This window comes from Melitaea cinxia, chromosome 18, assembly GCF_905220565.1.
Source record: "Melitaea cinxia chromosome 18, ilMelCinx1.1, whole genome shotgun sequence".
In the NCBI taxonomy this organism is placed as follows: domain Eukaryota; kingdom Metazoa; phylum Arthropoda; class Insecta; order Lepidoptera; family Nymphalidae; genus Melitaea; species Melitaea cinxia.
The window spans coordinates 3052607-3124695 of NC_059411.1; the positions used below are offsets into that span (position 1 = coordinate 3052607).

Sequence of the window (72089 nt, forward strand, 5' to 3'; positions counted from 1 at the left end):
TGAGTCATAATGGTCCCCTGCGATACCAAAAAAAATCTGTTCTATTCAGTTCAATTTTTTTTTTTTTTATGTCACTAGGTCAGCAAACAAGCGTACGGCTCACCTGATGGTAAGCGATTGCCGTAGCTTATAGACACCTGCAACACCAGAAGTATCGCAAGCGCGTTGCCGACCCAATCCTCAATCCCCCCAGGAGCTCTGGTCACCTTAATCACCAACAGGAACACAATACTGCTTGAAAACAGTATTATTTTGCTGTGATCTTCTGTAAGGTACTACCCCAGTTGGGCTGCTCCATATTTTGAGCATGAAATTCATGCAGTGCCCTACCTCAGTTAAAGACTGTCTATTCTGTTCTGCTCTGTTCTGCTCTGTTCTACTCTGTTCTGCTCTGTTCCGCTATGTTCTGTTCTGCTCTGTTCTGCTCTGTTCTGTTCTGCTCTGCTCTGTTCTGCTCTGCTCTGTTCTGCTCTGTTCTGCTCTGTTCTGCTCTGTTTTGCTCTGTTCTACTCTTTTCTGCTCTGTTCTGCTCTGTTCTGCTCTGTTCTGTTCTGTTCTGTTCTGTTCTGTTCTGTTCTATTCTGTTCTATTCTGTTCTATTCTGTTCTATTTGTTCTGTTCTGTTCTGTTCTGTTCTGTTCTATTCTGTTCTATTTTGTTTTATTCTATTCGATTTTCTTGTTAATTCTATTCCATTTTAATTCAATCATATTCGATTTTCTGTTCGATTTTATAATCGATTTTGTAATCGATTTTATAATAAAATGTATAATCGATTCTAATCGATTTTCAATTTTTTGTCAATTCGATTTTCTAATCGATTCTTTTCGATTTTCTATTTTACCATTCGATTTTAAATTGCCGCCGCGTTGACGCAACGGTCACAGCACTGGTTTGTGGCTGTTGCACTGTAGGTAGCGGGTTCGATTTCCGCACATGACAAACATTTGTATTGGCCATAAAGATGTTTTCCGTGGTCTGGGTGTTTGATCGCGATCGTTACTCATAGTAGGTAATATATCCCCGCCAACCCGCAATGGGGAATTGAGCTCTGATCCTTCTCCCACATGGGGAAAGAGGCCTATGGTCAGCAGTGGGATATTACAGGCTGAAGCGTTAACATAAAAATTATACTAGCCGGGTGGCGCAGTATGTAGTGACCCTGCTTTCTACTCCGGGGGTTTTGGGTTCGATTCCCACCATTGCTCTATATTATATAAATAAATAAATAAACGCTTCACACACAACTGACCCCAGTAGGATTTTCTTCTGTGTTAGGGGTCGGAAACACACACAATACACAAGCACAACGCCCAGACCACGACAAACATCTATATGGCCGATACCAATGTCTGTCGTGAGCGGGAATCAAACCCGGGACCGCCAGCGCAACAGCCAGTGTGATGACCGCTGCGCCAACGCGTCGTTATTTTTGAATGTTTACGAAGATTTTGAACACGAGATTTCCCGCTGAGCCCTACCTCAGTTGACTTAAAACCAAACCATTCTGACAAGCAAAATTTCATTAATTTACCGTTAAGTTGTATAATTACCGTGTGGTGTCGGCCGAGTAGAATAGCACCTCCTCCTTTCTTCCCGTGGGGATCGTAAAAGGCGACCGAGGGATAAATTTGGCTCAAAATCATCAGAATCCTGGAGAAAGAAAACTTCATTTGAAACCCGGAATGGCGTCTCAGTCAGGCATTCGTGGCATAGCAATAAAATGCGAAAGACTCCTGCACCCGAACTGGCTCTATACGTATCGACTCGTGGTTCCTGTGGGCCTATCCAGTGAGGTCGAGAGGGTAGCGCAGAGCTTAGGCAACTCTGCGTGTTCCTGAAGAGTGTCCTAGGCGCGAGTCTGTCTGTGGAGAGGACACTTTTCTCAATCGTCTGCAACAGACGGCCAATGATGAATGATACAGATAAATACTATTTATATCGTAAGTCAATTTCCACTTTCACTATCCACTGAACCGGTCGCTCGTATAATTTTAATCCAGCAAAACTTTAAACAAAATTGACTACGGTAAACGAGACCCTGTTGACACACAGTAACAAATTCCGGCTCATTAAAAGTTTGCTTCGATGAAAGTAAAGGAAGAAACTCTACTGTCTAAAGCAATAAGTTTTTGTGAATAATGCGCAAAGTTGGACGTCGGCACTGGTTTGAATTTGTTCAACATTTTGCACCACTTTTAAGCTTTAATTAAAAATTACTATTCATTTAGTGTAATTAACGGTTACAGTAAATTTTTATGTCGTTATCAAGAAATTTATGAAACTGGTAAATTGAGATCAGCTTCTTTATATAAAAACTACTAAAAATAAAATTAATAATACATGGGATTAATTTTTTTGTAAGGTAAGAATGAAATTTTCTCTAAAAGTTAAAAATATAAAAAAAAATTGTTTGTATTTTTTTTTTAATATTATACGTTACAAAAAAAATTTCAACTGTTTTTTAATTTAGTAACTAATGTTTAGAGTCTTCTCCGGTAAAAATTATATTTTTTTTTGTGAAATATAAAATTTGCAATAAAACTGAAAATATGAACATACAGCAGAACTTTTATATTTTATCACGAGGAACGCTTAAACAACAAAATAATAATGCTTTACATTCAATGGTCCCCAGTAGGGCGCGAATCCACTCTTAAGAGTCACAATAATTTTTATGGCCTGTAAAAACAATTGTAACCGGAAATGATCAAATTTGTAACTACTGGTGCATCAGTTAGGTTCTGCCCCCTCTCCACTAATATGTTATTATCTAAATTATAGTTAATGCAACTATATTAAAATAAATCGCGAATTAATAACTCGTTTGAAATACAATTTACTGAGATATATTTTAATAAATTAGGTTTAAAATAAAAGAAAAAAAAAACACAAGGACCTAGTTGCGAGCAAAAGAGATTAACTATAAATGAAACTTAATAAATAGTAACAAAATATTAAAATTATCTTAATGTCTTCATTTTTATGAAATATTTATGATATCAAAGGTAGAATAATCTGATACTAAAAGCATTTCAAACGTATTTACTTAAAGTGATATACAGGCTCTTTACGAAGACTGTAATATTTTAGTTGATAAAACGAAGACAATTCCTCTTTGATGGCAATAGCGACGTCAGTCTTGTCAAATGTAGACACTTTTCGAAGAATAGATATTTTTTTATTATTTTTACACAATGAAAATAAAGTTTATTGTTCACGTTTTAATATTTGTGATAAATTTCTATTATTGTAAAAGTAAAACTTATGAAAATTACACTTTATATAATGTAGTACCAATAGAAAGATATCAGTTGGTTTTCTTGCAAAATTTAGAACAGCAGAAATATTTAAATGTTATGTTTTGGACAAGACCGTATAAGATGTTTCATGATATTCAAATTCTAGTTGATCCAGTCGATTTGGACATGTTCAAAGAGAGATTGAAACATTTTCGTATCAATGGATTGGTATTATCAGAAAACGTACAACAGTAAGTTTTAAAAAGAAAACTATATTATCTTGTTAGTGAAAATTTGAATTTCCGATGTACAATAAGAACATCTAATGCATAATTTAGTCTTTTAACGACAGAATCTTGAATAAAAGAACTTGTTTGCGTGTACAACTAGGTGACTTTAAATAACATACGAACATTTTGACTAATCTTATATATAAAATTCTCGTGCCACAATGTTACTTACCAAAACGGCTGGACCAATTTTTATGAAATTTTGTATGCATATCGGGTAGGTCTCAGAATCGGTCAATATCTATTTTTTATACCCCTAAGTTATAAGAGGGGGATATTGAGGTATATGGTAAAAGAACGTTTGCGGGGTCAGCTTACATTATAAACTTCTGAAAATTTCCTTTCTGAAAATCTCGCAAACATTTTCCTTTAAACAGATCATTAATCTAATTTACCATTTCGTTTTTTATTTTACGATAAAATAAAGTAAATGTTATATAATTTCTAATTTTAGATTTTTTAATCATCAAAAAATTATGTCGTATGTACGCGCGAAATGGGATTCATATCCGTGGAATGTTTATCATGATTTAAAAGGAGTTTATCAATGGATGACTGACATCACATCAGCTCATTCAGACAAAATAGCTTTGAGGGCAGTAGGAAAATCTGCCGAAGGAAGGGAAATATTAGCGGTTGAATTCAAAAATCCAAAAGCTAAAGCTAAAGTTATAGCGGTTGGTGCTATCCACGGTAATGAATGGATATCTACTGAATTTGTGACTTATCTCATACACAAACTCCTCAACGCTGACAAATCACTCAATAACAAACTTAAACAAGTCGCAAGGAAATATCAATGGCTTTTGATACCTGTCGTAAATCCAGATGGGTACGATTACAGTATGAGGGTTGTAAGTATTTTTGTACCGATTCAATGTTATCGAATAAATTTGACAAGAATCAAAATATATTGAATGGACACGTAATGTACGTTTTCGGCTTTATACTTTTTGTATTAACAATGCAAATTTTTATTGATGTAATCTATACAATCTATACAAATAAATAAAATTGGAGTGAGTGTTTTTAATATTAAACTAACCGCTTTTTACTTAATGCATATGTGTGTATACACGGTACATATACCAAAATAACATTTTTATAATTTTTCTGTCTGTCTGTCTGTTTGTTCCGGCTAATCTCTGAAACGGCTGGACCGATTTTGACGGGACTTTCACTGGCAGATGTAATAAGGAGTAACTTAGGCTACTTTTATTTTAGATTAGATTTTATTTTGTAACTCTGCGAACTGAACCACATTTTTTTAATTCCACGCAAACGCCACGCACGGACAAAGTCACGGGCACAGCTAGCTAATAAATATAATAAATCAAATGCTATTTATTGGTTTCATTACTACTAGTAAAAAGACGGTATGAATTATTTAATTCACACAATACAAAGTATTTTAACTGTTTCAATATTTTAAGGATCGATTATGGCGTAAAAATAGAAGAGACCTCGGAAATGGAACTGTCGGTGTAGATTTAAACAGAAATTTTGATTACAATTTCTGCAGTAAGATTCTTTGTTCACATAATTCGAAATATTGCAGCATTTTATTAATCTTTTAATTTTTGCATCCGTCGACTGATTAAAATGTCTGTATTTTAAGAACACGGAGGAAGTACTAATCCCAAAAACGAATATTATTGCGGACCGAAGCCTTTTTCTGAACCTGAAACTCAAGCTTTATCGAAATTTGTACACCTTCATCACGGAAGTCTGAACTTTTATTTTGCTTTCCATTCCTATGGACAGAAAATAATTATACCTTATTCTGATAGAGTGAAACATATTGAAAACTTTTCGGAAATGGTAAGGCATCGTTTGTGTAAATTGATTTAGTAATTTGAATCAATTTGCTAATTCGAAAACCACAGTTTTTTTTTTTAAGTTATACCTCTTTTGGCGCGTTAGGAAAAAATGATGAGAATAAATTTTTACAATGCGCACACATACCCTCACAAAAAGCCGACACCCTAAAGTTAGTCCGCGAAGAAGAAGTTTGCAACGTGCCGTTAGCTAGCCAATGAAGTATACATTCTTACGTGCGTACATAAGTACACACACCCTTTTTTTATACAACTAGGTCGGCAAACAACCGTACGCGTCACCTTATGGAAAGCGGTTACCATAACTTATATAAGAACAGAAGCGTTACGGACTCTATCCCCAATTCCCCCCAGGAGCTCTGGTCACCTTACTCGCCAACAGGAAACCAACACTGCTCGAAAACAGTATTATTTAGCTGTGGTCTTCTGTAAGGTCAAGTTTACTAAGTTAGAAGGGCTAGAATTTTTTGGTACCACATTCGTTTTTTTTTTTTTAAGTTATTGAAAATAACATTTTAACACAATAACCGTTAACGTTTTGTTTAAAATATGACCTCAAATCTGATACAATGTCTGAAAGTCAATTGCGCATTTGTCTTCCACATAAACAGATCACATTATAGAACATAATAGGTAGTAGAATTACTTGCAGCGTTGTAATTCATCCATTTGCAAGCGTAGGTGAGCCTGACTCGTAACTAGAAACATCTGTTTAGGAATACATAACAAGAATATTTTCAAGTACCATTATTAAAGACGTTTAGCTAGATAGTTAGATAGCGTTAGGAGAGATATTTCTTGAGTTCTGAATAATAAATTTGAAGTGTATTGAAAATTAAAAAAAAATATAAGCGCATATGCAAGAATCATTACAATTAATGTCATCATCATCATCGTGATCACTAAAACCTATCGCAGTCCGCTGCTGGACATAGGCCTCCCCAAGTTCGCGCCAAACATCTCGGTTTTCCGCAATTATCATCATTAATCTCAAGTTCTAGAAATTTCAATAATTCTAGATGTACCAGTTTAAACGAGGTCAAAGCTTCTGAGCACAATTCAAACAACAATTTATGAAGAGTACAATAAATTAAAGAGAAAAAAAAGACTCAAGATAGTTAAAATTTCGATAGAAATATTTAGTTTTTAAAAAGAAATAGTGTTATAATTATATTTTTACAATATGTAAAGATCTTTCAAACTTTTTTCTAAAATTTAAAACCAGAGTAGCTTAGTAGGTCAAGCTAAGCAAATATTAAATGGAAGAGGCTGTAGACATAAATAGGCTGTTGCTTCATACAAAAGATTTATTTCAAGCTCAGTTTGTACTAGCCTTATTATACACACATAAGAGACAGCGGGGGCGGAGTTTCTTAAATAACTTTAAAAAAGTTTATGACAAATAATGGAGAGCTAGCGGATTTTTATAAATGTATTATTATTATTTTACAGTTTTTTTACATCTACGTCGATTCACGAATTCATTTGTAAAAATATTTTTTCTAGTTTTATATTAACTTTATTATTTAAAAGAATTCGAGACGTAAATTAATATCTTACGATTTATTATGGTGCCTTGAGGTGCGGTGAGAGCCATGTGGCTACGGTAGTAAAGAATATAGCCACCCCCTCTCTTCCCGTGGGAGTCGTATGAGGCGACTAAGCGATAACACAGTTCCAGTTCCACCTTGGAACTTAAAAAGCCGACCGATGGTGGGAAAACCATCTAATTGCTGGCTTTGAAATACACAGACCTAAGACGGGCAGCAGCGTCTTCGGTGCGACAAAGCCAGTCCTGCGGTCACCAACTCGCCTGCCCAGCGTGGTGACTATGGGCAACACACATGACTGAGTTCACGCCATTTTCGGCGTGAGCTTGTGGAGGCCTATGTCCAGCGGTGGACTGTGATAGGCTGAAATGATGATGATGATGATGATGATGATGATGATGATGATGATGATGATGATGATTTATTGAGGTAATAGCGTAACCAACATTGCGAAACAATTTAACAATAACAAAAATGTAGATCAAATAGTTTCTAATTAATACACTTACACTTTCTTAATTCGATCACGCTAATGTGTGTAATGTAACATACCCTTGCGGTTGAATTCCGCAGGCCATAATTTACGGATGTTATTTATGATAGTTGACGTAGCCATGCATATCGTAGTAATGCATCTTTGCTATTCGGCTTCCCTTAAGCCTTTCAAAGCCATTAAGCAAATAGGGGACGTATGATACTTGTAGATACAATAATAATTTAGTGCCCGTCGGTGTTCTTGATATGAAAACAATAACGTCGACGAGAGTCGAGTAACAACAAATAAAAAAAGTATCGATGTATATGAACAATAAAACTGGGAAGCATTTATGCCTTCTCGTGAAATATTTTTTGATATATCACTATAAGCACCTGATAGTATTGTCAGTACAAAATTCATAACTAGAAAAATTTAATATTTCCAAGAAGCCTGTTTCACATTATTTAAAAGTTGTTTGTTTTTTCGAAATGAAATATTAATTTACTAAAAAATATTGTACAGGCTTAGAAATATTTTAATTATTATCAACGTTAATATTTTACTGGATTGGACTAAAGATTCCAAACAATACGAATGTCCAGTTTTTGCGTAAAAGAAGATCAAGGACACGGCCATAAAATTCTTTTGTTTACTTTTCTTTCTTTAACTTTTACATTTAAAAAAACCCTTTTCATTTTAATATTTAACGTTTGTATCTTTTTACAAACGTAATTATGTCATTGTAATAAGATTTAAGTACAAAATAAAATACATTTAATTTCCGTTGCGAACAAAAAATACGTAACTTAAGGAAAATATATAGAATTGTATAAGAATTCAGAGGTTTTCAAACCGTAGACGCGCTACAACGGAATATTCATTCGAGTTTTGAATTTCAAATTCCGTTTACAGGAAAATTATGGGAAACAAGCAATATTGAAAATGTATAAATTGAATGGCGTCAAATATGGAGTCGGAACTATTTACGACACATACGGTAAGAGCAGATATGTAGTAAATAGCTTATGAGTTGGAACTTTTTTTTAATGTTTATTTTCCTTAGGATACAGAGCTTCTGGTGACAGCATATCTTGGGTAAAGAAGACTTATAAAGTGAAGTAAGTATTACACAAAGTATACACATAAATATTTCTTGATTGATAGTTGATTCAGCCTGTACGTTTCACGGCTGGGCATACGCCTTTTTTTCCATATAGAAGAAGGATCGTAGCTTAATCCACCATGCTGCTCCACTGACGGTTGGCGGCTATATTCTCTTCTATAAGGAAGGCTTTCAAGTATCTATGATAAAAACCGGGACCGACGTTATAAAAACCGGGACCGACAGCTCGACGTCCTCTCCGAAGCACGGTTATATTTCTTATTAAAATTATTTCATCGAAAAATAATGAACATTTTCATTGTGAATGTTTTAGAGGTATAATTTCTAATAGCGTATGGAATATTGAATTAAACTTCCTTAGATTGTTCGATATGTGTATCGTCTGTCTTCTAAAGTAAAATATTAACAGTTTCAAACTTAGACTTCAACACAAATTGCGATACTCTCAAGTTTTAACTCACGTAACTCAATAGGTATCCATATGTAACAATGTACGATGTTCTTCGGTACAGCTTTGGTATACCGTTGCTTCTATTCGTCTTTGAATTTATTAAAGTACGCAAGAGTTGTCGTGTTTGAACTAAAAAAAAAAACCAGCAAATGTCACATTGCTTGACTGAAGCCTCTTTCGTTACCATAGCGGTTGGAATTGGTGCATAGGCTAATAAGTTATTCCACTTCTGAAACTGCCAAACCGTCTTGCCACTAAGCCATCTTTATCCCACACAACACATCAACCAACCTAAAAGTCGTACAAATAACAGTTGCAATTGAATATTCTGAAACTGTCATATCAAATCTGTTTCAACATATAGACCAAAACAGTATTTGACTTGAGGCATAATGTAATTTATAGTGGTTTTCATAAATCCTTGGCTGACTCAGGCTTTTTGTTTTTTTCTTTGTCAAAATTTTTTTATCATTTCAAATGTAATGTAAAAGTTCACGAAAACATTTTTTAGCACAAAAAACCTCTAGACTTCTGGTGAATTTCATCGAAATAGGTAAGCTTGAAAATAATTTTTGAACAATTATGCACTGACTAATCTAGTAAATCCGAAATTATTTCGCCTATAGTAATAATAGTTTTAAAAATATTTCTATATACAAAATTTCCTCATTTTCATTTATAATGTTATTCAATTCATATAAAAATATCACATCTCAGATATTCATTGGCCTTTCAACTCCGTGACAACGGCACCTTCGGATACGCTTTGCCACCTGAGAAAATTCTACCAGCTTGCAAGGAAATGCTTCTAGGCTTAGTCGAACTAATGACGGTCAGACACAGATATGTTAGAAGAGAAATTTTCAGCTCAGCTACTAATTTAAAGCCGATGCATATTAATTTTGTGATTATTTTATTTTATATTTTTTATTGATATTTTTGATAAATATAAAAATATATGTTATTTAAATAAATATCTTAAATTTAATGTTTTATGAATTTTATTCATATATGAACATATTTTGCTTGTACGCAAATATTTCACTAAATTAGTCATATGGCCGATTCTCAGACCTACCCAATATGCACACAAAATTTCATAAAAATCGGTGTCGCCGTTTTGTAGGAGTATTGTAACTGATATTGTGACACTAGAGAATTATATATGAGATTAGGAAGATAAATACGAAAGGGTTGCCTAAAAAATTCTGACCAGACCATATTTATATTACTTTATTGCATTTAAAATAGATTTAGAAATATAATGATGTTTAATTATAATCTCTGAAAGAGATTTCTTCCAGTCAACCCATGGTCATGAGTAAGTGTTTCATACAGCGAGGTAAACAGTCCAAAAAGTATTCATTTAAGAAGAAGAAAAAAATTAGTAAATAACAAATACTACTACTACAACACTTACACTATTCCTCAAACTTACATACAAGAGTAATACTAAAACTATTCAAAAACGGAATATTTACCATGTTTTTTTTATTTTCATTTTCGCATACCCGTGAAGAGTGATATAAACAATTTGCAAATCGATACGGTGAGTGTCGTCTGTAAAACACGGAATGGAGTGTCGAGTGTGCGTAAAGAAACGACAATGGTAGGGGTTAAAGAACAATGGTAGTGATGACCAGTGTTAACGCAGCAAACGTGTGAGAAAGGAGGAAGTCCGGTATGGATATTGCCAAAGCCGTCAAAATCTAACCGCGAATTTCAGTCTCGTGGACAAGACATTCGCAGTTAATGTCGAAATATCGAGTCTGCAAAAATGCAAATAAAAAAGCCATGGTAAATATCCCATCTTTGAATAGTTTTAGTAATAGAAGTAACCATGGCAATCTAAAATCTTATAAAGAGTAACACTGTTATAGCAAACCTTTTTAAAGAAATTCAAACTTCAATTTGACAATTATCTAAGTCAAGATGTGAGTTGTAAATCTCGTCGGTCTAAAATATTAACACAAAAATATTTATGCTCATTCCGATTTACAATGAAAATAATATTATATTTAATTTTCCTCGTACACTGCACATTTTGTTCTTCAAAAAAATATCACAACCATACATTATACCGAGGAATACCTGTGACGGAGAAACACTTGGATTTCTTTAAGAATTTAAGTGAAAATTATAATGCAAATTATTGGAGACCGCCTGGACTTGTTTATAGACCAGTGGAATTTGTAATTCCTCCAGAAAAGAAGAGGCAATTCACAAGAGATTCTTTAAATCAAGGAATATATTTGACGACCATCATAGAAGATATTCAAAGGTAATCAAGTATTTTCTACGTAACTAATGACCCAAAAACATTTGTTATATTTCATTTTCCTGTTTCATCCGTGCACTATTTCTCTTTAATAAATATTTACTACTATATATATAATAAAAATGAATCGCTGAATGTGTTGCTAAGCGCAAAACTCGAGAACGGTTGGACCGATTTCGCTAATTATTTTTTTAAAATATTCCTTGAAGTACGAGGATGGTTCTTACGGAGAGAAAAATTCAAAAAAAAAATTAAAATTTCCTGAAAAAGTCTAAAAACAACACTTTTCTATACATACTCCCATACAAAAGATTTGTGATAATACTTAAAAGTCAATTTGAACTTTAATAGCATACGATAAAGTTTGTGTTAGGCGATACGAAGTTCGCCGGGTCAGCTAGTATATATGTATATATATATATATCTTAATATACATAAATCTCGTGTCACAATGTTTGTCCTCAATGGACTCCTAAACCACTTAACCGATTATAATAAAATTCGCACACCATGTGCAGTTCGATCCAACTTGAGAGATAGGATAGTTTAAATCTCAAATTATAGTCGCAATTTTAATTTATTGCTAATTATTTGTCTGTTATTATTTGACAGTCACAATTATCTGTTAACTCCAAATGATTCTAACAGATGTCGATAACTTTCGACTGGGTTGAGTAAGTAATCAATAGATGGCGCTGCTATGGTAAATCTACGAACAAATACCATCTGTGTGAAAAAGCATAGTGGACTCCGTGACTGATGTTCTCTTATTGTTCCTCTTAGATTGTTTACTATAATGTAATATAACAAAAACTTTAGCCACAGCAACGCGTGGCCGGGTCAGCTAGTATATATATATATATATATATATATATATATATATATATATATATATATATATATATATATATTGCTATTGGTAAGTATAACGAATCGTTATTTTAATACAAGAACTTTTATAATTTTTTATTGATACTTTAGTATAAAAAGCAGTTAAGATCTTAAAGCACTTTTAACTTACACTCAATTTGGTAATATGAAAATATTAATATCAATGAACCTGCAGAGCCATGAAAATTAACTTATGATCTTTTCAACAGCGATGTTTTGCAACTACGCTTGTTTTTTTTTTGAGTTGAAATACTTCTTTTATTGAGCTTATAAAATTTATCATATTGATTGACTTTTAATAGTCTGGCAATTATATATATATAAAACACCAATTTAGACTTATAATCTTAGAAGAGCAAATTTAAATACGCAAATTCTATACTATATATTATTTTCTGTAGAAAATTTAAGGGATATTGCACCTGTTACACCATTTTTTCCATATGTATATCTTTGTTACAATTTTTAGCAAGAACTGAAAATAGTTTGATTATTTTTAGCTAATTTATGAATGAACGTACCTATATATGTCTTGGCAATAAATTTTCCGTAAAGTATACTACGTATTTTCAATAGAACTTGAATTTTTCATTTTATTATTTTTCAGTGCATTTGACAAGCAAACTGTAAAAACGTATATAAGACGAAATATGGACTCATTCGACTGGCGCAGTTACTTCCGATTGGATGACATTTACAATTGGCTCCACGATCTTAATAGAATGCATCCGGAATCAATGCAATTGCAGAGCATAGGAACAACAAAAGAAAAACGAGATATTTTAGCAGCTAGAATTGTAGTGGGAAGTACAAAAAACAAGTAACGTGTTTGATTAATGATAAAAGTTGTTATTTTTTTTCTACGTGTAGTATGTGTGTGGAAATATTGTTGTTCTGTTCAAAATTTAGAGAAGCCTTACTAGATAAATACCTTAACCTTAAATAAGGTCGCAGACAAATGAAACTGCTTTCAAGTATTATTGTATTGTATTACAGTGGTGAGTAAAGTAGTCAAAGTGTAGGATCGGGAGCGAGTTTGCATCGCACTTGCAATGCTTCTGGTGTTTCCGTCGTCCATACGCTACAGAGTCAAGATGCTACTGGGAGGATCGCTCGTTCATATGTCATTATAATGGTTTAAAAATATTTAAAAAACCTTATTTTACGTTACGTTAAATACATTAAATTTTAATTTTAACTCAGGAAGGGCAAAGCAGGAAATAGTCTGCTCAAAACCTGGAGCAGCCTGAATAGAAAAATACTTCGACCTTACAGAAGATCACAGCTAAATGGCACTGCTCTCCAGCTGTATTTTGTTACTGTGGTGAGTAAGGTGACCAGCTCTGGGGAGGGTCAGGGGTAAGGTCAGCAACGTGCTTGCGACAATTTTGGTGTTACAGGCGTCTATATGTAAGCTACGGTAATCACTTACCATAAGGTGAGCCGTACGCTTGTTTGCCGACCTAATTATATGTATAAAAAAAAAACTCAGCTGCCATCAAATAGTCCCTATTTTGCGTTCATAATGGTGTATTACATGTTATATTTTAATGATTATGCAACACTAATGATCCAATTTCCAGGCCCAAAGTTATCATAGAAGGTGGTATCCACGCCAGAGAATGGATTTCAATAGCATTCGTAACATATTTCCTGCATCAAATTCTCACAAGTAAAGAAACTGGAAATATAGCATTGAGGACTATAGCTGAATCCTACGAATGGTACTTCATACCTGTCCTAAATCCTGATGGATATGAATACACTCATCTTAAGGTTATTTTTAACATCAACTATGTTTATATGCTGCATCAGCTACTTAACTTCCAGAATGTTAGGAATCGTTTATTCGTTCCTTGTACTATTTCTTGATTTTACACTATCTCAATGTTATCATATTAATTAATGCACTAAGTCTAAGATGTTTGCCTCCTTTTTAGAAAAAAACCTCACAATTACTCCACATAAATTATATATAGTTTTATACATAATTGCTTGCTATACCGGCATCCACAACTAAAAAATACATTAGTGATTTTGGTTTTTGTAAATTAATTAATTATTAAAATTATATTGAGGGCTTTGAAATTTGAAACAACGCCAACATTATTGACAATTCTTATATTTATTTAATGCGAAATATTTGCACGGGTATTGCTAGTGTTTTTAAATGTCAACCGGTATCTTATTAAACAACTGCACTTCTCCAAACAATACGGACTCTAACTATAATAGTTTGAAAATGGATTAATCTATCCAAAACCTTTTTTTATTAGGGAAAAGTAGAAGAAAAATGGGTATATACATCGTGTCTTTGATTGACAGACGTAGTACATGTGTTTTGAAATTTTATCAGAGAAATTCAAGCGTTCGCTGTCCTTTTCATCGCCTTGAATGATATGAAATTTTATATTTTTCGATCTATAACATTAGAAACTATGCTGCCACGAAAATCAATATTTTTTTGGTTTGTTTGCTTGAACGCGCTAATCTCAGGAAATACTGGTCCGATTTGAAAAATTATTTTAGTGTTAGATAGCCCATTTATCGATAGGCTATATAATATTTTAGTATATTTGTTTCTCAAATTAACGTGGGTTAAACCACGGGGCACATCTAGTAAATAAATATAATTATAATAATAATACGCGACAGTTGCTTTCCGTTATTCTTTATATTTTTACCTGGTTGTAATTTCAATGCAGAATTATACAATAAATAGCGGCCCTGATAGACTTCATTCTATCAAAAGTTAGTATTAAATTTTTTTCTATTTTTTCTTTTTTGTAATAAAACCTTCCGTGGGTCTTAAGGAACATACAAAAAAATAAATTAGCCGAATTGGTCGAGCCATTCCCGAGTTTTGCGCTTAGCAACATTCATTTTTATTTATATACATTATATTACTTGTTATTACAAATAATAAGTAATAGTACTTACTTGAAGTGTTTACTCACTTCAATCATCTTCATTAGGAACAAGAATTATAGGCTTGAATTCTCAAAAACAGTACATTCAATTACAATGTGAAATAAATATCGTCAAATAGTTATCACGGGCATTTTCTTTAAATATGTAACGAAATTTTAATGTACATACTGAAATGCTAGTAATAGCGATTTTTTTATATAATATATCATCTTTTATTCAAAGGATCGGATGCGTCGAAAGAATTCTAACGGTGTGGATATTAATAGGAATTTTGGAATTGCGTTCGGAAGTAAGTTTTTGTTATAATTATTTTTATTTTATTTTACTGTTCCGTTGACTGAGGATAAACAAATGAATTTGAATCCTGCTTATTTTGTGACACAGATCTTGTATATTCCTTTGCCTTCTTAATTTTTTTTTCATTTACAAATATGGCACACCTACGAACATCAGCTCTTGTACGTCCTTGGTTTTACTGGTAGAAAACCTTTTAAGCATTTAATCCGCCATTTGTAAAATTGAATGATGCATTTTACAATAAAGTATAAATAAATTTAAAAAATTGATATTCAAAAATAATGTTTTTATATTTTAATTAACAGCTGTAGGCGTAAGTTCCAATAAGAAGAGTGAAATATATTGTGGGCCGAAAGCGTTTTCTGAGGCCGAGAGTTCCGCCATGGGTAACTTTGTGAGAGAAAAAAGTAAAGATCTCAAGTACTACATTGCCTTTCATTCTTATGGACAATATATGATTATACCGTACGCCTTCTCAACTAAACACCATGAAAACTTTAATGAAGTTGTAAGTTTTAAGTTTTAATTACAATACCATTTAGTGAACGAAGCGCACAGACAATTTGTTATATGCTGGAATATGAATATAATTAGATATTTATATAATTTAGAGTGAAAATAATCAAAATGCGTTTTTTTTATAACACATTATAATAATATTATAACTTAAAATAAATATGTAATATATATATATATACACATATACTAGCTGTGCCCGCGGCTACGCCCGCGTTGAAATTAGTGTGTCACAAAGTTTTTCCGGCAAACTTCCAGTGAAACTCTCATCAAATCGGCTTAGCCGTTCCGTAAACCTTCCTCTAGCCAATGGTGGAGCCCTCTCTCCAATGGTGAAACCGCGTGAAAATCAGTTCAGTAGATTTTGAGCGAATCGAACACATACACTTTTGGGGACTTTGTTTTATAATACACTAACTGTTGCCCGCGACTACGTCCGCGTGGTTATGAAGATATGTATTACTATTAAGATGTTTAACGCAATTTTTTTTTATTTATTCACTTGAAATGCTTATCAAACTGAGTAGCTTTTTAAAAGGCACAATTTAGTATAATTTATAGTTAATTTTATAAAACCTCTTTATACACCACATTTTTAGTTTTCATACAAACTATCAACCCCAATTAAACCCCCTTAGCGTTGAAATATCGTAAGATCCGTTCTTAGCGGACGTCTGCTAACTATAATCTACCTCCCTACCAAATTTTATTTTTGTCCAACCTGGATGGATAGACCATCCAGCGGTTTTTGAGTTTCCGTGATGAGTGAGTTAGTGACCTTTCTCTTTTATATATATATAGATTACGATGCATTATTTGGACACCTCTTCACCATCTATAGAGCATATATTTTAAATTTCAAGTCTCTTACTTCAAAAACATAAGACTTTCATACAAACTTCCGACCCCCGTTTTATCCCCTTAAGGGTCGATTTTCGTAAAACCAGTTCTTAGCGGATGTCTACGCCCTATAAGGAACCTACCTGCCAAATTCCAACTTTGTAGCTGTTATATTTTCGGAGGTTTCGTGATAAGTGAGTCAACCTACCATCCCCCGTTTTAACTCCAAAAGAGAGTTCATTTCTAAAGATACATTATTTGGTCACCTTTCTACCATCTATAAAGCATACATTTTAAATTTCAAATATCTTACTTCAAAAACATAAGACTTTCATCCAACCTACAACCCCCGTTTTATCCCCTTAAGGGTCGAGTTTCGTAAAATCAGCTCTTAGCGGATATTTACGCCTTATAAGGCGCCTTCCTGCCAAATTTCAAGTTTGTAGATGTTATAGTTTCGGAGATTTCGTGTTGAGGGAGTCAACCTACCATCCCCCTTTTAACCCCAAAAAGGAGTTGATTTCTAAAGATACATTATTTGTACACCTTTTCACAATCTAAAGAGCGAACATCTTAAATTTCAAATCTCTTACTTCAAAAACATAGGACTTTCATACAAACTTCCAACCCCCGTTTTATCCCTTTAAGGGTTGAGTTTCATAAAATCAGTTCTTAGCGGATGCTTACGCCTTATAAGGAGCCTACCTGCTAAATTTCAAGTTTCTAGGTGTTATAGTTTCGGAGATTTCGTGATTAGTGAGTCAACGTAACATCCCCCGTTTTAACCCCAAAAGGGAGTTGATTTCTAAAGATACATTATTTGAACACCTTGTTACCATCTATAGAGCATACATTTTAAATTTCAAGTCTCTTACATCAAAAACATGGGACTCTCATACAAACTTCCAACCCCCGTTTTATCCCCCTTGTTTCGTAAAATCCGTTCTTAGCGGATGTCTACTTCCTATAAGGAGTCTACCTGCCAAATTTCAAGTTTGTAGGTGTTATAGTTTCGGAGATTTCGTGATGAATGACCTTTCGCGTTTATATATATTATAGATACACATATATTACATGGTATTTAAATATAAAAAGAAAGGCTAAAATAATTTCCAGACACTATCACGAAAAATTAAAAAAAAAAATGGAAAATCCGGTTATTTTACCTAATTACATGCACTAAATTGGTCTATTCACAATTGAAAACGATTTATATGGACTAAAAATAAATTTCTATAATCTATAATTGTGTTCAAAGTCTATCAATGAATTTATATTGCCAAATGTACGTTACAGAAATATACGGTTGGATTTCAAAAACTTTTCATATATATAGAATAAGCATATATACATATAAGAAAAGTTTTCAAATTAGGGGGATGGACTTCGAATTCAGGATATCAGTACAAGTTATTAATATAAAAAAACGAATATGCTTTGGACCATCATATCATCATCATCATCATCATCATGATGATGCTTTGGACCATACGACTGAAGTAAAACTTCTTTAGTTGCCCCTACAGTAATATACGAAACGTAACTCTCTCTCTTTTTATTTTCACTAACTGATATCTCCCTCTCAATATCCATTCGCCTCGCTCGGATACACTTTTCATCACGCTCTCGTCACGCATTCACCGTCTTACTCCCTGATCCCCTTCAATAAATATGGTTGAATATAAATATTGGTTGACAATGATTTTGTACACTCCACAAGAAAAATCTTAATCAACCAAAAAAAAATTAAACTAATGGATTTTTCATTTATTTTTTGCAGCAATATATGGGACTTCGTGCCGGTGAGGTTATTTCAAAAAGATACGGGACACAGTATAGCGTTGGAACAGCTTATGATACTGTTGGTAAGAATTGAAGTTTCTTAAGATAATCTTTCGCTGTCTCTTGTTCCCCATTTCTCTTCCTCTCTCTTTTCCACTTTCTACTCTTTAATTTCTCTTTTCTGAAAATGAAAGTAAATACAGACCCAAGATTAGATATCATTGCATTATTTAAAATTCATTGAGAATCATTCTTTATATAACAGATATTAACTAGAAATATTATAAATAAGACAAATTATTATCATAAATAAACAGTGAACAAAAATCTAATTGACCGATTTAGTCTGTAAAGTGCCCAATTTTAGGCAAATGCTTCTGTCTCTATATAGGAGAAAGGCTGAGTAATTGACTGCAGCTTATAAAGATCTTGATTATAAGGGATAGTATAAAGCGCTGAACTTGATGTTCACGCCAAAAGAGTATGTTTTTTTTCTATAACTAGATCGGTAAATAAGCGTACGGCTCACCTGATGGTAAGCGATTACCCTAGCTTATAGACGTCTGCAACACCAAAAGCATCGCAAGCGCGTTGCCGACTCCATCGCCATTATCCCCCAGGAGCTCTGGTCACCTTACTCACCAACAGGAACACAGCACTGCTTGAAAACAGTGTCATTAAGCTGTGATCTTCTGTAAGGTCTAGGTACTACCGCAGTCTGGCTGCTCCATATTTTGACCAGGAAATTTCCTGCTGTGCCTCAGTTAAAATAAGTAGTAAGAAACGATGTGAAGAAGGTACGTTTTGTACAATGAACAGATGAACCAGAGAACAAGAGATGTTATTTTCTTTCCTTTTCTTACCTTTCTCTTCACGAACCTTTTCTTTTCCCTATATATTTACTTAGTAACACTGGTACTGCAAGAATGAACTTACTTCCGATGCTTGGAACACTTGACTCCTATCCAAACAATAAAATACAAATAATTACTTTTTGGGTATTTCAGGTTACGTAACATCTGGTGTCAGTGGATGTTGGGTAAAGAAAACTTTTAAAGTTCCGTAAGTTTCATTTAAGTGATTTTAATACATTTATATATTTTTTATAATTGAATGCATTTGCTTTTTTGTTCAATGTTTTAATGTGCCAAGAAGATAATTTTCATGAGGTGAGTTTTTGTTTAGGTTATAATATATATATCCGATTGAGAAAGAGTAGGCTTTCCTAAAATATTACGGTTTTTCCTCAAATTAACGTAGGTGATACCGCAGGGATCAGTTAGTTTGTTTTTTTATTTGACCAAATACTGTACAATTTTATAATCCGCCAAACGGCGTGACAGTTTATCGGCGGAATTTATGAGTATTATACGTGGTTAAAAATTTTAGGTATGTCATCACATTTGAATTACGGGATGATGGTAAACATGGCTTTGCTCTGCCACCAAATCAAATTTTGCCAACTTGCCTGGAAACTATGGACGGCCTGATCGCTCTACTCGCCCCTGACCAGAAGTTGATGAACATTGAGAAGACAAAGGGTAAAGGGTGTGGAATCGCAGTGATTGTTGACTATTTTGTCATTATTTGGAATGTTTTGTTGTTTATTATAGTTCGATATAATTGAAATTTGTCGCTTATTTCGTAAAATTTCATTTTATAAGATGTAGGATGAAAGTATTTTCTGTTTTTTATTTATCTAGCCGAGAATGTTAGCCATTGTTATTTCATGCGTATCGTGTGTAGATAAGAAAATTTTTTATTTATTCTCGTGGCCTTAGATAATTTGACTATTGGAATGTTGTAATAAATTTACTTCCGTTCGCAAAAATAAATAATATCTATATTAATATAAAAAGCTCCCGTGGGTGTCGTAAGAGGCGACTAAGAGATAACATAGTTCCACTGCCACCTCGGAACTTAAAAAAGCCGACTGATGCTGGATAACCATCCAACTGCTGGCTTTGAAATACACAGGTCAAAGACAGGCGCCAAAGCCAGCACTGCAGTCACCAACCCGCCTGCCTAGCGTGGTGACTATGGGCAAAACACGCCACGCCATGCTTGACGCGAACTTGTGGAGCCCTATGTTCAGCAGTGGATGGAGTGGAGATGATGATGACTGATGATTAAAAAGCTAAAAAGTATGTTTGTTAATTTAAGCGTGCTAATCTAAAGAACTAAATCGTGCTAATCTAATTTTTGTATACAATAGTCAATTTATAGAGGAATATTTAATAGTATTTTAGTATGTAGGTACGTTTTTACCTCAAATGAACGCGATTCAAACCGCGGGACATAGCTAATATATTAATAACAAACAATTTAAATTTTCCGTAGAGAAGAATTTCTACAGTACAGAAAGCTCAACACTGACGTTTTGATTTCTCTACTCTTTACTAAGATCGCCAAAGTGTTCAAAACAATTTGTCATACCTGAAATAACTAACCACGAAAATTCTCCATTATCTACACCTTAATGAACATGGTAATACAATGGCTAGTGTGGTCCCTATAAATAAATTAAATTACCTACATGTAAAACCCATAACAGCCAACCATAAATTCCACAATGAATAAACTACTGACGTTATCAAAGGTGGTAACATGACTAATGATACGAATAATCGTTTACGCGTTACGACAAATCGCCTAATCACGTGACCCGATACCATTTATTTCGGTGTAACCAACAAATTTATTATGAACTCTCTCTGTCCCCCGACCACTAACAAAAATGGTTAGCGAGATAGTAAATGTACAGCAACTGCCGGATCAATTTATGTCGGAGGGTAAACCAGAACGCGTCTACTTCGGGTCTAATTTACGTAATTGCTAATCGATTTAACGTTTTGTGAGATAATCATAAAGTTGATAATATCGTGTAGTCATTTTGATTTAAGATTAGGACATTAAGTTGTGACGTAATAAACAGTTACCAAGAAATCTAATTGAATCTTACTGTAAAGTTTTTTCTGTTTGTATTGTTAGTACGGTAATTTTGTATATTTGTTATAACTTTTTTGGTATCTTCTCTTCTTGTAATGAAAAAAAAAACTAAAAGGAGCTCGTGAAAACGTAACAAAAAAAATTATTTTAGACTATCGCCTTTTTTATTGTAAAGCAATTTGATAGTAACATATTTTCACATTAAAATCGATTTAATTTACTTCACTAAATCGTTATTCAAGTAAATATCGGTATTATTAACGTATTAGTTTTAATGTTAATAAGGAAATGAGTCTATTTAGTACAATATTCAATATTGCTTTTTTTACGTAATGCACATATTGTATTGTATTACGGTAACATGAGTAAAACACTGAACTACAAACTATTATAAATCGGATGACTTTGTGCTATGAATTTATTATTAGTAATCTAAATAAACATTAATATTGTTCTAAATCCCAAACGTATGAAATTATCGGCAAACGCTCCATGTATTATTGTAATTGGCTAATTTGCCCAAATTAAGGGTAATGTAAACTATATAGATCAATGCTTTATACTTGAACATACCTTTAAGGAAAATAAACAATTTTAGTATTTTAGTAAAACTAAAAATAAATTCAGTGTTTAATAAAGTATCAAGTTAATCTATACGATAATTTTGATTACGGCTACAAATGCTGAAGCTTATTTTTATTTTAATAAAATTATTGATACCTTAAAATGTGATAATCTTTGTAGTTTCCCCACTAATAACAAAAGAACACAAAGACTTAAAAAAATCTTAACCTTAAAAATCACTAGAGTGTACTTGAGATTATGCAAATCTACAGATACAGCAAAATTCTTGCCAACGAAGAAGTAGTACTTCTGATCCACTACACTATTCTTTGTTCCACTCAAAACGCGTACAATGATGTTTAATTTCTCATTTAACCCAATTTCTAGTTTATGAACAATGAATAATTATAACAAGAATATTACTGCAGCGTTGTGTAATAATTGGACAACAATTGTACGTGCTTTGTCCATATTGTTGTACCAGTATTTATAGCATGTACTTGTATTTACTCTACGTTCAAAATCAGTGACTGAATAGTCATGTTCTAAAAACGATTTTAATTATAATTATATGACGTAATACTAGCATATTCTCTGCATGACAAATCACTTTAAATATGGAACATGTAATTTGAAATTAAAATCATTTAAATGGTGTATACTAAAGTATATAATGTAATATACTTGATAGACACACGTTCCATGATATAAAATTAAACGATTTTGTTTTTCGTAGCGAAATCGCATCTAAAATGGCATTATTCGTTCGAGTTGTGGTAACTCTTGGCGTCATTCCAAGAGATTAATTAATTGGTATACGGGGACACTTCCCCAGTAGCTTGTTAGTGGCCTTTAAGCAATTTTATTCTTTAAGTGCATTAGATGATCTTAATGCGCATCTTGTTTGTTCTAGTTACGTGAAAGAACTAAGTTTGTTACAATTTAATTCATTTGTAACTCGTCTTTACTAATTGGATTATCTTATTTTAGATTTTGTATTGTTATTTTATACTGTTTATATTGATTGCCAAAGCCTCTTCAATTTTTTTTTTTAAATAAATTAAAGCTACACACTCAACGGCTCCCAGTAGGATTTTCTCCTGTGTCGGGGGTCCGGAAACACACAATACACATGCACAAACGCCCAGACCACGACAAACATCTATATGGCCAAATCTGTCGTGAGCGGGGATCGAACCCGTGACCGCCAGCGCAACAGTCAGTACTGTGACCGCTGCGCCAATGGGTCGTCTAGTCAATTAGGGAAAAATAGAAGCTGCTTTCTTAATTTTGGATCGGCGATAGTAAATAAATTGCAAATAAACGCGATCCTATGATACATGATTTACTACTACCTACGACATAATTAAGGTTAAGAGAACAATCTGACCAATCTATTTATTTATTTATGCATTAAAAAAAAAACATAAAACTAACATTACAGAGAACCCAATGCGTTAGTTAAGTTGATCGCAAATTCTACCTCTATCTACAGATTTTTGTATACAAATAACATTAAATTTAACAAATAATTTAAAAAATCCAATAAAATCGATACAAAAAAAAAATAATTTTAAGTCTAACTAATTAAATAATCACACAAAAAATTATGAAATTCATAAAAACAAACATTCAATAATAATAATAACACAAATTAGTACATTTATATCAATGAAATTAAAATCAATTTCAATCTGTAACATTAAATTTAACAATTAATTTAAACAATTCAATAAAATCAATTAGTTAAATCTAGTGCAACGACAGTTGCTATTATTACTATTCTTATTTCCGTCATAATTACGTTTAAGTTTTTTGTCGCTCTCTTGAAATGCTTTTCAAACTCGAGAATATTTTTAACACTTACCAACGGTCTTTTGAAATCGAATAACCCAAAAATTTGTCTTCAAAATAATAATGTATTTTTCATTAAAAATAAGTTTTCGCGATGGAAAATTCGGAACTTATTAAGAGGATTTGAGAGGAACCAATTAATATTTCGTAACAAATAGAAGAGACTTATTGAGTTGAAAAGTTTTGATTTCCATTTTTTCTCATTAACGATGAACGTTTATTTTGAGTCCACAAACTTTTTTGTTTGTATGTAAAGCAATATTTACTAAAGATACTTTTAAACTTGTTTTTAATAAAGTACGCTTCAGGTGTTTTCCTTATTACGATAATTTCTGTAGTACTTACTTATTTCCTTTGACACAGAAATTTCAGATTATTGTAGTATAAAATTTGGAAATTTAAATTGTTAAATTATAGTCACATGAGATCGATACGAGTATAAGATCCCAGGAAGGGTAAATCGACATATATGGTCTAAATTGTGATAATTTCCCCCTTTCTCTTTTGTCCATTTACAGAAGACGTAAATTATTTTTTACCTGTGATGTTAATTTATGGCCTCTAAAATACAATAAGTACAGACAACTTACCACCGAGAACTGTCTACCATAATTTTCTGCTAAGCATTGAGATCATTCCTGTTCTAGAACAACAAAAATTTTACCAATAAATTACACGCAAGCACTGCGAAACACGTCCACAAAAAATAAATATAGGAAACAAAACTATTTAAATGACGCCTAAAAAACAATTGCTATCTACGGACCAATAAATCAATTAAACCTGTAAACGAAGTATCGCACTTCGGATCGTTTTTGGCGTTTCGCCAGTACGTGCCTAAAACAACGCCAGTTCGAACTGCAATTGTCTGAATTAATGCAGCAGTTTGATGGATTGCTTCGCTGTTAAGATCTGAAGGCGAGGGTAGATGATGTTTTTACTGAGAGTGGATATCTAAATATTGCGGTATATGCAAATTTGTATAAATAAAAATTAGAGGCTATTAGTTGATAAGTGCATCATATACAAGGATATTATAAAATATAATTTTTATTTTATTTCTGTTAATAGTAATCGAAAGGTATTTTTAAGGCATGAAAAATAAATTAACTTGTCGTAAGGGTTAAATATGACTGATAATTATCGTAATGAGTTACAAATGTACGGATGGACATAAAATTGTAACTAATTAAATATGATCTGTTGGCACTTTTTGAATTCGGAATCGTAAAACTTCATGTAGAAATAGTTCTTGTATTAGTATTTGTAACAAATCTTATTGAAATAAGATGACATTGTTAAGTAAGCACTCATCGCTAGATGGCGTTGACCACAGATAAAGTTACATTACGCCATCAAAGCTATATGGAAGAATGAATATACCTTCCTGGCCATTAAATACCAAAATAAGGAAAGGTACTTCTGGTGGTACACTAGTCTCTAGCGCGATTCGTGTAAGATCTTTATTGAGTGTCCTACTTTGCCTTTTGACCGGTTGCTCTCAGAAATTTTCACAACGCTAGAATAAATATTATTCTATGCAAAGTATCTTTTTATTTCCTTCCCCTTATTCGATCGTCACGTCTTCGTGTTGTCGTATCGTTGCATTCATATTTATCGTCGCATTCTCATCGTGTTGTCGTACCAAGAGTACGACAACACGATGAGAATGCGACGTGTCCCGTGTCTTCATGTCGTCGTACCGCAACTGCATCACTTGACGTCATCCCCCACTACATTTCGTTCAGTATTAAGATTTTGTTTTATATTATAGTAAAAAAGTTGCTTCATTGCCGTCCAATACCGTCTTCACGATGATTGCTTCACGCCCGGGTAGCCCGATCAAACGTTTACTGTTCTATGCTTGCTGTAAAATACTGTTGATTTCTATGAACTTTTGTCTTAAATAAACGTTTCATTATTATTATTAATATATGTATATGCTTCTAAATATATTAGTAGAAATGATTTAGAAGGTTTTAATTTCATTCCATTCTTCCAAAAAGTCGAGCCAACACTAGTAATTACAATCTAAACAATTAAAACATGATATTATATTAACTTTATTTTAGACACATTACTTAAAAGGGTCCGGCCATTGCACATAATCTCATTCATTAGAATACACGTACTAGCGAGCGTGCGAGCGGCGTAGACGACGTACCCTGATTTATTGGACCACCTCCTGCCCTTAACGACACGCAGTGATATACGGCTCAAGATGTTTGGTGGAAGTGATGAGATGTTCAATTAGCGGGCTGATTTATTTACTTTGTAAATAGACTATGTTTGTTTTTAACGTTTTTATCGGCTTTCATAAGAATTCTTATACTAATAAATATTACGAAATATACAACTTAAAAAAATATATTAAATTACTATTCTATATAATATGGTTATCCCGCCACCGGTCGGCTATTTAAGTTCCAAGGTGGTAGCGGAACTGTGTTATCCCTTAGTCGCCTCTTATGACACCCACGTAAAGAGAGGGGGTGGCTATATTCTTTAGTACCGTAGCCACATAGTACAGTCCAACAGCTGGCTTTGAAATACACAGGCCGAAGACGGGCAGCAGCGTCTTCGGTGCGACAAAACCAGCCCTGCGGTCACCAACCCGCCTGCCCAGCGTGGTGACTATGGGCAAAACACATGAGTTCACGTTGTTTTTGGCGATGAACTTGTGGAGGCCTATGTCCAGCAGTGGACTGTATAGGCTGTAATGATGATGTTCTATACATGTATGTATCTCATATATATCTCACTAACACGCGTTAACGCAACGGCCACAGCACTGATTTGTGGCTGTTGCGCTGGCACGTGACAAACATTTGTATTAGCCATACACATGTTTGCTGTGGTCTAGATGTTTGTGCAGCCTTTACGGGTCTCAACACCGTGTCTCGGAGAGCACGGTAAGCTGTAGATCCCGGTCAATATATATTATGTACATCTGATAGCGATCGTTACTCATGGTAAGCAATATACCGCCAACCGGCATTGGAGCAACGTGGTGGATTAAGCTCTGATCCTTCTCCTACATGGGGAAAGAAGCCTATGCCCAGCAGTGGGACATTACAGTCTAAAACGATATCTCACTAATCGATGACGATATATAATTATGTAGTCATTTCGTCACAAGTAAAGTCACAAGGTAATTTATTTATTTTTTAACTCTGCGAACTGAATAATAACTTTTTTGTTAAATTCCACGCGGACATAGTCACGGGCACAGCTAGTTACCTAATAAAAATCAAAAGTTTGTTGTTGAAATATTAGTAGGACCGACCACTTTAAACTAAATTATAACAATATATTAAATAGACTAATTAAAAATTATAATATTTAAGGCATGTCATGTATGAATACTTGTACCATACAAAAAACAGCAAAAACCATCTGCAAAGAACAAAGAGAATTATTCGAAGATGAAGTCAACCGCGTTATTGTGGCACGGACGGACCTGAGTGATGAATGTTGCGAGTAATTTACACTCGCGCTTTTGTTTATAAAAGGAAGACAGTTTTACTGTGACTTAAATCGTCCTAAAACCCTTTGGTTTTCGATTCAAAGGAATGCGTAAAACAATTAATTGGTGGTTGAAAAAGAATTTTGTTTATCATCAAAAACTACTAAACAAAACAAAATACTCCTTTGGTATCGAATGCTGCTTTCAAACGAATTCTTTCTCTGTTGTGAAGGAATCGCTGTCTTAGCGACAAGGCCGCTTGTTGCAACTAATGCAACTTTATTATTTTTGTTTAATTTTTTTTTACATTTTGTGTTGGTGTGCATAAAAGTAAATAATATAAAAATAAATAAATATAATATTAATATGCTAGCTGTGCCTGCGACTTCGTCCACGTGGTATTAAATAAAATCTTATTCAGCTTGCAAAGTTACAAAATAAAAATATTTTTAAAATAAAGACAATTACTCCTAAATTACTCCTTATTACATCAGCTATCTGCCAGTGAAAGTACCGTCAAAATCGGTCCAGTCGTTTCAGAGATTAACTGGAACAACCAGACAGACAGAGACACAGACAGACAAAATTTTAAAAAAATATTATTTTTGTATATGTACCGTCTATACATCCATATGCATTTATTAAAAACGATTTTAATATTACAAACAGACACTCCAATTTCATTTATTTGTATTGATATAGATTATATTCCTAATTCATACTTTAAATATTCAATTTTATGTAAATTCCATTTCAATCAGCGACTTTTCTAACTTTCTTCGTTAAAAAAACCAGTTTACCTAAGCACCTCAGAATAAGCCATTTCCTGCAAAGTAATGGCCTGACATTGCAAAATTTCATAATAACCTCCCTATACCGAAGACCTACTCAGGAAGGTCAACAAAAGATGGCGAGATTTCCATTTAATTATTTCAAGTAATACTTTTACAGCGCTTTAAAAATATTATCATATAATAAGGGCTTTTTGCCGTGACTTCCTTTTCGTTACCGTTGTACTGTTTTTATTAACACTTTCTTTCTTCTTCTTTTTTTTTAATAAATAAATAATACTATTTAAAACAGCATCTATACTGAAGTACTTTCACAAGTCATGAGTTTTTTTTTAAATTAACCTAGACTAGATATTATTTTAGAAAATATACCAGAAAAATAATTTTTTGATAGTTGGTAGAAATAAATTAAAAAAAAGATGCCATAAACATACACACTCGGTCGTCTCTTCCTACGGTAAGCAACTTAATACTTGTGTATAGGTAAAAGTCGACCGTTATAGCTATTTATTTTGATAAATATACGTAAAAATAATACATGTATAAGTAAATAATTGCTTTGTCGTTGGTCAACAGTTACCATTACCTTTTCATTGGTAAGCTTTGTTTTAGCCATTACATTTTTCACTTACTGTTATTGTAAAGAATCCACTTTTCATCACATGTCACAATTCGATCCAATATTCCTTCATTTGTGTATCGATTCAACAAGGTATTGCAAGTTTCAACACGCGTTTCTTTCTGCAGATCAGTCAAATCATGAGCCACAAATTTTTCATATTTTTTTATTTAATTGATTTGACGCAAATGAGTCAATATTGTTGGTAAGGTAATGTGGTGGTTACCATGGTTTACCATGCCGCTAATTCCTGCGTAGTTTGGCTCGGATCAGCTTCCACCATCTTTTTCAATTCATTGTTTTTCATCTGTGTGGTCTTCCACCTGGTTCGTTCTTCAAATCAAAGTTTCCATCACGAAAGTGCTTAAACCAAAATCGCACGGTGCGTTCATAAGCAGTCCCCTCTCCAAACGCAACATTGATATTTCGAGCTGTTTCTGCCGCGTTAGTTCCGCGTCGGAAATCGTATTCAAAAATCATTCGAATTTACGAAGTATCCATCTTGCATGTCTAAGTTGAATAAAAAAAAGCAACTGAAAGTTGATAATCGAATATTGCACATTTTTAAAAAGAAGAATTACATAAGTACCATGTGAAAAAAGTTTCACTCAAAAATCTCAAACCATGAAGGTCAATTCGAAGTACCTATTACAACAAAACGGCAATTTCGTACTTTAACCCCTATTATAATATTAGGTGTCTGAAGATACTGATTCTTTTGAGAAACGTTAAACTGATAATGAAAGAAAATTAAATGTAATAAGCTTATAATAATAATTAATTATCACATTTATTTGTTTATATCTTGAATAAGTTTTGTATTTACAGCACAAATTAAATTTAATCACAATGCTAAAATTTGCAAAACCATTACGAATTAGATCCACTTAAATGGAAATTCAAAATCAGCCGGCCATTAGTAAGCATTATTGGCTAGTTAGCGCCGAATAGCAGGTACTTGAAACGACGTGTTTTGCTACATTAGGCCCTTAGGCAACAATTCAGAATAGAGCGTTTCGATTGTATTTGTACTATTATAACGTGTATTATATATGTATAAAGGAACAAAAGTGTAAATAATGCTGTTTACTCTTTATCTCATAATATATATGTACATACTAGCTGACTCGGCAAACGTTGTCTTGCCGCTAAATGCTATTTAAAAATAGGAGTTGGTGGTAGAAAGGTGAAAATTTGGGGTTGTATGTATTTTTCAACGCCAAATCATAATAAAATAAGAAATAAATAATTTGTCTAAAAAAAAACTTGGGAAAGAACGAAGGGGGAAGAAGGGATGAAAGAAGGAAGAAGGGATGGACTGCCCTTAACATTTAGGGGGATGAAAAATAAATTTTGTCCGATTCTCAGACCTACCCAACATGCACACAAAATTTTATGACAATCGGTCAAGCCGTTTCGGAGGAGTTTAACTACAAACACCGCGACACGAGAATTTTATACATAAAACACATTGATCTAAAGAGAGAATGAAATATTCGGATTACTGATTAGGATGGATCAGTAAATTATACATTATTAGGATTAGGGCAAATAAATAAAATAACAAATTTAATAACATCTATGATGAAATTAAAAAAAAAAAAACATTAACAGAAAATCGGTGAAAATCAATAACTCTCTATTAGTATGTTATTTTAGTCAGAGGTAATAAAGACAAAAGCGTGTAAGAAGAAGTACGTACTCAAAATTTTAATACCATTTGATAAGGTTACTAATTATCTAAAATTTCATAGCAAATATCGTTGTGAAACCATTGTTATCATTAATCGTGCAGATAAACACCCAAATCGTAGATAACTAATCTAATAGTTGTAGCGTGAAATTTATTAATTTTAGTTCAATCACGCAAATAAATTGTAATCGTTAAAATGTTACTGAAGTTATTAATTATTTGTCTTGTAGGTGTAATCTCAACATGTGAAAAGATTAGATATGACAATTTTTCATTATTCAAAATTCATCCACAAAATGAAAAAGATTTAAAATTTCTTAATGAATTACCAAAAAATGGAGAAGATTTTCATATTTGGAAATTACCATCAACAGTCGGTGACTATGCGAGTGTGGTTTCCTCGCCAGAGAAGAAAGCTTCATTTGAACATTCACTAAGAAAAAGAAGCATTAACTATGAAATCATGATGGAAAATATTCAGCAGTGAGTATAAAGTCACAAATGTGCCATAAAACTTGCTTCATTAAGTTTCCGCAAAACGTAATATAAAAATATTTCTCTCTATTTTTCAGAGCTTTTGATGACCAAATTATGAGTAGAAAGAGACGTGACACAAGAAAACAGTTATTTTGGACAAGCTATCAAACATTGGATGACATATATGAATGGTTCCATTATCTGGCTGAACAGCATAGTGATATAGTTACCATTATTCAGGCAGGACAATCCTTCGAAGGTAAGTACTAAATTGATATTTCTCAATACTTGTAGGATTGTCATTTTTCAATATTTGACATGTTTTCAAAAACTGTAAAAATCCGTTGTAAAAATTCTTGTGTTATATTTCGGCATGTAAACTGTTAGGTTTCGCTTTTAACCTGAGTGTAGCCCTAACCTCATTTAGTAATCTATAGTGATCAATGTTGATTTAGAAATCACTCATATTGATGATGTCATTGAAAATTTATTTTTGATCAAAAATCAGTTTGACAAAATTGGGATCTGATAAAATATTTCGATACATGAATATTTTCATTCCATGACTTTTATTCAAATTAATTAAATGCAACAACTATGGTCAGAATAATTCCGAAGAATGCAAATCGTTTCTTACCTTTCCCACTCTTGATCAACGAATAAAACCAGTTTAATACGGTAATTAAAATTTGCTTCATGTATTAGTAATTTTGATTTTAATCTATTAGTGATATTAAGAATCCTTGTTTCAATGTTGGTTTCTTGAAAAATGAAACGGTCTCTTTCATGGAACGTAAAGTGCTCCATAATACTGTATACGTGTGATGTCAAGAAGATATTTCAAATACAAATATGATAATAAAAATACTTGTCACTTCTATGAGTATATAAATAAACAGTGTTTTATAGTAACAAATTTTATTTGATAATTTTGGAAGCATTTTGTTACAATTTCAAGTGGTTATTATAAATATAATTATGTATATTATATAATTATTTATCCCATATTATAAATTATTTTTTTAACATTGTAGGTCGAAATATAACTGGAGTAAAAATTTCTCGACAATCTGGAAATCGAGCTATTTTCATCGAAGGCGGTCAAGTCGGAGCAGATTGGCTCTCCCCAACTATTGCTACATATATAGTAGATCAACTAGTGCGTGGAGCTGAACTTGAGATATTAGAGGCTACAGAAGAATTTGAGTGGCATATTTTTCCTATTGTAAATCCTGATGGACATGAGTATACAAATAATGCCGTAAGTAATTTAAGTAACGAATCTAAATCCATAAGGAGAAAATAAGAATTTTTATTACCCAAAAATGTGGGTATACTCAATGCTAACAATATTGTACTATCACAAGCTCTTTAGCACCTTTCTAAAAATGTCCAGATTTTCTACCCAGACTGAACTTATATCCCTCGTAAAGAGGCTTAAGTCTCGTAAAAAGGTTTATTGACATCCGTCCTAAAGTACCTAACCTCGTAGCCTATTTACTTACCTATAATTTCAAACACTTTATAGAAAAAAAGAACTATACTCTTGAAATACTCTTGGTGATAGATATCTTTTTTTTTTTTTGATGTTTAGTACTAAAATTTATATTGTTTTTTTTTTAATTAACGCGGAAAACCCGTGTGGTGTGTAGCTTTGATTTTGGCTAAAAATATTGTTTCTAAATCCAAACAATAGAAAGCCAAATGGTATCGACGACAAATAAGGTTAATGACTGTCATTATTTTATTAATTAGCTGTTCTAATACGAACAGTTATATTGAAACTAATACTTGCTGACATTTACTGATACTGGTACAATTGATATTTACCAACATTATTATATATATTTTTTTTACTAACGAAAATACTTATTTCCATGTTTCGTGTCACCTTCAAACCAAATTTGGTTAATTAAAACTGAAAAATTAATTATTATTATGTTTTTAGGACAGACTTTGGCTTAAAAATCGTAGACCAACCATGGGAGGTTCGATCGGTGTCGACATTACAAAAAATTGGAATTCTCATTGGGGAGGTATGATCACTTTACGAATAACCGAGTTCAACGATTATGAAACATATAAATTCAAGTCCAAAAAAATTAAACCGTATTTTTTGCATATATAGGAGTTGTATTTTTTTATTAAATTGAACTAACGAAAACGGAAAAAAAATCTAATTCGGATTTTAACTGACGGAGTTCTGACGTTTTAAGTGTAAAAAAGTACAAGCAAATTGTGAAACTCTCTTTTTTAAGTCGCTTACTAAAATATTATAATTGTATTAAAACGATATTTAAAAGTAATATATTTTAATTTAAGTTAATATCTTTGATATAAACTAATTAACACCAGAAATTTAACTCATTTTAAGAAACCCAACTTTAAATTAACATGACATGAGCATGATAAGTAACATTGACTTCATAATCGTTCTTAGAAGAAAAAGAAAATCATCAATACCCCACCTAGTTAGTTCCCTAAAGACTATTAATCCACTCGTTCTATGGTATTTTTTTAATATATAGACTAGCGGTTGACTGCGATCTCATCTGATTGTATGTGAAGATGCAGCCTAAGATGGTGCGCGCTTACCTAGAAGATGTCTATTCACTATTGTTTTAATTTTGTATTGAAAATAACCTTGTGTGGCAGCAACCATTTGAAATCGTGTATTGCTATTTGATTTACAAATTTTATTCAATCACGTGAAATGTGTAATTGATACAGCTGTACGTATCACCTAGACTGACCGACCTGATCCACCAAAAAAACGTCATGAATGACAATAAAACCACCTATTCGAAAAGCCGATTCGAGAAGTGAAGTGTATATTTTTATTACATCAATTTTGAAGTGACCCACTTTTAGATTGTTATTGGTAAAATATTTGTGAGTTAGATCCATATTTTGTTATTGTTTTCAGTAAGAGGTGTCAGCTTTGCGCCAGCAGACACTAACTATGCAGGACTGGGACCATTTTCAGAAGTAGAGACAAGAGCTATATCAAATTACATAGATTCAATAGGTGCTAAACTCGCCGGCTTGTTGTCTTTTAGAGGTTTTGGACAAAGGCTTGTACTGCCGTTTGCCCATACTACTTCTCACATGTACAATTATAATGAAACAGTAAGTATAGAATTGTATTTATCTTACCTATACTTATTAGCAAAAAAAAAATAATCACAATAATGCCTTTTAATAGATTTCGAATTTTAACAATTTTTTTGTTTTAATATTAGCGGGAAATCTTAATTATGTTAGGAACAGAATAAATAATTAATGACTTAAAATTCGTATTATATTATATGATAGTAAATAGTGATGAAAAATTTAAAGAATTCAAAATGGCAAAAGATAGCACTTTTAGCGATATGGGAGTGTAAGGCGTGTATTATTATTAATAATTTAATGGAGAAGCAACAGATAAAGTTTATTACACTTTATATTTATAACCCCTTTTTAACATTCACGGCATATTAATTTGAATATGAAAGACTTATGATATAAAACTGAGTTGTGAGATGTAAATCTAAATACTAAGTACAAATATTGCAATTTTTAAGATCATCGTTGGAAGACGTGCAATGGGGTCATTAGCAGTCCGCTACAATACACAATATCTCGTCGGAAATTCGATGGAAGTACATGGTAATGTCACTTGTTATAACTTCCTATGTCTAATAACAAAAAATATAGGTAGAAAATGAAGGTATATTTTGTTATTATAGTATACAGGAGTCAATTTATTTGGTACAAAAATAATAATCAATATCCTATACTTGTTATAAAACATTTACAGATCCAATTTTTATCCATCGGAGATATTTATAGATTTCTTGCAAGACACTGGCGTATACTATACGATAATGAATCTAAAACTATTAAAATATTTTAATTTGTGTCGGTTTTTATGTCTATCTGTATATGCATATATTGGCTGCGGTCACGTTAAAACAAGTTGAATGGATTCAAATGAAACTTGTTTTTTTTTTTTATCATGATAAAATGGAAAATGAGTTGGAAAAAAAATTTAAACTGAACTTAGCAGGTGTTTAGTTCGTACTCCAAGTTACTAGTACTAATACAAGTTATTAAACACTTCTTTTGTATTTACCATATGGTTTTTCTAGCACCTATTGTTTATTTGAATTCGTTTTATCGGGATTTATACCATGTACCTTTTTATCTTTGAGGCTCCTGAACTGTGAACTAGTTCCTCCGTGACCATGGCGCATGCAACTGCGCCGAAATATCGGAGCCTCAAAGATAAAAAGGTACATGGTATAAATCCCGATAAAACGAATTCAAATAATGTTAAGAACCATGGAAATTTAAAACAATATATTCTATTGTTTATTTTTTCAAAAGCAATGTATTTTAACCAAAATGGCAATTCTTTTGTTTAGATGGCGCTACTGGTACTATAGCTGACTGGGTTAAGCATCGTTTTAATCCACCTCTTGTAGCTACTTACCAACTCAGAGACACTGGTAGTTTTGGATACACCTTGCCAGTAGTCCAAGTTCAACCATCTTGTGAAGAAACCTTCGATTCGGTTATGGCCCTTATCAGGGAATCAAAGCATGTTGGTGTCTTATGAGCTAAGTAAAATGAATGAAAAGTGATTTTTATATATTTTGTTTTATTTTGTATAATTTTGGCCCCGAAAATTATACATGATGTAACATATTTTAAAATCTAGTAACGGGACACTATTTTTGACGTATAATAAATAGTGTAACGCAGTCTACTAGACTATACTTCTTCTATATATATTACTATTATACACATATTTATCATGTACTTCAAAATAATAATTTCACGTAAAGTGTAACAAACGTTGTATAAGCAGAAGCAACAAAGTTATGAATAAAAGTTTACGAAAAACAAAGTAATCGTCTTATTCTATGTAAAGATTTCGTATTTGGCCAAGATAAAAATATGTCAAAAATCTGCACCTAAAGCGTTAAGTATTTCATAACAGCCTATACAGTCCACTGCTGGACATAGGCCTCCACAAGTTTACGCCAAAAATAACGTGAACCCATGTGTTTTGCCCATAGTCACCACGCTGGGCAGGCGGGTTGGTGACCGCAGTACTGGCTTTGTCGCACCGAAGACGCTGCTGCCCGTCTTCGGCCTTTGTATTTCAAAGCCAGCAGTTGGATGGTTATCCCGCCATCGGTCGGCTTCTTAAGTTCCAAGGTGGTTGTGGAACCTTGTTATCCCTTAGTCGCCTCTTACGACACCCACGGGAAGAGAGGGGGTGGCTAAATTCTTTAGTGCCGTAGCCACACAGCACAAAGCGTTAAGTATTTGTGTCCTCAAAATTACTTTGCTGCATCAAAAGTATTGTAATTAACCCACTTTAAAAAAAATAGAGGAGTTTCGTAATAACCTTGTACCTACTGGGCGTGACGATTTGAATGATCCTTTTTTAATCCAAGCTGGTGCTTGTCGAGTACCATTTAAATGTTAGTTAGGTCTGACTGGTACTTTGAGTTATTCCTAATGATGTGTATTATACCATACTTGTCGATGTAATTTGAAGTTAATTTTTTTTTTCGTATGAGAACGAACACAATACTTGAATTTCAAATCTGAATGACTTCGAGATGGAAAAGAGTAGGTAGGTTATTTTATCGCGTAAAACAGGTAATACGAGGAAAAATAATGGTATCAAATTTTCTAAAGTTATTTTAGGTGTTACTTTCAGGCACAAATTATTTATTTGATTGATTCATTTCATATCATTACCACAATTATTTTTATCTTAGTAATTTTTGGTATCTTAATAAATACAAAAAAATGATAACAGAAGTATTGACGTCATATTACGCTATCGAGAGCAGATTTTGAAATATTGTTTTTTTTTAATTTTATTTTCACACCTCCCTGATATAGTGGTGCGTGTGCTGTGTGGACGCCTAAACATCGGCAGTTGCGGGTTCAATTCCTGCTAGGGATGGATATTTGTACTAATATTCGTTTCCAGTATAGGTTTCTGTCCTTGTGTGATTCCTCAACGTGCCTCGGAGAGCACGTTAAGTTGTCAGTACCAGTTGTTATCTTAGACGTCCGGTAATGATCATTACTTATAGTAGGCAATATATCCATCAATTCACGGTGGAGCTGCATGGTGGATTAAGCTCCGATACTTCTTCGTGGAGAAAAAGGGTTATACCCGGCAGCCCAGCAGTGGAATGATGCAGGTTGAATTAAATTCAATAAGCCATTTTCTATTTACATTTCTATTACATTTATCATTTTATAATCGTATTTTTTTAACGAAATTATTTCTTTTAATTTGAATATAATAGCTTCAATATTCTCAATTAGGTTTTGTAGCATGGCTATTTTGTATAGTTATTCAGAGAAAGAGAAATCACAGTGCTAGTTAAGTTTTTTTTATATATATATATATAGAACTAGGTCAGCAAACAAGCGTACGGCTCATTTGATGGTAAGCGATTACCATAGCTTATAGATATTTGTAACACCAGAAGCAGGTAGTGGTGCTTAAAAACAGTATTATTTAGCTGTGGTCTTCTATAAGGTCGAAGTACTTCCCCAGTCGGGCTGCTCCGGATTTTGAGCAGAATATTTCCTACGTGCCCTATCTCACAGTGGAAATTTCCTGCTGTGACCTACCTCAGTTGACACAAAATATATTGTATTTTTCTTCAAGGTTTATCTGTAGGTTGTTGATATTGACTTCTCATTGGACTTGATATAGGGGAAGCTGAATTGGCCGAATGTCAACTTCTGCTGCGGAGTGCATGTATGATTAAAATATTTCGGTCATTAATATGCCATTTTAATTCTTTAAACTGATCGATATGATGCCGGCTATTTATTCAGATCAGCTACTTGTATCTTGCTATGAGGACATTTCCGAACATTTTTTTTACCTGACAGTTTTAAGTACCTGTGATATTTTGTTCTTGATGATCAAATCTGTGTCCTCACTTCGCGCTACAGTTTATTGAACGGTGGCATGTGTATTCTGACTTTTGAAGACCAACAAAAAAAAAGAGTCAAAGTTGGAATACCTCAGGATTTCGAGATGCAAACAGGTTAATTGAAATAATGAATAGTTTGATAATTTTATTTTATTTATATCTAAATCAAATTGTATGAAAAAGTTTAACTGAATTATATAATTTAAAAATACACACTTTTAAAAAGAAAACGAACTACTTAAAATTAAGCAATCAATTGAAGATCAGTGTATTTAAACAGTAGATATTGGAAAAAAAATTAAATTGCACTTTTAATCTAAGTCACAGACTGCTAAAGACGATAATTTAATGTTATCTGATATCTATTATCAGATATGAAACACTTATATTCCTATAATGTTATAATGTATCTACGTACGTTGAGTAAAGGTGTTTAGTTCGTACGTAAACAATTAAAAGAATATACTAAAAATGTTATTTCTTAAAACGTTCTCAATTTTCATTTTTTGTATAAGTTTAGCTGCTTGTGAAAAGTTTCGTTTTGATAATTATTCGTTATTTAAAATACTACCTGAAAATGATCAACAATACAAAGTTCTTCAAGACGTGCAAAGAGATGATTCTAGGTTTGATTTTTGGACTGATCCTCTACCATTGAGAGAATTTGTAAATGTCATGACCAGTCCTGGTGATAAAGCTGATTTAGAAGAAATTTTACAAAAACATGGAATAAAATACGAAATCGTAATGAAAAATATTCAAGAGTAGGTATTCCACGAGTATACTTATTTGTTTATTTTATACTGTACCACTTATTAAATTTAATCAAGGTATGGTTATTGTTGAGTATTATATTATTGCCAATATTAATATAAAAAGTTTACCAACAGGGCTATTGATGATGAAACTGTCAGTACATTTTCACGTAGCAGCGTAAGAAATATGGAATGGAATGTTTACTATAACCTAAGTCAGATCAATGGTTGGTTAGATAATTTGGTATCTACTTACCCTAATATCGTTAGCAAAATAGTTGGAGGCGTATCATATGAAGGCAGAAAAATCGAAGGTATTAAAATATCTCATGGTTCTGGTAGAAGAGCTATTTTCATTGAAAGTGGTATTCATGCAAGAGAATGGATTTCTCCAGCAACCACATGCTATATAATAAACGAGCTCCTTACTAGTAATTATACAGAAACGGTAGCAGCTGCACGTGATTACGATTGGTATATATTCCCTGTAACCAACCCTGATGGCTACGTTTTTTCCCATGAACAGGTATGATTTCTAACGTCGATAATAAAAATTATATTTGAAATCGATTAGTATTCCAGTACATTTCAAAATCAATATCGAATTGTCATTTTTAGAAAATAATTATGTAATTTAGTAATATTATACAAAGTTCTACACTTGTTTATTTTTTTTCTTCATTTATAGTTTCGCATGTGGCGTAAGAACAGACAACCGTATGGCTCCAATTTTGGAGTAGACTTAAACAGAAATTGGAATAATAACTGGTTAGGTAAATATTTATTTTCGTCTATAAACGAAGCTAAAATGATTAATTGTTTTCAAATGTCCATCACAGAAGGAAAATTCTGAATTTTTCTTATTTTAGTGTCAGGTTCGAGTACAAACCCAGCATTAGATACATATGCTGGACCAGGACCTTTTTCTGAACCAGAAACCAGATCATTGTCAACTTACATTGCATCTATAGCAGATCAAATTGACTTATATATAGCAACCCATTCTTTTGGCCATCTTTTATTATTACCTTTTGGAAATTCGACACAACCCTATGGAAATTACCACGATGCTGTAAGTACTGGGAATTTTGTTTTTACTTTACTTATCTAACACTATCTGGATTCTATATTTTGTATTGTAATCATTCATCCCCAAAACTATTTATTTAAGATGAATATTGGAAGACGTGCTATGGGTGCCCTTTCTGTTAGACATGGAACTATATACAGAACAGGAAATATAGCTGAAGCCATTTGTAAGCCTTTTATAGTTAAATTTTTTAATTGGTCAGTACCTTAATTATATTCTACTTATCCAAATGATTATAAAATTTTCTTGTAGATATGGCGACAGGAGGAAGTGTTGATTGGGTTAAAGAGCAACTCAGGGTTCCTCTTGTATATGTATATGAGTTTCGTGATGATGGCACTCACGGTTTCCTACTACCCCCCGATCAAATAATACCAAACAGCGAAGAAGTTATGGACTCCTTACTAGAATTAATCCACCAGGCCAAGAGATTTGGATACCTAAATAGCAGTAATAGGCTTATTTCCTCTACATACATCTGTCTCTCGGCTTTCATTGTAACATTGTTACGATACTATTAAAGTGTTTTAAAACAGGTTATTTAATATTGAAATAATAATTTAGACATTATAAGCTAAGCAATAAAGTAAATGATTTATTGTAAATTTTTGAGGTTATTTTCAAATTATTTCGTGAGCTTTTTAAGATTTTGAAAATTCGAAAAAGAGCATTGTCTACCTTTACCCATCCTGAGGAGCTGTGTCTACCTCACTCACCACATGAACGCAATACTACATGAAAGAAAATCTAAAATAAATAAAATTAATAAAATTTAAAATAACATTATTACACAATTTGTAGTTGTCCTTTTCTAAAATTTATTTTTGTACATTTTTTTTTTCAAATAAATCTTATAAAAATTAATTTAAAGAGATTCAGATTGTATTATTTATGTTCGGGTTTGGTTTTTTGAAGATGGCGTCACGAGAATCTCCCTTTAGTAACTTAAGGATTGATTTTGAAGAGTATTATTCTTATAATACCTGCAAACGAGTATATTTATTGGAAAATCTCTGGACTCTTGGGGATCCTACGGAAGCTTATTTAAAGGAAACTGCGTTCATTCGTTTATAACTTTAATCAGAGACTGACTTACACAAGAAGATTTGTCTTACCCACAAAATGTCTAGTTAATTAAATATAATAAACTACCTACATCACACCTCCACACTTAAACTACTGCACACTTAAACTACTGCACACTTAAACTACTGCACACTTAAACTACTGCACACTTAAACTACGGCATTTACCAATATACAAATACTTATTATGAAACTATCTGTATCAAACTTATATCTAACTTATATCTATTACAACCACACTATGCACTTAAATACTATGACGCTAAATTAAACATGATCAAAAATATGTCTACTTAATTTAAAATACTTTAGCTAATACTTAATATACAAACAAAAAGAAAAGCATTAGTTTCAAACTTTTCTTTTAACGTTAGGTACTTATTAAAATATGATTGATGAATTTTGTCCAACTTGTAATTCATAATTTATGCATTGGTATATCAGTCAATTTTATCTTTTTAATGATATAAAAAAATATTTTATCAGTCGATAATTTTTATGTAAAAGTATTCAAATTTAATATTATTAGATCAACATATTGAATCAATTATAACGTTTATTTATTTATTTTATTTAATGGTTTACCAACAGATATACATACAACAGATACAGATATAATATAGTATTAAGAGTACAGTGTATATAAATTGTCATGTTAGGATATAGATCCAATTACAGGCAATCACAGCTTCCTCATTATAAGTCAAAATATTGAAGGCGAAAGAATAATAATTATAGTTTAAGTTACGACAATCATTTTTTAGATTAAGTTATATTTGTTTATACATTATAGTTGATTTTATTTTCTGTAGGGACAGGAATAGTTCCTAATTTTATTCCTTCATCTAACTTCATTGATAGTCATTGAAGTTAACATATAACGGTCATCAAAAAAAAAAAATGATCTTAAGTAAAATGAAATTATTCTTTTTCAAATATTTAATTATTATTTATTTTAAATAAAACGATGTAAATAGGTACATAAATTGTCATATGAACTGTATCATCATTTTTATTATTTTTAAACAAGTCGAATTCCTAAATTACAAACAGAATATTTTTCGACGTTTTAAATCTCTGACACAAGGGACATCTAGCGATCTGTCCGTCCGTTCTGTCACAACGGACTATTGATTACTATTCAAGTAGAAAAATCGCTGCAAAAGACTTCTAAATTTTTGCTAGTTTTTTGTTACTGTTGTATTTTTATGTGCAATTTAATGTTTTATATACAATTATATGTATATATGTGCTGTGTGGCTATGGCACAAAAAAATATAGCCAACCCCTCTCTTCCCGTGGGTGTCGTAAGAGGCGACTAAGGGATAAACAAGGTTCCACTACCACCTTGGAACTTAACAAGCTGACCGATGGCGGGATAACCATCTAACCACTGGCTTTGAAACACACAGGCCGAAGACGGGCAGCAGCGTCTTAGGTCCGACAAAGCCAGCCCTGCGGTCACCAACCCGCCTGTCCAGCGTGGTGACTACGGGCAACACACATGTGTTCACGCATTTTTGGCGCTAACTTGTGGAGGCCTATGTCCAGCAGTGAACTGCATAGGCTGGAATGATGATGAATGTGCCAATAATCTCATTAAAAATATCCTGCTCCAAATTTGGAGTAGCTTGACTGGGAAAGTACCTTAACCAAAGCTAAATAATATAGCTCTCAAGAATTGTTTTTTTTTGACTAGCCCGTTGGCTCAGTTTTCAGTGACCGTGTTCTCTGCTCCGGGGGTTGTGGGTTCGATTCCCACCCTGAGTCTGGGGTAATATATATAAATGATTAGATTTAGAAGTATGTTTATCGAAAAAAAAATTAGCCATACTAGTGCGCTGTTACCCATAATACAAGCATTAAATCGCTTACGTTAGGAACAGACGACCATGTGTGTATTGTGTATATATTTATTTATTATTGTTGCTGTTATGAATAAGATAGCCAAAGCTCCTGGCAAGGATCAAGAGTAGGTTCAGCAACACGTTTGCGATACTTCTAGTCTTGCAGGCGTCTATAAGCTACGGTAACCGACTGCCATTAGGTCAGAACCAAGTCGTATAAAAATATGTTTAGAAAATACATTTTACAAAAAAACATAATTAATTTGGGATTGAAATAGATACCTTATTGCTTAGGCACTGTGAATGAAGATTGAGATCGTATATATTAGGTTATATGGAAGTGAACTACTAATGGATACAAACAAGAGGCACTGAAGTGGAGATAACTCATTCTATTTACTCCGATATTATGTAAATGATCCTTGAAATGTATTTAGTGCCTTATCATGTAAAGAGTTTTGTATCTTCCATTTAAAATATAACCAAAAATGTAAAATCGAAATGAATGTTTACTTTCTTTAAGTAGACTAAAAAGCAATTTTAAATCGTTATTGCTCACGATTCAGCCTGTAGTATCACTGCTTTCTCCGTATAGGAGAAGGATCGGAGCTTAATCCACCATGCTGCTTGACTGCGGGTTGGCAGATATATTCCCTACTATGAGTAACGATTGCTATCAGGTGTCCATGATAACAATCGGGACTGACAGCTTAACGTGTTCTCTAAGGCACGGTGGAGAGAACAACCAGGACATACTCAGACCGTAAATAAATATTTGCGGAAATACAAATATCCATCCCGAGCGGGACTGACATAGTTTCGAAACTTCTACGTTCTAAGTTCTTAGACTTCGTTAGGTAGGTAAAAGACTTAAGGGTTGATAGTTTTGTAAAATATCTGTACCTCAGTTTAGCATTATTCACTGTATTTATATATTTAAATGTACATCAATTTTTAATAATGGTTAAATAAAAACCTTAAGAGCGGGAGACGCTGCGGAAAAAGCTGAAACGACTAAACGGCACAATTATATATTTGTGCTGCTTGCAGTCGAAACACGTGGACCTTGAAGTAGCAGTGCCAAGGTTTTTTTTTTTAAATAAATAAGCTTGTTTAAAGAGTATCACCTTATTTCTTCCACTGCTGACAAGAGGGTTTATGAATTATTTGCCCAAAGAATCGGCATAGCGATTCAACGGGGAATTGCTCCCAGCATTCTTGGCACCATTCCATGCGGGCATGATTTGTACCATAACTATCTGTGAATATTTAGGTCTTAAGTTGTGTATCATAAATATGTGTACTATTTCATCATTACATAGTATAAAATAAAGTAGATTTCCGATGTATGTATACTTAGATCTTTAAAACTACGTAACGGATTTTAATGCGTTTTTCTTTAGCAAACAGAGTGTTACCAGAGGAAGGGTTATATGTATAACATGTGCATAATATAGTAGAGGAACACTGACAGTTTTAGAGGTTTCTAATGTGATGTCGCAAATAAACACACTTTTTTGTACTTTGCAAATATTTATTTTACATTTAGTATCAGCATTGACCGTGCGTAGTCGGGGCGAATCGCTAGTTAAATATAAAATTTAATTATTAATACATTCATATACCAAGCTTAAGCAAAATTTTTCAAAAAAGCTTCGTAATAAGATTGAATGAATTTTTATTATCTTTTTAATAAAATAAATAAAAACCTTACACTTAACGGTCCCCCAGTAAGAATTTATTGTGTGTTGGAGATCCGGAAACACAAACCATACACAAGCACAAGCGCCTAGACCACGGCGAATATCTGTATGGCAAATACAAATGTTTTCCATAAGTGAAGATTGACTCCACGACCGCCAGAACAACAGTCAGTCAACGCATCTTCAAAGAGTAATAAATTTTAAAATACCGTCCACAATGTTGCAGTCAAATTATCCTGCTCTCAGCTTTGTGACTCAGTTCAGGACAGGACCGAAAATAAATATTTTAGCTTCTAAAACAGCGACAAAATAGCGACAAGTTGATTTTCGCGCTAAAACATTTTGAGGAAAATTTGAGGCTAATTCTTTAAATACTGTCAATAAACTCTATCTAATAAAACCTATCAATTCGTTTATTGAAGCGAGGCGAACGTAAGTTGAGAGGGAGATATGAATTAGTGAAGATAGAAAGAGAGGGAGCGTTACGTTTCATAAGTTTTACTTCAATCCTGTGGTCTAAAGTAAATTCGTTTTTTATACCCATCACAATCATTTGTTTCTAATACAGGCAACGTGTCATAGATATAAGCTAACACATATTGTTTAAAAAAAAGCGAAATGCATACTTATAACCTTAATACACTACTACCAACTGCGCTGAAGCACCACTGAAATGTTTAGGTTTAGGTTTTAAATTATTCTTTTTTTATAATAATATTCTACACCACAGAGTATATATACACAAAAAAGTAAAGCGGTACAAACTAAGTTCTATAGTACAGTTACAAAAAAAAAAGAAATTTAAACCGACCAAACAATACAGATCAAATGAAAACCTTAAAATAAACACTTGTCTTCTTTATAAGCCCATTAAGTACATGTTTTATTATTACTATAATAAAAAGTTGTAAACATTTGCATTAATATACAGTTCAAATGGTAAAATGACATGAAAGACGCTAGAAAGCCCATCGCAGTTCAAAAGGGAGCCTTCGACACCCTATGGGCACAGTCCTAAATAAATCAACAAAATACCTTAAAAACTGCTGTAATATAAATTTGAAAGAATAGCTATATCATTTTCCAAGTCAGTCAAAAATGTGTCGAGTCATCGTAAAACAAAGATGTTTTCGGCGATAATTGTTATTAATGGCTTGCAACTGTTTTTGTATATATAGATAACGTTTGTCCGTTCGTTGATTTATTTTTATGTACGGATTAATTTTATTACGAGCGTAATTATGATGATTGGATTTCGTCGATTTTCATATTTATAATTACAGGTAGCGTTACGTTACGTGATTTTAAATGATTAAAATAATTATATTTTTGCTGTGATACTTTACTTTTTTTGGTTTATTTTAAAAAAATTACTAAAAGACTTACTCTGTCGTTTATTTTCTCAAAAAAAGGATATATGCAAAAATGTTACTTCAAATGTGTTATGTTAAAATTTATATATATAATACTAGCTGACCCCGCAAACGTTATTTTGCCATACATATATTTATAAAGCCCCCTTACCCCCCTTATACCTTAGAGGTATGAAAAATGGATGTTGGCTGATTCTCAGACCTACCCGATATGCACACAAAATTTCATAAAAATCAATCTAGCCGTTTCGGAGAAGTATTTTAACTAACATTGTGACACGAGAATTTTATATATGAGATTTAACATATTTACTGAGTTAGGCCATAGCAGGATACATAATCATATCATTACAGCCTATACAGTCCACTGCTGGACATAGGCCTCCACAAGTTTACGCCAAAAATAACGTGAACTCATGTGTGTTGCCCATAGTCACCACGCTGGGCAGGCGGGGACGCTGCTGCCCGTCTTCGGCCTGTGTGTTTCAAAGCCAGCAGTTGGATGGTTATCCCGCCACCGGTCGGCTTTTTAAGTTCCAAGGTGGTAGCGGAACTGTGTTATCCCTTAGTCGCCTCTTACAACACCCACGGGAAGAGAGGGGGTGGCTATATTATTAAGTACCGTAGCCACACAGTACAGGATATAAGCAGCTCATATTTGGAGCAGCACATCTGGAAAATCACCCAAACATTACAAACGATCACAGCTAAATAATGCCGCTCTGTATTAGTATTGTGTTCCTGTGATGGTCAGAGCTCTTGAAGAGGGCCGTGGGTAGGGTGGACTAGGCGACTATTGGCTACGGTAATGGCATACCATCAAGCGAGCCGTAAGTTTGTTTGCCGAGCTAGTCGTATAAAAATTATGACAAATTATATTGAATAATATTTAAAAAACTTTGATAACTCAAAACAAAAAAAAATAACTTCAGTGTATATATAAAAAGTATTTTATTATTGAATAAAAATTTGATACTTGGAATAAAATTTGAAAGCAAATTTGAAATAAATAATGAGATATATAAGTGTCCGTAGGAGTTGAATTATGTTTCCATTCAAACGAAAAAACCTATTTCAAATCACATCTACGTATTTGAAAAAACATTCGATTAAAAACGCATTATTAGAGATTACTCAAAAAGCACTCGACTTGTATCGAAGAATAAAATGGACCACGTAACAAGGATCATATTTTATATTATCATCAACTTTCGATAAAAAAGAGTCATGAAAATTTGTGCAGCCAATAAAAAGTAATGAGGTACACTTAAAAAAAAAAATACCATTGAATTGAGAACATTCTCCGTTCTTTTAAAGTAAGTTAAAACTTCTGTAGCTATTTAAATTTTTGCAACCGTAAATAGATAAACAAAATGCATTTTATAAACGAAAAAAAATATATAGAAATATTATAAAATAAATTAATTGACAAGTGAATCCATAAAACATTCATAGTTAACATATCATTGTATTCAAAACAAAAAGGTGTAAACAAAAAAACAACATTAACGCGCCGAGCCTATCTCCGTATCGATCAATTACATTCGAAATAAGAGCATTTCTTATCAATAATGGATCAATCACTGTACTACGGATGAGTCGTCTTGAACGTTGCTTGTAAAATGGGCTATTTTATTAAACAAATTTTATTTTTGGTAAAAATTGTAATTCTTATAATTAACAACCACTCTGGTGTAGTGGTGCGAGTAGTCGCTAAAAAAACACCGACGGCGTGTTCGATTTCCGCACATAAATAGATAATAACAAAATAAAATACTTTGTGAGCGTGACTATATTGTTAAAAATGAAACACTCACACGCGATAACTCAACTCCTATATTTATTATTTAAACTCATACAAAAATGTAATCAGAAGTTTCTTAAGTACATCTGTGAAATAATCTTGACAGCGCGATTTAACAGACGGTACACCGTCATCTATTAGTAAATCAAGGAACTAAATACATAATTCTTTATATCATATCAGTATTAATCTTTTAATCAATAGTATTGCGTCACTTTTATCTTATATTAGATATCGTTACTTACAAATCGAATAAATATTATAAATAATATTTTCCTGTTAAAATATAGCCTATGTCACTTAATGATAACGGAGCATTTTCTGGAGCATTTTTCTGGTGAAACAAAATATCAAAACCGTTCCAGTATTTTTTAGTGTATCTATTACAAACATTCAAAACAATAGAATCTTTTATCTTTATAATTTGACATGACATTACCTCGCATTACTGCTCATTGGAGTAAATGTCTATGATGGTAATGTATTTGGTATGCATTTGTCTATGCCACTTACAATTAGCAAATAAACAAATTGAATTGCGTATTCTGACATTTGAGTCATTCTTATAATAAACGATTGGAAGTTATTACGCGTCTCTTGCTGTGTGGTTACAGCAGTAAAGAATATAGCCACTTCCTCTCTTCCCGTGGGTATCGTAAGAAGCGACTAAGGGATAACACAATTTCACTGCCATCTTGGAACTTATAAAGCTGACCGATGGGGGGATAACTATCCAACTGCTGGCTTGTAAATACACAGGCTAAAGACGGGCAGCAGCGTCTTCAGTGCTACAAAACCAGCCCTGCGGTTATAGTATAGGATAATAAAATCTCGCCCTACTAAGGTGGAGGTCTGCTCAAACGTGTTGGTTTTTAGTAAGTAAAAGTCTGACACACCACGCCGGTGCTCCCACGCCGGGGGTGTCCGTGAGGATTTTTCCCACGTAAAAAAAAAAACAGAAAAAAAAAGATAGTAAAATATAAAAGTATCAAACCGCATCATCCACATTACTGTCAGTTCAATAGCGAATAAACATAATCGTTCACACAGACCAATCAATCGGACCGAGCAGCCGCCCTGATACGATACACTGCATGATCTTATTGCTTTTTATATAGAAATAAACATTTATTACGATTTTCAACCTTATGCCAATTGTTTTAAAGTGATCAAAAGTACATGAGCCTTTTAATTGATAGTAAATTTTAAGTTTAGTTATTTAAACATGCTATGTTATATACAAGCAAATCATTTATTGTTAACGATCTCGTTCGGTGATTTTGTATGTATGTCTTATCATTTAGTTATTATTTGACAATTACCTAAAATACTAATACTCGTAGTTATTACTGTAGCTTTCACTGAAGTAGGGCACAGGAAATATTCTACCCAAAAACTGAAGCAGTCCGACTCGCGAAGTACCTCAACATTGCAGAAGATCACAGCTAAATAATACTGCTTTCAAGCAGTACTGCGTTCCTTTGGTGAGTAAGGGGATCAGACTTCCTAGGAGGGATTGTGAGTATGGGCTGGCAACGCGATTACGATGCTTCTGGTGTTCCAAACGTTATAGACGCTATAATAATCGCTTACCATCAGTTGAGCTTATTTGCCGACCTATTTGTATTAAAAAAAGCTATAAGCATTCTATGGTGTCATGTTATAAGTGTTTTCTTTTATGAATGAGAACAATTAGAAGTTTATACGCCATTGTCCTTGACTGGATTAGTGTGCATGTCTTAAATTAGTCGTGTTGCTTAGCTTCGTATTATTTCTTGTGCTGTCTTCCTGTGTATTCAGCCTGTAACATCCCACTGTTGGGCATAGTCCTCTTTCTTCATGTAGAAGAAGCATTGGAGCTTAATCCACCGAGCTGTTCCACTGCAATTTGGTGGATATATGTCTTCCTGTAGAAAAATTAAAGTAAACAATTATAATATTTTGACGACAAAAAATATCTTTGAAAGAATATTGCTTATTACTGCATACTGCTTATAACATTTTTTTTTAATTCATTAAGCATCAGATTGTAATTTGCAAAAAATTCAAACTGTACAATATCGACAATAAAACCAAAATAAGAATTAAAAATTGAAAAAGTAAGACTGTAATATAATTTGAACATTCAATTTTCGAATACTTTGTTATGAATGAATATCATTCAATTTTCGAATTTGGAACATCAAAATTGTCGTTACGGAAAACAAAGGCAACATTCTCATAATTATTCCACTCAAATTGCTCCAAATATCGACATGAAATAAAATGCATGTTTAAGTGTTATTGTGAGAACTGTTTTAAGGTAATGATTTTTCTCGTTATGCCGAAAAGTACATTACCTCTGGGTCTCGTCATCGCTTCAAACTTAAGTATATTTCAAGTATGTTTTCTGTAGTAATTGTGGATCTATTTTTTAGTGAATGTTTCTTTTTCCTAATCAAAATCTGGAACAACTCGACAGTGGAAATATCTTAAAGTTATAGAAGATCGCAGCTATATAATACTCCTTTCAAGTAGTGTTGTATTCCTGTGATGAGTAAGCCAGAGCTCCTAGGGAAATACAACGAATAAAACAAAGTATTAAAGTCATATCGTTCACCTAATAATTTTCATTCAATCTATCAAAGGATGTGTTGGTAATTTCAATAACAATCAAATGAAACGACAATATATATTTTAAAGTAATTTATTCGAAAATCGACGCAATAACTGGATGTCGTTACGGCAGCTAAGTAAATAATAATGGCCGCTCCAATTATATTCACATTCTCGTAATATTTGAACAGACCAGTCATTACTTCAGTTGCCACAAAAGAAACTACCAAGGATTCAAGTGAAATGTAAGAAAAATGGATGCGGTAAAAAATAGTAAGGAACAGTGCTATATATCTACAAATAAAATTTACTTATATTTTGTCAATAAACGAAAGACATTAAAAGTGCTAGATGTATTTGCAGCTATTTTTACATAATATATTTTAATATGTACGATTTTATTTTTGTGTTACCCACAATTAGGAATTCTAAACATTTTTGAATATCATATCAAAAATTGACCGCTCCAGCGGGATTCGAACCCGCGTCTCCGACTGACCGTGTCGGCGCTCTAGCCAATTAAGCTACGCTGGAGCTAAGCTGGAACGATGTACCCGCTAGAGCGAAATTTTTGATATGATGATTTTACTTTTCGGTTTAAGCGAACCGTGGCGCCGTCTATAGTGAGTTCTTTACAGAGACCCGTAACTATTCAAATCAATTCAATGTCAATTCAATGGTCAATTTTTGATATGATATTCAAAAATGTTTAGAATTCCTAATTGTGGGTAACACAAAAATAAAATAATCGTACATATTAAAAATAGCATGGTGTCGTGTCCTGTCAAAGATTTTCATTGTAATATGAAACTTTGAATAGTTACGGGTCTCTGTAAAGAACTCACTATAGACGGCGCCACGGTTCGCTTAAACCGAAAAGTAAAATCATCATATCAAAAATTTCGCTCTAGCGGGTACATCGTTCCATAGCTTAATTGGCTAGAGCGCCGACACGGTCAGTTGGAGACGTGGGTTCGAATCCCGCTGGAGCGGTCAATTTTTGATATGATATTCAAAAATGTTTAGAATTCCTAATTGTGGGTAACACAAAAATAAAATAATCGTACATATTAAAAATAGCATGGTGTCGTGTCCTGTCAAAGATTTTCATTGTAATATGAAACTTTGAATAGTTACGGGTCTCTGTAAAGAACTCACTATAGACGGCGCCACGGTTCGCTTAAACCGAAAAGTAAAATCATCATATCAAAAATTTCGCTCTAGCGGGTACATCGTTCCATAGCTTAATTGGCTAGAGCGCCGACACGGTCAGTCGGAGACGTGGGTTCGAATCCCGCTGGAGCGGTCAATTTTTGATATGATATTCAAAAATGTTTAGAATTCCTAATTGTGGGTAACACAAAAATAAAATCGTACATATTAAAAATAGCATGGTGTCGTCTCCTGTCAAAGATTTTCATTGTAATATGAAACTTTGAATAGTTACGGGTCTCTGTAAAGAACTCACTATAGACGGCGCCACGGTTCGCTTAAACCGAAAAGTAAGATCATCATATCAAAAATTTCGCTCTAGCGGGTACATCGTTCCATAGCTTAATTGGCTAGAGCGCCGACACGGTCAGTCGGAGTCGCGGGTTCGAATCCCGCTGGAGCGGTCAATTTTTGATATGATATTCAAAAATGTTTACAATATATTTTGTTGTATGATCATTTTATTTAAGGAAAACACAACTATTCAACTAGCAACATTGCACATAAGTATAAGTATTCTTGTCATCCTTCTATTATTTACGAACATAAAAAATGTACTCGTATTGCATTATGTAGCTTATTTATATATAAACAATATATAGACGACTACATGTAGTAAGTCATTATGAACACTTACACATGGACTTACCGAAATTCATTTTGAGGTTCCTGATATTTGGCTACTCGTGACTCAAATCGTCACCTGCATCCCATTAAATAATAATCGCGGAACATGTTTAACTGAAAGGGAATGGAACAAGAAAAATTGAATGACAACAAAAATGTAGGAAAAACTTTGACTATAAGAAACTGATATATTCTAAACAAAAGACAAATACGCCTCTTTTAAGTCGTAAGCTTTGCCGTGTCCAAACGTTCCTACATCCACGTTCACGTAATGTCGTCCCAAGTGAACGCTAGCTGGCGAACAATAGAATTTTATTCGAAAGCAGCCACTCGTCTCTGTATTTGTGTAACTGACGTCCGTTTTACCGGTTTTTCATTTTAATTCTGACCTTTTCTACTAAAGATGGTAGATACGTAAGCGACCATGAAATTAGGTGGTTTGACTAAGCGTTCGTTTAATGAATTGAAGTAGCTGGTGAAGTGGGTTTTTAGAATTATTCCTAGTTCTGATTTACGTTTATTTTTCCGATTTTTTGCATTGCTTTTCTAAGAGCCTAATAATTAGCTATGATTTTTTGTTGATGTTATTGTTCATTTCATTCTGGAAAGTTCTTTATACGGAAATAATAGTTGTGCGGAAGTCAATACGCTTATCAAAACATTTATTGTTATGTTCGTAATTGTTTCGTAATTGACAAAATATGTATATATTAACGAAAAAAAAAAATATAGCGATATTAAATTGGTCGGTTCAGCAACTTTATAAATAAATTATTGGCAATAGTTGTTATTTTTTTCTTACAGCAGAAAATACCGAAATTAAATAATATACATGTAGGCCGCTCTAGTTTCGATGTGCCAGAAACTATACTCGTTAATTGAGTTTAGACATACTAGCCAAAATTGTTAAAATTAGCCCAATTTTAGTTGCTTGGGTCGAGGAAAGAATAGTATTTTAAAGCAATTTTGCTTGACATAAGAAGATAACATAAAGATGAATATTTTGTGCGTCTCTTCAAACATCTGATTGTTAGATCTTATAGAAGTAGTCTAAATTAGTACAACATAATATTTTTTCTTAAGAAGTTGTGTGTTCTAGCCTATATTAAGTAGTACGTAGTTTTTAGTTCCAGGATCACAAAATTTGTCTTAGTCAAAAAACACCTCAGACAATAATGTCTTTCCAGCGTTCAAACTCGTAGAACTATATTTTGTTTTAATAACTTGTAATATCCTATATGGAATTTTGATGTCAATATCCCCAATTTTATGTGACAAAGTAGATCGTTAGAACAGATGGGGTAGAAATTTGGTACAAACACCAAGATTATGAGGGTCACGAATTAATAGATGCCCAACATATTGGACTTTAATTACGACCTACAAATCAGGTACCTTACTATATATGGGTCACCGACGTCCTCGATATTCAATTATACAGGAGACCGATATATCGCCCCTAGCGTTTGTGCCCATCTCAAAATTGCCTGTATCCATCTAAGATGCTTGCTACTTCACTCGATACTTTATTGTCTGAATCTTAAAGTGTATTTTTAATTGTATTAGCGGATCTTTGAGTGCAGAATCCTTTGATTGGATATCCCAATGTTGCTTACCAATTACTTAGACTAAGTGATTGTCTTATGTACAGCTAGATGCAAATCTTGGATAAAATGGTTTTCAGTTTGCTAATATGATCCAGAATTACAGTTTTTTTTTTTTAAATAAAGCCGTTTGTTGCAAGATCCCGTTCTATCGTTCTCAATATTTTGTGGATAAAATTTTATTCTTGGATTGAATGTATCTGATATATATATTTATATGTGTGTGTGTAATGTGTATGTGTAAGTTATTGGCATGCTTAAGCCTTAATTTAATAATTTTAAAGACTGTGTTCGCGGTTTCTATCTTCATTCTTAACATGTATTGACAATATAGATGGAAAACTGTCGTAGTGTTGGTGTTTGTACTGAAATAGTATATTATACCGAGTTAATTTAATCATTTTCATTTTAAAGTTAAACGTTTTCCGTGACAAAATATTCAAAGATTCCAAACATACTTTTCATTATTAGGCTATTCAAGAGACAACTAAGAGAAATTTGTTAAAAAAAAAAACTATTTAGGATTTAAATTTGAATCGTTAAATTTTTTAAATAAAGAATAAATTTTATAAGATATTTAAAAAAAATTAAGAATGTTTTGTATGTATGTAATTGATTTGTAATTCTTTTTTTATATCGATAAATAAATGAGGTTCTTTAACGGTATAACAAATAATATTTACGAATTAAATGAAAATATTATTCGTCCGTTAGTGTTAAATATACCATACAACACTAGAAAATATTCACCAAAAAAAATATATAAGGTAATACCACACCAAGATACACAATCATAAAAGGTCCTCTAAATTTCACGCAAAAATACTATTCGAGTGAAACACTCCCGAACTATTAGACTGGGCGTGTTACGGAATGGGTGTATGAAAGAAATTCAATGGCGAATATTCGGGACATTAGCATATGAATGACATGAACTAAAAAAGCCCCCAGGTGGTATGGTCCACCGGAAATAGATTTTATCGAATCGCCTTGAAATATTAGTATTATGTGGTATCAATCTTTCATCGGGCAATATAAGCTAGTATCATATAATGTTCGAATTCTGACTTACATGTTCGACTATTTTAAGAATAACTATTTATTAACATTTTATATATTCGGTTGTCATTGCAAAAGCACGTATCGTCGTTACTGGTTCTATTTTTCATCGAAAACTTCAGTAAAACTTCGCATAGGTTAAGAAAAGTGTGTTCAAAGTGTAAACTGGTATCAAAGGAGTTCTGGTAGACATCATTCTCGGCGGCAAGCAGAAGGATTAGGTGAAGCAGCGTTCAAAGAGTTTTGCGTGAGCTTTTTGTATCATTGCTAACGTGGGTAGTTGTACAACATTTAGTGGGTGAGTGCTACCAACATAGCAGCACAGGATATTCTGAAAGTCAAAATCAACTCTGGCCGCCGGGTGTCACTGTCAGCTGACAGCTAATTCTTAATATTTGACAGCAAGGTCACATCTGACAGCAGTAATCTGACGGCTGACATTTGACAGCTGCCATTTGACAGTTGACATTTGACAGCTGACGGACGAAGGGAAGTCATTTGGCCTCATAGAATCGAAATCATTGAATCGAATAAGATCAATAAATCTTGAAAGGTGTTTAATCGATTAATATTTATTACGATATTAATACGAATTTTAAAGAGCAGTATTAGTGTAAAATCTGAAACATGGCAGATTCTAAAATATGTGACGCATGTCTAAAAGAATTAGCAAACATTCCATCTATGGATTGCTCACGCTGTATGGCCAGTTACCACCATTTTTGCGTAAACATCTCTCTGCCGGACTTCCATGATTTGTCCGCTATGTTTAAATCTGGATGGATTTGTGTGCAATGTCGCAGTCGCGAGCGCACAGGAGGTGATAATTCTAATACTCCAGTTCGTAGTAATAATAGTGGTGTCCTTGCATCTCCGCAATTGGAGTTCGTCACGCAACGCACGAGGACACGTACTGGGAACAGTTGCTCGTGCATATCGGCCAGCAACATACGTGACATTATCCGAGAAGAACTTCAAACGTTGTTTGCGAATAAAATCCAGCCCGAAATGACGGAGTTCCGCAACTCTATGTCTTCTATCGAGTTGTCGATGACTCACTTTAATGCTGAGCTTGAGAAAGTGAAGGCGGAGCAAGATGTGCAGTCTAAAATCATCAAGGGTCTAAAATCTGAGGTCGAATCATTAAGAACTACTAACCAAGAGTTGTCGTCTCGCGTAGCTCAAATTGATCGCCACGCGCGTTCTTCTAATATTGAAATTAATTGTGTCCCTGAGAATAAGGCGGAAAATTTAATTAACACGGTTATGCAGCTGGGAAAAGTGATTAAATGTCCAGTCAACGAGGCGCAAATTCACTACTGCTCTCGCGTTGCAAAGATGAACAACTCCAGTCCTCGCCCACGCTCCATATTAGTGAAATTTAATAGTCCGCGTCTGCGCGATGAGTTTCTTGCATCAACAATCAAGTTTAACAAAAGTAATCGAGATGACAAGTTGAATACCAGCCATCTGGGTATCGGAGGAATCAAAAAGACTGCCATTTATGTTGCGGAGCATCTTACGAGTGAGATCAAATCCCTACATGCTGTTACCCGTTCTCGAGCTCGTGAGCTTGGATATAAATACGTCTGGGTGCGTGATTCTAGAATATATTTGCGAAAGAACGAGCAGTCTAATCTAATTCATGTTAATAACATCGATTTGTTAAATAAGTTGTCATAATGTCGCTAAACTTGCTTTTTTTTTTACTGAAGGGCACTTTAAACTGTTTTTACCAAAATGTAAGAGGGCTTAAAACTAAAACTGTGGAACTTTTTAGTAATGTCGTTTGTTGTAACTTTGATGTAATAGTTTTTACGGAAACATGGTTAAATAGCAGTGTATCTGATACTGAATTATTCGATGATCGTTATTTAGTCTATAGGCGCGATCGTGAAAGCAGCGGTTTCCATGCTGATAAGTTGGGTGGTGGGGTTTTAATAGCTGTTTCTAAGCGTTTTCATTCCTTTCGTATATGTGCCTATGAATCGCACTGTGAGGATTTATGGGTTAAACTCGAACTGTTAAATACCAATGGTCAAACTGATTATCTGTACATTTGCACCGTTTATATTCCTCCCCCTGTACAAAAACATATCTTGGAACACTTCATTTTAAATACAAATCATATAATTGAAAGACTTAGCTCCTTCAACATAATCGTTCTTGGGGATTTTAACTTGGGTGGTCTGTGTTGGAATAAGACGACTGGCTCTGAACTGACTCCGATAACAACGAATAGCTTGTTGAATAACATGATTACTGATTTTATGTCATTAAATGCTCTTACACAGTATAATGGTTGTAAAAATAATAAAAACCGCGTTTTGGATCTAGTGATGAGCTCTCTGGTGATTTCCCAAATGGGCGTAAGCAAGGACCCTCTTTCCAGAATAGACCCATTACACCCTCCTATTGAGTTTTCCGTTAAAATTGACTTTCAGGAAAAGCTCGAATCTTGTATTAGGGCCAGGTTCCGCTTCTACAAAGCTGACTATGTCAAAATTACAAGTGCCCTGAATAATATTTCTTGGGAGAAAGAATTGTCGAGTTATGGTTGCGTTGATGATATGGTTGCACATTTTTATAAAGTTCTGAGAGTCATCATTGCTAAACATGTGCCCAAATCCAAACCACGGTCTAATAAATATCCGCTATGGTTTTCTGCAGCACTGATAAAAGTCGTCAATGAAAAATTTAAATATCGTGCCAAATATCGTAAATATGGCAACCCTCGTGATTTAATTACTTTTGAGTTGCTCAGGGAACGTTGCACGAAGCTTCATAATCTAAACTATAAATTGTATTTGAATAGACTGGAAACAACTTTGTCTTCAAACCCTAAACTTTTTTGGAGCTTTATCAAGCGCAAAAAGGGTAAGTCAAGTTCCTATCCTGCCACGATGTCTTTGGATGGCGAAGTGGCTTCTTCCGGCCCTGACATTTGCAATTTGTTCGCGTCACATTTTTCTTCCGTGTTTAACACAGATAGGATTCCAGTCCCCGACGAGTCTAATTTTCCACCAACTTCAACATATCTAACTGTGTTATCGGTAACAAAAGACCAAGTTTTTAGAATTTTAAAAAGACTTGACCCTACAAAGGGTGCTGGCTCCGACGGAGTACCTTCCATTTTTGCGATAAAATGTGCGGACGCCTTGGCTTTACCACTTTCAATTATTTTTAATCGGTCTCTTGGCTCTGGTGTCTTCCCATCGGCTTGGAAAAGTGCCCTTGTAATGCCATTGTTCAAAAGTGGTGATAGGTGTGAGGTACATAATTACAGGCCTATTTCTATACTTACGACTTTCGCGAAGGTTTTCGAGTCGGTGTTGTATCCGGCAATAGCATGTCAGTTCAAGCAGTTTATCGCAACCGAGCAGCACGGTTTCGTGAAATCGCGTTCTACGTCGACCAACTTGTTTTCCTTCGTTGAGGACCTTGCTGAGGGGGTTGATCATGGACATTCATACGATGCAATATACACTGACTTCAGCAAGGCCTTCGACAGAGTGAGTCATGGAATGCTCTTGCATAAACTGTCTTTCATCGGTGTCTCTGGTACGTTATTGAGCTGGTGTAGATCGTACTTGTCAAACAGACCTTCCAAAGTTGTTGTTGGTGGACACGCGTCGGGTGAATTCGTTGCTGCGTCCGGTGTGCCTCAGGGTTCACTGTTGGGTCCATTATTATTCAACATCTTCATTAACGACATTGGGAAATGCTTCCATGATTCTAAATTTTTGATGTTCGCTGATGATTTGAAGCTATATAGAACTGTGAATACCTCTGAGGATGTGCGTTCGTTGCAGAGTGATCTGAGCAATTTGGTGGAGTGGTGTGATGCGAACGGAATGAGCTTGAATCCGAATAAATGTCATGTGGTGCGATTCAGTAGGAAAAGAAATGCACTAACCAGAACCTATCACATTAATCATGTTCTGCTAAATGAATTCGACCACACTCGTGATTTGGGAGTGATCTTAGATAGTAAATTACGTTTTAACCTGCACATAGACGATATTGTAAATAGGGCTTTTCGGATGTTGGGCTTCGTTCTGCGCAACTGTAAGGAGTTTAAGAATCCCAGAACTAAAGTTACATTATACACCTGCCTCGTGCGTAGTATTCTGGAATATTGCAGTGTTGTGTGGAATCCACATTACAGTATCTATATTAATCGCCTAGAGAGCGTACAGAAGCGATTTTTATGGCACTTGTCCTATAGTTGCAACATGGCTGGAAATCTGCCTGATTACAACAATCGCCTAGCTCACTTTAACATTAAATCGCTTCGACATCGTAGAGAGCTGCATGACATCAAATTTTTGTATAAACTCGTCAATGGAATTTTAGATACTCCTAACATATTGTCTAGTTTAAATTTTGTCATCCCCAAATTACCGCAACGACATATAAAACCTCCTTTTAAAATTAAAGGTGCAAAGTCAAATTTAGGCCAGTTTTCCCCGCTTAAACGAACTCTAAGGAGTTATAACAAGATCCACAATTTAAAAGTCTCTGATAGTAATGTTATAGACATTTTCTCGAACTACCCTAAACTGTTTAATAAGTTAGCGACTGAGCTTATTGGTGTCTAAGGTATAAGAAATTAAAACTTTTTCTCTTTTTTTGTATTATTCCTAATATTATATTATATTATTATTTTTATTGTGATTCTCATTATAAAATTAAATTAAATTTTAAATTTTATTTTCATAACGTTAACTTATCATGTATTGTATTGTATCAATTTTGGCTCTTATTGTATTAATTTTGTATTGATGAATTGATAAATTAAATTTGGTTCTATTTTATTCATAATTTTTATTGTAATATCAATTTCTTTGTTTTCATTGTATCAAATCAATTCAAATTATATTGTATTAATTTAAATCCTAATTTTTTTTTTTATGGCACTGATTTTAATGTTGAATTTATTCATAATTTTATAATTGATTGTTTTATTATTAATCTTTAGTATTAATGTAAATTCTAGCGTATGATTATTAATTTTGTTAATTAATTTAAATTGGATTATTTTATTCTTAAATTTATTGTAATAATTTAATTTTCATTGATTTAATTCGATATGTTTTTGTAATGAAAAACTCTCATGTAAGCTGTATGTGCCTATAATTGAGGTATCACTCAATTGTTTGTACCCTGTGCTGATGATTATAGTGAATTTATTAGTGTCTACCTTGTTGGCGCATTATAATAAATAAATAAATAAATAAATAAACTAAATAATAGTAGCTTTGTTTGTTTTGCCAGAATACCTTCGAAATAATTAAAAAAAAAAAGCTTTACACTTATTATATTATTTATTTATTTAAATAAAGGTACGGTAACAGAATTTACGGGATCGGAAATAAACGGGAAAAATTCTGTGTCAGAGGTCCGGAAGCACACACAACAAACACTCACACAAATGGCCACACCATGACGAATATCTGTGGTAAATGAACCCAATCCACTGACCTCTGTATAAATGTTACTAATACATATTTAAATAATAAAATGTGAAATAAGAAAATATTAACGATAAATTTATATAGTTTTTTTTTTGGATTTTTTGATGACCGCAGTTTCGGATACTTTATCATAACCATGGTCACGGGAGGACTGTATTATTCATAGGTATATTTGTTTGTTTGTGTGATTTTTACTTTGTAATGGAATTGGATTAAGTGTAATTGAAAGAACATTTATTGTTTATACATGTACACAACACGCTAAACACTTTCATCCTCTGCAAATATATGATATTTTTTGTATCAAGGAAAGGAAGGGCTCTCAAGGGACAATCAAAAAAGTATTGTCATATGTTTCCATAGAACGAAGTTTGTATAATGTTTTTTATGAAACATTTATTTGTTTTGAAATATTCTTTTATCTGGATAAAAACTATTTAATATGGTATATTACACGTTAAGAACTTTAGAGAGTTTAGTTATATAGTTGTAACTACTACGTTTTACATAACTACATTATGTATATTATGTGTGTGTTACTTGTCGGTGTAAATTGGGGTAGTTTTTTTTTTCGTTTGTTAACAATCGCAATTTTATTTATTACTCGAAAGTAATAAATCGGGGGAAAAGTCTTCTCGTATTTTGTATTGTTTGTAACTGGCTGGTTTTGATACCATGAAAAGGTGACATTTTAAAAATGAAATTGAAAAGTAAGAAACAGTTTCCCGCCTTTTTTAATTTGTTTTTCTAGTTACCAAAATTATTGAATCCAGCGAAGAAATTCGGTACATTTTATCGTTTTACTTTAAAAGAGGGGAAAATACGATTCGAGCCGTGAAAAAACTTGTGAAGTTTATGACACTAATGTAGTGTCAGTAAGGGTAGACCAGTTTTGTATTATCGTAGTTATTTCGTATGATTTATTCGCTTAGATTGAATATAAAATCATCATATCGAAAATTTCGATTTAGCGGGTAGGTACATCGTTCCATAGCTTATTGGCTAAAGCACCGACACGGTAAGTCGGAGGTGCAGATATTAAAAATCGTAGTTATTGTCGTAGTTTATTGCTGGATGTAGGCCTCCCCAAATTCGCGCCAAACTTCCTGGTTCTCCGCAGTCCAAATCCAGCCCCCACCAGCGATCTGACGAAGATGATCGGTTCAGCGGGCCAGAAGTCGTCCCACTTAATTTGCAACTACTTAAATGCAAAATATAGAATACAGAATGTAGAATAAGCAACAATGCTTATTTTATATTAGAGTTACCATCAAAAACGCATCTTCCGGAACTCTGGCTACCAAACTCGTGTGAATAAAACAACTACCGTATTTTTAACGAAATTCCTAAAAATACATGCGCAAAACTTGAAAGCGACAGGACCGATTCGTCTTTTTTAAGTGTTCAACTAAATAGAAAGTTCTGACACAAAAAAAACTTAACGATATTTATGTAAACTGCATGTGTGTATTTTCGAAGTTATACTTCTTTTGGTACGTAGGGAAAAATGATGAGAGTAAATTTTTACGATGCGCACGTCGTGTATGCTAGTCAACGAAGAAGTTAGCAACGTGAAGTTAGCTAGCCAATGAAGTATAACTTCTTACTTGCGTATACAAGAACAAGTACACACACACACACACACACACACATTTATTTATTTAAATTGCCATCCACAGTATCTAAAATGCGTATATCTTTATTTAAACATCATGCATTATAATTATGCTCCTACTGGCGACTTGTTACTTAAAACTACAGATCGACAGCCCTATGATGTACGTGTATGTACACATGTATTAAATAATTCGCAAGACAGAAGAAACCCTGTCCGGTCAACAAGTTTATAACGAAATTGAAACTTTTTTAATGCAGATGTGATAAAAACTTATTTAATTTCGTTAGCCAAAAGAAAAAGAAGCGAATTCCGACAAAGAGTTTTTAGTTTTTAATCAGATAAGCAGCACATCCGTTTTTATTCAATGCAATCTACATTTCAATGGTTAAAGTCATGAACTTAATCGTAAAATAAAGTCGAATTGAGAACCTCCTCCTTTTTGAAGGCGGTTAAAAATTAATACAAATATAAGGATCGCTGTTTAGCGATAAGACCGCCTGTTGTACATTTATTTTTATGAATCGTTTTGTAAATTGTAAACTTCGTTTTATGTGTACAATAAAGAGTAAATTAAATTAAATTAAGGATCATCATCATGAATATGCATATAGCGCATGTGTGATGATATTAGTGCGTGCACTTATTACAATATATTATATCTGTTGAATTACGAGACATTATCTTCGAGGACGTCAAATAAAATAAATAATGGAATAATACGAAATTATGGAACGTTTTTTTATATAACTAGGTCGTCAAACTACGTACTCGTGCTGTGTGGCTACGGCACTAAAGAATTTAGCCACCCCCTCTCTTCCCGTGGGTGTCGTAAGAGGCGACTAAGGGATAACAAGGTTCCACAATCACCTTGGAACTTACGAAGCCGACCGATGGCGGGATAACCATCCAACTGCTGGCTTTGAAATACACAGGCCGAAGACGGGCAGCAGCGTCTTCGGTGCGACAAAGCCAGTACTGCGGTCACCAACCCGCCTGCCCAGCGTGGTGACTATGGGCAAAACACATGAGTTCACGTTATTTTTGGCGTAAACTTGTGGAGGCCTATGTCCAGCAGTGGACTGTATAGGCTGTAATGATGTAATGAGGAGGTCGTCAAACAAGCGTACGGCTCGCCTGATGGTAAGCGACTACCGTAGCTCATAGACGTTTGCAATACCAGAAGCATCGCCAGCATACCGAACCTATCCCCAATTCCCTCAAGGAGCTCTGGTCACCTTACTCACCAACAGGAACGCAACGCTGCTTGAAAACAGTATTATTTAGCTGTGATCTTCTGTAAGGTCGACTTACTACCCCAATCGGGCTGCTCCATATTTTGAATAGGAAACTTCCTGCTGTGCCCTACCTCAGTTTTAGAACACACAGTTTTACTTATATGGGACTTATCAGAATTTTCAATTTGAATTAGTGATGGATTATCAGGGATTTCGGAATGACAACTACGGTAAGACCCGTAGAAGTATTGATAGTGACGATTAAAGCTCAAAAACTTATAACGAAATAGTGTTAAGTTTAATTTCTCACACGGTTATGGTCAAAATATTGAATGACATTTGAGATTTATTCCCTGGTGTTTTGTTATTAATAGTATCTCGTTTATTAATACGTAATTATTATGATATTAAGATCTCGACGGAATCATAGATATGACAATTTTATTAAACATCACTTATGAAACTAACTGAAATGGAACTAATCAGCAAATTATATCGATAAATTAAGATTGCGCTGCAAATTGCAATCTACCCTATTTATTATAAACAAGAATAACTGCATTTTGTTTGTTTTGAAACTGCTAATATTGGCGAGAGATACCATTAAAACAACTTATTTTTGTATCCGAAATACTACTTAATAAATCGATATTGGTATTGGTAACATTAGCTCTTTACGACTCTCAAGAACCACACAATAACAATATTAATTTTGATTGTTATATATTAATATGAACATGACTTTATTCGTACGTGTGTGATATAGGAGTTAAAGTCTAAATTTTAAACTAAATCTTTTACTTTTATTTCAACTCAATTCTATTGCGAGGATAGAGGGTATAACAATCACCGCTATCGTCTATATATTGTTCCAAATCTCAGTATGCGGAAAGTGCATGCGGGGCACGTATACTCCGGAACGGCGCGAGTACGCTGATTTTAGACTCTTTCTACTTTTATGGAACAGGAACACACTTCGAGACTGCCGCCGCTTTTAATATGAAATGTTTGATTAGTAACGTTTCTAAAAGCATAATAAATCGCATTTTGCTCTTTTATTAAATTTTAAGTGCATTTCATACCTTGTACAAGAACGGTGAGCGTAGTGCTTTACGTAAATAGTCAGGTTAAGATCAGACCTCTGGAATTGCACATGGTACAGTAAGACACAATTCAGTAACGTTGTTTCCAATTTAACACTACTCATAAATTATCTTAATGCTGTGTAATCAATTTACCTCCTAAAAACATAATAACATATATATATATACTAGCTGACGGATCTGATCTGATCGGATAAGCTGTTTTTGATATTAGCGTGCACAAACAAATAACATTTACATTTTTATTATATGTATTGATGATGATGATGATGATTATGCCTACTTTGTATTGGATGGTGACTGTCTCTTTTCGGTTGAAATTACCTTTCTATGTTTTTAAAACCACAGCGACTATAGATTTTGTATTTTAAGTTTGAACTTGGAAAAAACGCGACGATTTTGCGGATAGTGCGTTTCCAATGACGATCCGATTCTTTTATTAGCAGGTGGTGCCTTTAACGATTTCCTTTTGTGTCGTAGAACGCTCAATTCTTAGCGGTTCAGAGGATTTGATCCATTGCTACCGACTAAAAATCGATTGTACTTTGATCATTTTCATATGAAAAATATCAGTTTTAGAGGCTGTACTTTTACTTAATACTCACAAAAGTTTCTATTTATCACACACAGTTTTTTTATGGAAAATTACATTATGAAGCCTCAACAAATGTATTGTTTGATTCATAATATGTAATACAAGTTTAAGCCGGCGATTTTGTGCGTCTAAGTAACTGTGTGGCGAAAGGTAAGGAAGCAGTGATTGCCATCGCTTCATTCGACGACTACCCGATGAACTGTGTGGAAAGGGTTGAAGTTGTCAGCGGGTGTGTTACAACCTACCTTACTCTTCGTGTAACAAATTTAAATAACCTATTCATTTATTTATTTTTCTTTTTTTGCCCCTGCTTTTTTGTCTTATTTTAAGGAGACAAATTTAGAATGTCGTGCAAAGATGATCAAAGCAGGTTATTATGAGTTTTTAAGAAGCTAAAGTCAGTTCTTCTGACGCATCCGGTAGTAGTAGTTAACAAATAATTTCCATCATTTCGATACCGATTTAATTTCCGCTAGTAGGCGCAGAACAAATGTGGTTTATAATTAAAAGTGTATACTTTAGTGAATTGTAAGTCGTTTTATTTTAACAATCTAGTAATTTACACGGGAAAAAATCTTAAAGTCCGAACACACTCAGCGATAAAAGTATCAATCACTATTAATATATTGACTAAAAGAATAAAATCAAAATCTTCGTTTACCAATAGAACTTCGTAAAATGTTGAAAGATATTGAGTGAATCCTCAAAAGATTACGAGCACTCTTCATCACTTGATAAAAAGTAATCAGACATGTGGAGAGACGTGAATTATTAATTCAATAAAAAAGGACCGCTAAACTTAATACGTTGTAACCAATGCAGTCGTTATTTATGTATGGAATATGCCATTTTCGTCTGTGATAACTGCGCAAGATTACAAGATTAGCATTTCATTTTTTAGCATTTTTATATTACATTAAATCAATGCAGTCAGTTGTTCAATTTTTCTAACTACGAATGCTGCGGAGCTGAATCTACCATTCAAGGACAAATAGGAATTCCAGTAAAGTCTTGAATTATGTTGCAGACGTCTATAGGCTACGGTAATTTGTTACCATCAAATGAACCGTATGATTGTTTACCAACATATGTAGTTGTATAAAAAAAATTAAGAATATTAAGCTAAACGAAATTAACTACACTAAAAATAAAAATTATAATACACTCAGTAAATAATTAATTTACATTGATAATTATTAAAGTATTTACATTATTAATTACACGTTAATCGATACGCTGATATTTTATTAACATATTTAATCTATTATCGTCTCAAGATGAGCTTTCGATAACGTTCCTAATTTATCATTTATATTAATTTAATGTAAAAACTTATCGTATAATTACGCATATTGCACGAAAAACCCGTTAAATAACCGTGTGTACTACACGCCTAATTTGCATTTATAATATTTATTTTTCATTTTAATATCAACCATAAACTCACCTTCGTATATAAAAACTATTATTTCGAGAAGTTATGATAATAATAAAACAAAAAATAAACCTCAGACTCAGCAGCTCCTAGTAGTATTGAATGCTGTATAGGCAACGAAACTCAAAGAGCTTACAAGTACTAAAACTTATCATCAGGTTCATCTATTGTATTGTAATATTATCATAATTAATAGGTATTTAAGTGACATATGTTTTTTCTGTTATTCAGTTAAAGTAACGTCTATGAAAAAAAAATCATCATCTATGGTCTGTGTGTAGTTAGAGATTATTGAAAATCGTACTAAGTATAGATAATTTAAAATATATGAAATATAAATGAAGAAAAATAATTGTGTTTGCTGGCAAACGAAAATTAACCGACTTCAATTACATCGACAAGTCAAGTAAATACCCATTATCAAAGATTACTCCAAAAGTTAAAATTAGATCTCAATGAAATTTCAATGTGACCACTTAATAAACAACCGACTAAATTAAATATTATCAAAATCGGTACACCTAGTAAAAAGTTATGCGGATTTTCGAGGGTTTCCCACGATTTCTCTGAGATCCTATCAATCCTGGCTTCCTTATCATGGTACCACACATAAGATATCTCCCTTCCAACAAAAAAAAATATCAAAATCGGTTCATAAGCGACGAAGTTATCCCCGAACACACATTAAAATATATATATACGGTCGAATTGAGTAACCTCCTCCTTTTTTGAAGTCGGTTAAAAACTTAGTTCTCTATATCCATGTTACACTACGCGCGTGACTCCTGTATACAGCCATACGTCACTTAAGCAAGTTGAAACTCAAATAGAGTCGTTAATGGGTCTACTAGTTCAGTTTTAAAACGCGATGCATTAAGTAAATAAATATTACGTTGTGCATACTGGCGTCGTGTGGGGCATTACGTAGCTAATTAATATAAATCTTTTATAATGACTATTTTTGTTTACTCTTTGGACGTTGTTACTTTTAATTAAAATGTAAATTATTTTGTGTATGTGATTTTCTGTGGTGCATCGTATAAGTTTTTGTTGGCACCTTTTATTATTCATTGAAATGAACTTTTTTTAGGGAAATATTACATATAACGCTCTGATTTTGTGCAATATGTAAATGGATTTTCTTACGTTAAAGCCAATGTAGAACAATTCTTACTTTTGAAATACCAGTTTAATTGAAATTAACGGCCCTTCAGGTTTGTTTCATTCGTTCACCAGCATCGGTTACTTCTTTTGTACAAGAATTCGGAGTTTGATTTTATGAATAAAATCAAAATCAAACAATATGTAAATTAATAAACTATATTTTCTTATAAACACAAATACTCGAATAAAATGGAGTTATGGATCGATTTCCTCCACTAGACCGATCGAAAAAATAACTACGGATATCAAAAATAAAAATATGTAAACAACTTTTAACTGAGGTAGGGCACAGCAGGAATTTCCTGCTCAAAATATGGAGCAGCCCGACTGGGGTAGTACCTCGACCTTACAGAAGATCACAGCTAAACAATACTGTTTTCAAGCAGTATTCCTGTTGGTGAGTAAGGTGACCAGAGCTCCTGGGGGGATTGGGGATTGGGTCAGCAACGCGCTTGCGATGCTTCTGGTGTTGCAGGGGTCTATAAGCTACGGTAATCTCTTACCATCAGGTGAGCCGTACGCTTGTTGGTCGACCTAGTGGTATAAAAAAACATATTCGTTCAATGTATCTTAAGCCGCAGAACTGTTTAATATATTATCATAATTGCATATTTACTAATACCATCATCATAATTTTAAAACAGATATAAAATTAATTAATAGCCCAACAAGGATATTTAACAACTTTCTCTCTGTAAACTAGAATCGAATTACCCACTTATATAACAATAAATCTCTCTCCTACACTACGCAGGTTTACACTCATTTATCGAATCCATTAAATAAATCAGAGTCAGGCTAACGTGCAGTTGACACAAGGGTACAGGCGAAACTTGGGTTTATTTGTAGCTAATGTAATTAACTATTGATGTAATGAATCGATTTTAATGTCATGATCTTGAGCGTAACATTATTTTCAGCTAATTGTGATCTTGCGACTTTGTTTGCGCTAGCTCTTTTATTAGAATTTTTTTAAACATTTTTGAATATCATATCAAAAATTGACCGCTCCAGCGGGGTTCGAACCCGCGTCTCCGACTGACCGTGTCGGCGCTCTAGCCAATTAAGCTATGGAACGATGTACCCGCTAGAGCGAAATTTTTATTTAATGATTTTTATATTCGGTTTAAGCGAACCGTGGCGCCGTCTATAGTGAGCTCTTTACAGAAACCCGTAACTATTCAAAGTTTCATATTACAATGAAAATCTTTAACAGGAGACGACACCATGCTATTATTAATATCTACGATTTTTATTTTTGTGTTACATTAGGAATTCTAGAATTTTTTTTACATGATATTATGTAAAATAAATTCGGTGCTCACTTATTATTTACCAATACTTACGCGAATTTTATTCATTATAATGCAACAACTTTTCGGATTTAATCGCGATTTATTAACAATTTTTTTACATTACGTTTCGGATACTTTACAGCAACCATGTTCACGGGAGCACTGAGCTGCCAGACATCCTAACGTTACAAAGTTAACGTGAATAATTGTGTTTACTCGCAAACGAAAAAACCGACTTCCATTACATCGACGAGTAATACAACGTATATCGACGAAAAAATAGTCAAGTAACTACGCGTTATCAAAGATTACTCAAAAAGTAGTTATCAGACCTCGATAAAATTTAAATGTGACTACATGATAAACATCAGCTTTTGATAAAATTAAAACTTATCAAAGTCGATACACCCAGTAAAAAGTTATTGCGGATTTTCAAGAGTTTCCCTCGATTTCTCTGGGATCCCATTATCAGATCCTGGTTTCCTTATGATGGTACTAAACTAGGGATATCTTCTTTCCAACAAAAAAAATTATCAAAATCGGTACATCCAGTAGAAAGTTATGCGGTATAATACAAGGTAGGTCGACGAAAAAAGCGTCAAGTAAAAACGCATTATTAGATATAACTCAAAAAGTAGTTGTTAGATCTCAAATAAATTTAAATAGGACCAAATGACCTTTCGATTTAAAAAAAATTGTCGAAATCGGTCCACCCAGTCGAAAGTTCTGATGTTAACATACATTAAAAAAAAAATACAGTTGATTTGAGAACCTCCTCCGTTTTTGGAAGTCGGTTAAAAAGCTGCTTCATTATAATCGGTGTTAACTTCTTAATAACTATAATAACTATTTAATGTTTATTGATTCAGCCTGTAACATCCCAATGCTGTGTATAAAGCTCTTTCTCAATGTAGGAGAAGAATCGAAGATTAATCCACAACTCTGCTCCAATGCGGGTTGGCGCATATATTTCCTGCCCTGAGTAACAATCGCATACACCTGGTATAGTAGCAACCGGGATCAACGGCTTAACGTGCTCTCCGAATAAAAGCCTATTCAAAAGAAATAAAATTAGAGTTTGCCTTTTAAAGTACTTTTAATCATCAATTTATCAAATAATCTTGTTCCAAGTGAAACAACACTTAAAACTCAAATCATAGTTTATACCAAGATCAGTCGACAATAAGTCTATAGTTATTCTTTTAAAATCAGGCAGATAAAATATTACAAACTAGCTATGGCCGCGACTTCGTCCGTGTGGAATTTAACAAAAAAGTTATTGTTCAGTTCGCAGAGTTATAAAATATATAAATGTCTAAAATAAAAGTAGCCTAAGTTACTCCTTATTACCTCAGCTATCTGCCAGTGAAAGTCCTGTCAAAATTGGTCGAGCTGTTTCAGAGATTAGCCGGAACAAATAGACAGACAGACAATTAGCCACAAATTGTAAAAAATCTTATTTTGGTACATTCACCGTGTATATGTATATATGCAATATAATGTAAAAAGTTGTTGTTTTAATATTACAAACAGACACTCCAATTTTATTTATAGATGAGATATATTAAATCTATTGTCAAAATAAAAAAAAATGAAAGCGTAGGTCATAAGAATTTATCACTTAGACAAGTAAAGTATTTGGGGTTAAAGTACTTTGGGTTAGATAGAAATTTACGGTTTTCGAATCTTAACAGCTACTACGTTTTTGTGTTGCTTTGTAAATGTTAAAATTTTTCTAGACTTAATCCAAGACATAACGGTCTAAGAAAGGTTGTCTCGAAAGCTTTCTAAAGCTCTAGTAGGTACTGTCAGTACTCATAATTCGTTGTACAGACTATTTCGAATATCTTTTGTATGTTTGGAGGGAAAATAACAGAATATAATGGCCACATTTCAAATTTATTTTTCTTATTTTTCATTCGATTTGTTTTTTTTTTATCACAAAAAATGGCTGTGGCATACACAATGACATGTATACGTGTGCATTATTTTAGAGTTCTCTTATTACGCAATTCTCCTATCTTCTCCTGGATGGAAAAAGAGATCAATCAATTCATCAATAATTGCGCAATAGTATAATCCTAGCAATATCGGTTCCAACTTATTATCAACAATCATGTGTGTACTATATTTTTGACTGATAGGATCAATGTCGTAATTAAACGTTCACTTCAGCCTATCGCAGTCTACTGCTGGACATAGACCTCCACAAGTTCGCACCAAAAATAGCATGACCTCATGTATTTTGCCCAAAGTCACCACGCTGGGCAGGCGAGGGTTGGTGACCGCAATGCTTGCTTTGTCGCACCGAAGATGCTGCTGCCCGTCTTCGGCCATCGACGGCTTTTTAAGTTCCAAGATGGTAATGGGATTGTGTTATCCCTTTGTCGCTCCTTACGACATGCATGGAAAGAGAGGGAGTGGCTATATTATTTACTGGCGTAACCACACAGTATAATTTAACGTCGATGATGAAGAATCTATTCGGCAACTCGCACAAGATCTTCTTCCAGTTCGTCTTAATTTTTGTTATTTTTTTATTTTGTCCAAATGTCCAGGGACAATTTTAGTTACTTTTTTTGTTTTTTTTTTTTAAATTATAAAAACAATTTGTACTTTAATTATTTCATAAAATAAAAAAAAAATATTGAAGCGTACTTTTCGTAACAGACATAAAAAACAAACAAATGTATGACAACACACAAAAGTCAGGAAAAAGAGATCGTGTCTAAAAATTAACATACTTAAAATTTTACTAAGAGCACTTCTCATTTCATTCATTAGCAAATTGCCACTATTAGGTTTATAAAACGGAATTCGTCAAGAAATAAACAAATTTTAAAACGGAATATTATAAGCCTTGACTTGTCAACAACTCTTTAAAAGACTGAGAACAGCTTCACTTGGTAATTAAATGCAAATGAAGTGACGTCACGCGATTGGATATCGTTTTAATATTAATTCTAGCAAAGGAGAAAATTTTATGCCGTAAGCCGTCGAGAAAATACGGTCTAGCTAATTAATTCATCTAAATACATTAATTTAAACATCTTTCTGTGATATTAATTTTCATTTTCATGACTCGTTTGAGCTCAACGTCTAGTGACGGACATTGTAGAGTAAACATTTATAAAAAACTACATAGTTTCGCTGATAGAAAGTTGACTTTTCGCGTAAAGGTTACAGTTCTATATATTAAAGTCTAAGATATATTTAAAAATACTCTTTTTATAATTGATTTTTAAGAAAAAAAAAGAATATGCTTTAGACCATACAACTGAAGTAAAACTTACGAAACGTAACTATCTATCTTATCTTTCTATCTTCACTAACTTATATCTCCCCGTCAATTAGCATTCGCCTCGCCCAATCACACTTTTCGTAACGATCTTGTCACGCATTCTCCACCTTATGTTCAAACCGCTATCCTAAAAAGAAGATTTTTATTCCAAAAATAATAATAATAACATCTCATTACTATAATGCGCGTCGGCGCAATGATAACAGCTCTGGTTTGTGGCTGTTGCG

At 33.3% G+C, this 72089-nt stretch overlaps 3 protein-coding genes and 1 long non-coding RNA gene across 4 annotated transcripts; 3 read left to right on the plus strand and 1 right to left on the minus strand.

Moving 5' to 3' along the window:
* Positions 1–3383: 3383 nt before the first annotated feature.
* On the plus strand, positions 3384–22383 carry LOC123662450 (zinc carboxypeptidase A 1-like). The gene is made up of 15 exons (XM_045597293.1): positions 3384–3493; positions 3987–4386; positions 4966–5053; positions 5151–5353; positions 8311–8395; positions 8462–8516; positions 9690–9806; positions 10960–11253; positions 12749–12961; positions 13725–13917; positions 15295–15361; positions 15675–15877; positions 18506–18590; positions 19515–19569; positions 22293–22383. Exons 1-15 carry the CDS (start codon positions 3384–3386, stop codon positions 22381–22383), a joined length of 2259 nt encoding a protein of 752 aa, XP_045453249.1.
* Positions 22384–28561: 6178 nt separating this feature from the next.
* LOC123662241 lies at positions 28562–47602 on the minus strand. The gene is made up of 3 exons (XR_006744459.1): positions 47592–47602; positions 37893–37898; positions 28562–28634 (listed from the first exon to the last, which is right to left on the minus strand). It is a non-coding gene; the product is annotated as an uncharacterized LOC123662241 (long non-coding RNA).
* Positions 30640–35554, plus strand: LOC123662240 (zinc carboxypeptidase-like). The gene is made up of 7 exons (XM_045597112.1): positions 30640–30926; positions 31016–31179; positions 31955–32181; positions 32869–32956; positions 33847–34049; positions 34487–34571; positions 35330–35554. The coding sequence occupies exons 1-7, from the start codon at positions 30640–30642 to the stop codon at positions 35521–35523; spliced, it is 1248 nt and encodes a 415-aa protein (XP_045453068.1). The 3' UTR covers positions 35524–35554.
* Positions 38306–40335, plus strand: LOC123662239 (zinc carboxypeptidase-like). The gene is made up of 6 exons (XM_045597110.1): positions 38306–38649; positions 38776–39166; positions 39329–39413; positions 39510–39712; positions 39812–39896; positions 39983–40335. Exons 1-6 carry the CDS (start codon positions 38357–38359, stop codon positions 40249–40251), a joined length of 1326 nt encoding a protein of 441 aa, XP_045453066.1. The 5' UTR covers positions 38306–38356; the 3' UTR covers positions 40252–40335.
* Positions 47603–72089: the final 24487 nt, after the last annotated feature.

Excerpts from the sequence above, each read along its gene's own strand:
- LOC123662240 (XM_045597112.1), top strand. The coding sequence starts at position 30,640 with ATGTTACTGAAGTTATTAATTATTTGTCTTGTAGGTGTAATCTCAACA. Across the intron at positions 32,182-32,868 it reads ATGAGTATACAAATAATGCC|GACAGACTTTGGCTTAAAAA; the intron begins GTAAGTAATTTA and ends TTATGTTTTTAG. Across the intron at positions 34,572-35,329 it reads AAATTCGATGGAAGTACATG|ATGGCGCTACTGGTACTATA; the intron begins GTAATGTCACTT and ends TCTTTTGTTTAG.
- LOC123662239 (XM_045597110.1), top strand. The coding sequence starts at position 38,357 with ATGTTATTTCTTAAAACGTTCTCAATTTTCATTTTTTGTATAAGTTTA. Across the intron at positions 38,650-38,775 it reads GTAATGAAAAATATTCAAGA|GGCTATTGATGATGAAACTG; the intron begins GTAGGTATTCCA and ends GTTTACCAACAG. Across the intron at positions 39,897-39,982 it reads AAATATAGCTGAAGCCATTT|ATATGGCGACAGGAGGAAGT; the intron begins GTAAGCCTTTTA and ends ATTTTCTTGTAG.
- LOC123662450 (XM_045597293.1), top strand. The coding sequence starts at position 3,384 with ATGTTTCATGATATTCAAATTCTAGTTGATCCAGTCGATTTGGACATG. Across the intron at positions 3,494-3,986 it reads TTATCAGAAAACGTACAACA|ATTTTTTAATCATCAAAAAA; the intron begins GTAAGTTTTAAA and ends TTCTAATTTTAG. Across the intron at positions 4,387-4,965 it reads ACGATTACAGTATGAGGGTT|GATCGATTATGGCGTAAAAA; the intron begins GTAAGTATTTTT and ends CAATATTTTAAG.